General features: G+C 47.3%; 1 protein-coding gene and 3 long non-coding RNA genes across 4 annotated transcripts; 3 read left to right on the top strand and 1 right to left on the bottom strand.

Annotated features, from left to right (window-relative positions):
• Positions 1 to 10,512: 10,512 nt before the first annotated feature.
• On the top strand, positions 10,513 to 12,668 carry LOC130266576 (uncharacterized). The gene is made up of 3 exons (XR_008842918.1): positions 10,513 to 10,590; positions 10,666 to 10,724; positions 12,292 to 12,668. It is a non-coding gene; the product is annotated as an uncharacterized LOC130266576 (long non-coding RNA).
• Positions 12,669 to 15,889: 3,221 nt separating this feature from the next.
• On the top strand, positions 15,890 to 18,951 carry LOC130266577 (uncharacterized). Its single transcript, XR_008842919.1, has 2 exons — positions 15,890 to 15,941; positions 17,506 to 18,951. It is a non-coding gene; the product is annotated as an uncharacterized LOC130266577 (long non-coding RNA).
• A 24,022-nt stretch (positions 18,952 to 42,973) lies between these two features.
• LOC130266574 (uncharacterized) lies at positions 42,974 to 46,253 on the bottom strand. Its single transcript, XM_056515829.1, has 3 exons — positions 45,367 to 46,253; positions 44,874 to 45,208; positions 42,974 to 43,841 (listed from the first exon to the last, which is right to left on the bottom strand). Exons 1-2 carry the CDS (start codon positions 45,754 to 45,756, stop codon positions 44,876 to 44,878), a joined length of 723 nt encoding a protein of 240 aa, XP_056371804.1. The 5' UTR covers positions 45,757 to 46,253; the 3' UTR covers positions 42,974 to 43,841; positions 44,874 to 44,875.
• A 2,013-nt stretch (positions 46,254 to 48,266) lies between these two features.
• Positions 48,267 to 48,584, top strand: LOC130266575 (uncharacterized). Its single transcript, XR_008842917.1, has 2 exons — positions 48,267 to 48,335; positions 48,410 to 48,584. It is a non-coding gene; the product is annotated as an uncharacterized LOC130266575 (long non-coding RNA).
• The last annotated feature ends 8,058 nt before the right edge of the window (positions 48,585 to 56,642 follow it).

The following is a 56,642-nucleotide window of genomic DNA, read 5'->3' as shown; positions in this document are numbered from 1 at the left end:
GGAGGAAAGAAAAGGAGAAAGAAGAAAGAATGAAAGAAAATTATTTTGTTCCTCAGTCTAGAAGCACTGCATCAGTGAGAAACTTAAGCACTTGTTTAACTTTCACTGCATATGTGTTTCTATTAAATTCAATACACTGTTGAATAAGACAGCTTGTATCCAAAACTTCAATTTGTGATGCACTGTAAGAAAGAAAAATATTGAAATTCAGGTTTGCCTGGCACACCAGGCTGTCATTAATCTCACATGGCAAAGCCACAGTGTCTTTAATTAATAGAATATCATATTACTAAAGCTAAGAATAAAAATTACAGGTTTTTTTTTTTCTTAGCTTTCATATGACACCTGACCACTGCTACAGGGAATATTTAACTGGAAATGAGTTCATATAATAGTCACATATTCAAGAGATAAAACAAATATTTGTTTGGAAGAGTATGAAATATGCTTACCAAAACATATTTACAACATTTTTAATAACACTAAGTTTTCATGAATAATCAATTGGCATTAAAGACGACAGGATAGATTCAGTACATATTCATTTGACAAAATAGTGTACTTGAGTGGCTAGAAGCATTGAATTTTTACCAGTGCTCTGCAAAAGAAACTGTACTGTCATATATTCAAGGTTACTTAATGACAGTGCTCTGGTATTTCTTCTGTTTAGGGTAGGTTCTCTGTACATCCATATGGGGCTCATCAAAACCTAGCATGGAGTGACTGATCCACATTTTGGCTGAATACAAGAGCAACTGAACTTTTTCTGTGATGCTGTAAAATGAAATGAGTATTGTTACAGTCAAAAGTAATTTACAGTCTGTAGATTTAAGCCTTGTTTATACATAGTTGCTGCAGTTTAATTAAACTGGTGCCAACCTCCATTTGGACATCCTTCTGTTTCAGTTGGTTTAGTTTCAGCCTATTTCAAGTGACTTACAAATAACCCAAAATATGAGGGTCCACACAGAACCTTCTGTACTATCTTAACCAAATGAATTTAAAGTCAGATTTTTAATTGACATCACTACAGCTCAACCAACAGCCAAGTCTCAGATACAGAAGGGATTGCATGAAATGATGCAAAGGATGAAGGTCCACCTGATATCTATTAGTGGCAAGTACAATGCAATAATTTAGAAGCAAGTGCTAAAGGAATACAGATGGAAGACATTAAGTGAAACTAACAATAATTACAAAGACTAATAACGAGAACAGAGAAACACAAATGAGGTTGAACCAGACTCATGGCCTCCCTTGTACCTTCTGTGTGCTGGCCACTTTCAGCCAAGTCCCAAGTAACTATAGGAGGGTATGTAAGGTTTTCTTCTCAAGATCTGTATCACTGCCTTCTTGATGAAAAAAGAAAATCTGGAAGACGGAGGAGATTGTGGTGGAAGCAGCAGGCAGTGGGATGGGATTTCATTACATTCCCTGGTTTGTTATCTCTGCTTAGCACATCAACAGCACCTGCTGTAAGAGACACAGGGCTTTTAGACAGAAAACTTCAGTTTCTTGCTGACTCACAGTTCCCCTGGGGCAGAATGGAAGACATATATTTATGGCAGGCAATAAAGAACATGCATAAAGTCTGTTTGGGTCAGCCAAATACATTTTATTGAATCAAATTACTTCAGATTTCCCCGAAAAATCCGTAACTCCGGCTTCCCTAAGTATGTTGGCACAAATTCTTCATCCTGATGGCAATGAGGTTCCATGTACATCTGCACAAGAAGCTACTAAAGGGTTCCTACAGGCAATTACTTCTAGTGAGCTCATTCTCTTCCCTCATCCCCTCATCACTGTGGAAGCAGGATGCCAGCACATCATGTCAGAATTTTCCAGAAATATAAGGACTGGTACATACTTTAATCCCATCTAATTCAACAGTGGTGGTTTTCACTCACTGCCAGATGGCAATTGCTCAGGTTTCCATTGATGTTAAGGGGAAGATGTGCAGTCTCATAATGTAGGAGAGAAGGACTACTGAGGCATGGACTGAGATATAGTCTAGCAGGGCCTTTCACAGGCTGATCAAATCAAGAGATGATCTTTTCAAACCATTAGAAAAGAGAATCAAACCAGCTGGACTTTCCTGATAATTTATAGCACTACATTTATCCCATGGACATATACATTTTGTTTTAAGTGGTATCATAGGGTCCTCAGCATACCTTGCTTCAAAAAAGCCATACAAAACATGAAAGCATCAGATTATACCAGGAAGGCACATATACATCAATTTACAATTATCCACATTGATGCTAAAAATTAAACATTTGCATAAATTAAAACATTCACTTAAGAATGATTCTCAGGTATTTTCCTAGGAAATAGCCTATAAGCCTGGAACAGAATGTCTATATTATATAAACATTTCTAAGGATGCCAAAACCATCTCACAGGTTACCACTGAACAGTAGCTGAAAGGGCACACTGGCTAATTACATTTGAAAGCTGCTGGTTAGACAAGCATTTCTGTGGGAAAGATAGCTAAGAAAAGTGGTTGATTAGCTTTACAAATTGAAAATCATGTTGAGATCTGTATAAAATCAGACCTTGATACTTTCTTCCTTGCCCTAATGTAATTTATGTGTTTGATGGCCTTGCCCACTAGAGAATACATACTTAAAGCATAGCCTACTATAGTCAGGTGCAAAGAAAAAGCAGCCCAGACTTCATAGGAATTTTATTTTCTTCCCTAAGCAACAAAGAAAAGGGGATCAAATCCTATCATTGTATTGACCTTAACAATAAATATGCCCATATATTCATGTATTGTTTGAGTGCAATGAATAACAGACTACCCTGCTTTAAATTGATAAACAGGTAATGGTTAAGACTGTCACCTATACAAACTCATATGTTAGACAAATACAGTCATAAAACAATATTGCAAGCTTTGTTTTAATCAAGACTAGCATTAGAACATATACACTCCCTTGTCAAGGCTGCTTCTGTCTGCAGGCAATTGCATTTTTACACTTGGAAGAAAAGGAACAAAAAAGACATTGAACTGTCTAAAATTTTTTATCTATATTATTCTTTTAAATATATTGGTATGTGTAATTCATTGTGCTGCAAAACTAAAAGTTATCATATGTTAAGGCAGGACTGAACCAAAACCCAATTAATATATGCCAATAAACAGAAGTCTGGAAAAATCTTAGTTCTAGATGCTCATGCCCATTTTTACAAATTGCTTATGTAATCTAAAAGAGGATGTGGTTGTGAGTGTCCAGACTTGAGAGAGGTCACTTTATTACATTGGCAAAGGAGATAATCTATTTTGTGTCTGGCTCAAACTCTGTTGTGCACGAATCCACTTTTCAAACTAATATGTCAGCCTTTAGGGAGCAGAAAGCAATGGTGCACATCTTCTTGGTCATGTGGATGCTTGCTTGAATCCTAATCAGGATTCCTTAGGATTATACTATTTTTTCTCTTTGGCCACAACAGCAGTGAAACTGCTGATTCCTTCCAAATCTGGCAACAGAGAAGTGTGAGCCCAGAGGCAATAATTTAGGAATGCAAGGTGAATTTTTTTACTTTTTTTGTAGAGAGGAATATTGAAAGGTGGGCGGAAATGATTTTACCACAGAAGATTTGCATTCATGGTTCTGGGCTTGTCCTGAATCAACCAGCAACATCCAGAAAAAATAGGTGGGAATACTGTCAGTCATGCTGACTCACTCTGGGCTGTTGTTTTCCACGCTTCCTTCCATCACTCTGTTTTACTGTGTCTTGTATTTGGACTGCAATCTTTGGGGGAAGAGGTGGGGTTGAAGAATCTGATTCATGCATGCACATTGCTTAGGATAAGGACAGTGGGGCACAGTGTTAGGTCTATACAGTATTATCTCTGCTGACACCAAGTAACACTATATACAGGTAATTGAAACACAGAGAGGTCCAAAACCATGTGGCACTGAGTCATTTTCCTTCCTCTTGATTTGAATAAGAATGCTACAATGAAGAGAGGAAACTCTAAGCCTGCAGACTTAAAATGCACAAAAAAGAAAGTTCATTTTTATACAGAAAAAAAAACAAAAAAAAAAAAACAACAAAAAAAAAATTTGTGAAACTCATTGTCATGTCAAGTAAACATAGCTAAAAGTAAAAAGACAATTAAGAAGGGATTTCATAAATTGGTGGATGATAGGACCATTGGTGTCTATTAAGCCCAGGCTCATTTAATTCCTCAGATTATGTCAGCAAGAAGCTGGGCAGCAATACCTGGGGAGTATCCCTTTGTGTAAACCCCATCCTTTTTCACTTCCCATGTATTATCTACTCACCACCATTGTAGAATCATAGAATTATAGAATGTGCTGAGTTGGAAGTGACCCATGGGGATCATTGAGTCTTGCTCCTGACTCTGCACAGGTCGCCCCAAGAATCACACCATGTGCCTGAGAGCATCACTGTTCAGATGCTTCTTGAACTCACACAGGCTTGCTGCTGTGGTCACCTCCCTTGGGAGTCTGTTCCAGTGCTCACCCACTATTTGGATGGAAAAACCTTTTCCTGATGCCCAAACTAAACCTCCCCTGACTCCACTTCATGTCATTTCCTTAAGTAATGTTCCTGGTCATGAGATGGAAGAGATACAGACAGAAGAGTAGTCCTAACAGACTAATGTTCAGACTTCAGCCTGAATCAATGTGTGTTCTTATAGAGCTAACTGAATGTGCTCAAGGACCAAGAAAGGGTATTGTGGTTTTAAAACTGAATTACTTACCTATTTCCTGGTGAAATAGGGCCAGCTGGAGCCAGCTGCCCAGCCTATGTCCAGAGAGCTTTTCAATATCTCCAAGGGTGGAAACTACACAAGTTCTCTGTAGAACTTGTGCCAGTGATTGGTCACTCTCCCTGTGCAAAAGCCCCCATATCCTGATGTTCAGACAGAAACTCCTGTCTTTCAGTTTGCCCACTGTCTCTGCTCCTGTCACTGGAAGCCACTGATAAGAGCCTGACTCCATCTTCTTTACACACACTCTTCAGATATCTGTACATACTGATAAGATCCCCCTGAGCCCTCTCTTCTCCAGGCTGAACAGTCCCAGCTCTCTGTGTTTCCTTATGAGAAATGCTTCAGTCCCTTAACCATCTTCATGCCACTTACTGGACTTTTTGCAATAGCTCCACATCTCTCTTTACCTGGGGATATTTTTCTGCTATTGGGCAGCCCAGAACTGGACACAGTGCTCCAGGAGTGGCCTCATCAGTGCTGAGTAGAGAAGGTTCACCCCTCTTTGGAAATACTTTGTCTAATGTAGTCCAGGACACCTGTAGCCACCTTTGAGGAGAAGTGACATTGCTGGTTCATGTGTAAAATGATGTAGATAGCATGTGGGAGAGCCCACATTGTCATAATCATTCTAGTGGGTTTTTACTCTCCATGTATGGCCAGTAATGCTTTGCAATTATAATGTAAACATGCATGTATGGTGTTGTGATGTGTTAATCAGCCAGCTCAGCTACAGGATGAGTGTCGAATGGTCAAATATTGCCCAATGCCAGCATAATTTTTGAGGTAAAGTGAGCTTCTCTATCTTTACATAGGTTTTACTCCTTGGTTTCTGTGAGGAGACTGCCAGCAAGGCTGACAATTAGTAGCAGTTGTGGTGGACTTTTGAAGTTGGCCAGTAAATTAATTGCTGGCTAACAGGTGCCACTTGGAAGTCTGGGAACTTTGTGGTCTCATAACTGTCCCTTTCGTCCCCGTTCTAGCCCTGCCATTTCACTGGGTTGTTTCATCAAGGAAAGCAATTATAAAAGCTGATAGCTGTTGTCTCTAAATTGCTGGCAGGGAGCCAGCATTATGCTGTGGAGGTGCGGTGCTCTGCATCAAGTGGTTGCACTGAGTGACGCTCTGTAACGATGTGATGTGGCTATGTGATTAAACACTGGCTTCCTGCCGAAACATTCTCCCTGGGAAACAATTGCCACTGCACTTAGCATCTCTCCCCATTTGAGTGCAATGTGCCCTGCTTTCACAAGGAGGAAAAGGCTTTTATTGCTAAGGGTGAAAACCTGGTGTCTTTGACTGGTGCCTTCTTTAGCTAAGCTCTTCCTGAGGCCAAGGACAGAAGGTTTGGTCTCTGGAAGGTTTTGTCTTTCAGCCAGATACCATTCAAAATAGTGAGGAAAACCTACAGGAGGGAAATCTCAATTTACACTGTCTACTTCTTCCACTTCCGTCCTCCATATACTTTCCACCATGCTTAATCCAGGTCCTACTCCAAACACTTTCTGAGTAAAAATAATTTTTTAAGGTCTGGTTTTATATTTGCTAGGATTTAAAGGGACCATTCAAATAACCTCTGATACCCTGGAAAAAATATGGACAAAGCTAATTTCTCTGAGATGCAGTGCTCCACTGTCCACCTCTCCAACAACCAGCCGCACTCAGACCCTCCCAGTCCTCTGCCAGGATGGCTTTTGAATTATGGGAGATCCTTGTATTTTTTGGGAAGGAAGTTTAGTTTCTAGCAGACTAAAGGACAAACCTCTTTTTCTGGGCAAATGTGGGAGTCCAGAGTATTCCTCTGGCTTCCCTGGAAGGTTTAAGACCCCCCTGGCGGGGTCCCCAAGGACCCTCGAATGAGACCCAGGTGTCTCGGGGGCTGGATTTGGCTCCTTGGAGCAATTTACCAACATTGAGAGAAGAAATGCAAGCCACAGGAGTGAATGGAGTGTAAATTAGACTGTTAGAATGTAGAATTAGCAGATTTCTAGAATGTTTGTGATAAGGGACATGTGGCCAAGATGGAGAATTGGGGGTGTGGGTACCTCTTCCTCCTTCTTCTCCGTGTCATCCATGCTGGGTGACACGCTGGCACTCTTAGATTGGATGAGAACAGATCTGGACCATGTAACAAGATTGTATTGTATTGGGGGTCATTTGTAAATACCTAGTACGTAGTTTAGAGTATAAAAGATCAGTCCTGCCTCTGCCAGGCAGATTCTGCCCTGGACGTCTGGCGAGCAGACTGCTGTTCGCTGGACAAAGCATTCCTGAGATAAGAAACAATAAACAACCAAGAAAACCTCTAAGAACAGCCTCCTGCAGTCTCTCATCGATGGGCATTGGAAAGAGCTGGGTTCCAAACCACCTGCATGTCCTCCAGAGGTGATCTCAGGTCTAAGGAGACACCTCAGGATGTGACATTTGGCGTCCTCTGGGTGGGCTGCAGCCTGCAAAGGTGGGTGCAGACCCCTGGACCCGGAAAACCCAGCTCGAGAAGACGCCGTTGAAAAGGACTGTGGAGGAGATTTTTGGCCCTCTGCCAAGAAAAGCCGCGGTCCAGACGCGAGTCGGAGAGGAGGTGTCACCGGAAGCCTCGCTCCTGTGCACTGCTGGTCGTTTCAGGAACCTCCGAATCGATTTTGGACAAATTGCTTTTGGGTAAGACGGTTCAGATTCAGATACATCATAGAACACTATAGGCAGAACTCTCAGCAAGGAACAGCTCACTTTAGCATCCACTTTGAAAGTTTTAGCTTTGTTCATCCTGTCTCTGTCACAGAGAAGGAATTCCGAGATTTGTGTGGGTGAAGCTTCGTTACCCACAGACAGAAACAAATGTGCTATTTACAGCAGGATTCTGGCAAAAGTTAATTGTGATTGATATCAGTCTGTAACTCTGAGAGATAGGGAGTGAAGGACTCCCGAAAGTGTAGCTTTATCCAGTCTCTCCTTGGCAGAAAGCATTAAAGTCCTCAGAGACTGGGGAAGGATTCTCACTTAGCCATGAGCTGGGGGAGGGAAGTTTATAGCTGCCATGCCAGCAGCAGCCGGTTCAGCAAAGGTCTTGCCAGCGCAAGGTCAGGAAAAATTAAGTTAAAAATATTTCCAAGTGAGTTAAAGAACTCGGATTTTTTTATTTCTTCACCCCTTCAGAAAACATGACCCCAGGAGGTGGGAGGCGCTATAGACGACTCCCCGGGCCGTGGGGGACAGAGGGGAGGGGGACAGGACCGCGAAAAAAGCGGGGAAAAAGCGGGGGGCTGTGACTCCGGTTTCGATCCTTATAACGCAAGGCAGTGCGGCCGCGGCGACGGTGCCGGCACCCCGGGAGCGCGGGAAAAACCGCGCGGGGGATTCGCGGGAAGCGCGGAACCCAGAAATAGCGGGCTCGGTGCGTGGAGCCGCAGGCTGTTTCAGGGAGGGACAATCTGCGGCGGCGGCCGGGACGCAGAAACGCGGACCGTGAGGCGGCTCTCAGCCAAAAGGGGGGTGGGGATGTGAGCACGATTCATTGTCCGCGGAAAAACCCCGTTGGTCAGTGGCGCCTCATGGGAACCCAGGCGGAGCGACCCCCAGGGGCGGCGGGATCGCTCTCAGACGCGGCGGGCGGGGGAATTTCTTCCGGCGCGGGGGGAGGCGGCTCCGGGCGGGACCGGCGGGCGGGATTCACGGGGTGGCGCGCCGCCCATGCCGGGGACGGGGCGGGTCTCGCTGCCGGCACAGGAGCGGCGGCGGGCCAGCCACGCCCGGGGGGGCGGGTCACAGCCGGGAGGGGAATCAGAAGGACAGCCCGACCCGGGAGCAGCCAGCGACGCATGCGTGGTTCGACCTAAGCGTAGGGAACACGCAGGCGCAGCGCCTGGAGGTGCCAACATCCCCGAACACAGTGACAGGAACAGAACAGGGACACTCAAATGTAGACAGGCATCACAGCATGCGGGCACGAAGGCCAAGATTTAGTTCACAGAGCAGTGATTCCAGCGTGGAAGGGCCAGAAATGAGTCACCACAGGGCGGGGCCGGCCCGTGCCGGACGGAGGCGCGGCGGACGGGCTGCGGCTGCAGCGGCCCCGGCCCCGAGCAGGAAACGCGCGGGAAACACAAAACCCAGAAATGTCAGCAATAGGGACACAGAGCCCCGATACAGGGAAAACGGTTTCAGGGAAAGACAGATTCAAAAGGGGAAAAAAATCATGCTTTGTAAAGCCAAAAGAGAAAAATGTAACAACTTTTAAGCAATTGCAGGCAGCCGCCCGGACGGAGCTGATTCAAAGAAAACCCGGGCACAGCAGCGTGAGGTCCCCAGCCGGGGCTCACAGAGAGGAGGGGGAGCGCCGCTGCCCCGCTCCCAAAAAAGGGCTCCGACAGTACCCCCGCTGCTCTCCCCTGCCCTGCACGGGTCAAGTGCTGCTGAGGGGAGGGGGAATGGGGGATGGGGAGACGCCAAGAGCTGTTTTTACCTATATTGTGGAGAACAAGCAGAACGAGGGAAATGATAAGAGACTTAATTTTATTTTCAGTTCTTGTATGTTAAACTAAGGTGTTTGTTTTTGTATTGTTAAAAAGATGCTGATAATTTTAAGAGTGGTAAAGGTATTTTAATAGTATTAGGTATTTTAATAATTGAAGGTATTATAAGGTATTTTGTATTTTATTTGAATACACATCATCTATATTTAGTGATTTGTTATTTCTCAGATATGAGTGTACGTTTATTTAAATGTCAACATTGAGTTTTAATTTTCCTATAGTTAATTGTTTCAAAGAAACCAGTTTCTAAGTATTTGCAATACTGTCAATAAAATCAATAGATTTCGAATTCTTATAAGAAGCTTGCAGATTTATGTTTTGCAGAATTTTTATTAATATTTTAGTTTTCCCTTTAAATCAAATTACAATGGACTTCTAGTCTACATTTTTAAAATTATCAATGAAATGTTGTGTGAACACAAATCAAGACCACTTCTAGGATCATCATTTGAATTGCAAAATTTAATCTGAATCAAAATTCTTTTCACATATATTGGAAAAGCAGTATTTATCTATCAGTTCAATTTTTAAGATTTAAATATAATTTCTGTATTTAATTTTAAAATCACTGTAATAAGATTGTATGAATTCTGTATCACAGAATGATTTTATTTTCTGTTTCATTGTTTAATTTGAACCCTTTCAGCATTTTAAGTAAGTTTTGGAAAACCTCCAGGTGTATCCTTGGATCAAATGTGTAATTAGTTAATGTAATAAATAAGAGGCCTTTTGTTCGCCTGACAGACTTTAGACCTTGGAGGAATATCACCAAGATTTGTGAGGTCAGAATGGGGTTGTTCTGCTTTGATCCTCTGACAGACAGACCTTGAAAAAGATGGCGCTAGAACTTGTTAATTGCTTTGCTCTGCTTGACAGGCCTTAAAGTAAAAAGCCAGAATGTGTTTTGCTTTGCTTGCATAATCACATATTGCTTTAAGTGCCAGGAAAGGAGTCAGTGGCTGAGGAAGACGACTCGCCCTCATCCCCCGACCAGCAGAAGGCAGAAAAAGACCCCCTAACAACTGGAGGAGCATGCGCTGAACTATTAGAGGAGGAGCACGTCACCCAAAAACCTAACAGCTTAAAAGGAACAGACTAAGGGGGGGTGGGCGCAGCAGGTGGTGCAGTGGAGACTCCCCTGCTGTCCAGCGCTGAATTTGCTTTTGCTTTCAGTAATCAGTAAATCTTTAAATTGTTATTCGATCTTATATGGCCCATTGCGCTCACTTATAACAAATTTGGTCCGTGACTCGGATCGAGATTTTGGAGGGGCTCTCTGCCTGCGGGGAGGCGCGCCCCACCATTTTGGTGGCCCCGAGGACACGGGTCCTATCCTAACCTCGACTGACGAACCTAAAATTAAGAAAGCAAAAGCGAAGGTAGGAGGGCCCAATTGACCCCTTAAATTTTGTGCACAAAGTCCGGACGAAGACGCAGGACGCGTAAGTATAGGGGATCCGTTCGGGCGGGGTCGGGATCCCGGAGTACAACGTGTGGTGTGTGTGTGAGAGGGGGACTGGCAGCCAGATTCCCCAAGCGAGTGCGGACCCTTAGTAGTGCGGTTCCCATCGGCCCGCGAGGGCGTGGGCCACGAAACAGGGGAAGCGAAAGTGATTGTTGGTGTGAGTGAAGGTACTCCGGAGGAAATGGGGCAGGGGAAGAGTAAACCTCCTGCAAGTGTTAAACTCCCACCCATACCTAGAGATAGTCCCTTAGGATTTTTACTAGAAAATTGGGACCATTTCCCTGGAATGGAAGGGAAGGATGAGGCAAAAATGATATATTACTGTGTAGAAGTTTGGGGTGGGAAGGAGATTTCAGGAAACGTGTTCTGGCCAATATATGGGTCAACAGAGGATTGGATAAAACAGAGATTAAATATTTGGGTAAATACAAAAAAAAAAAAACCTGTTTGTTTGGAGGAAAGTCAGAAACGGCAAGTTAGAATGATGGTACAAGAAGGTAGGGAACAGGGTCAGAGAGAGACACAGAGGCGGCCAGTAAGAGAGCTTAAGGAGTCTAGGAATTCAAGGGAGAGACAGGACATTAAGGTGTGTTTTTATTGTGGGAAAAAAGGACATTTCAAGAAAGAGTGTAGGGTCGGGATTCGGGATGAAAAGGAGTTCAAGACAGATTAGAGGGGTCAAGGGCTCTATCTCTTGGGGACACGGAAACATCATAAGGAGCCCTTGATGAAACTGAAGGTGGGTCCCCATGGCCAGGAAATAGTTTTTCTGGTTGACACAGGAGCTGAAATATCAACTATTCAGTTCTTGCCAAAAGGATGTAGTCTATCTAAAGAGACTGCCACGGTAGTAGGAGCAAAGGGAGAACCCTTTGAGGTGGGGGTTATTAAAAGGGTGACAGTTGAATCAGAATCAAGAATCGGGTTGGGAGACTTTTTGTTAGTATCAGAATCTGAATATAATTTATTGGGGAGGATTAAATATCTTTTAGTGGTAGTAGATCATCTTACTCATTATGTGGAAGCCTTCCCGACATCAAGGGAAACCGCATGAACAGTAGTAGAAGCCCTGCTGGAGGAGATAGTCCCCAGGTATGGTGTACCAGAAACAATTGACTCTGATAAGGGGCCGCACTTTACATCAAAGGTAACTCAGGAGCTGGCAGCAGCATTAGGAATAAAATGGGAACAACATACTCCTTGGCCCCCTCAAAGTTCAGGCCGGGTAGAAAGGATGAATGGAGAAATAAAAAAAAAAAAAAACAACTTACTAAATTGGTACTAGAAACAAAATTATCATGGGTTAAATGCATTCCCCTAGCCTTGCTGAATATTCGGACTCAGCCCCGGGCGGATTTGGGAATTTCCCCATTTGAGATGTTATATGGCATGCCCTATAGTTTAGAAAAGGCACAGACAAACCCAAATGTTAGTGAACAATACATTAACGAGTATTTAATAGCTTTGATGAAATTTAAAAAAAACAGTTATGGGAAAAAGGAATGTTGGTTCAGAGACCACCATTAGATCTTGTATTACATCAGGTTCAGCCCGGGGACTGGGTACTGGTCCGAAGTTGGAAGGAAAATCCGATAACACCCAAGTGGGAAGGACCTTACCAGGTGTTGCTTACAACAGACACAGCAGTACGCACTGTGGAAAAAGGGTGGACTCACGCAAGCCGAATCAAGGGACCAGTAGATCCGTCTAAATTCACCAACGACCCCGGGTGGGAAGTGAAGGGCACACCTGGGAGCCTGAAACTGACACTTAAGAAGCGAGTAAGCTCTAATTAAAAAGACAAATTACATTATTCCCACCCCACCACAGGTATGAGACTTTTTCCACATGAGAGATAGACTGTGGGATCCAACATACTATTCCTTCCTGGCAGAGCTCCGAGCAACAGGAGCACCAGTGGGGGGGGGGGGGGGGGGGGGGGGGAAGATCTGCTGAATGCAGCAGTGAAAATAAGATGTAATGCTGAAAATTGCTGGGGAAATTGTAACCCTTTTGTATGCTTTATTTGTTTAGTTTGTAAGGAGGAGTGGTGGACCCATTGCAGCAACAGTTACCCTCCAAGGGGAGTGTGTAAAAATTGTTATTCGGACCAAAGGCTACTCACCTCTCAGGTCCTGGCTACCAAAGTGGCTGCCAGAGAACTTTTAAGAGGGTCTGAAGAGTGGTGGAAAATTTTTACAAAGGGGATAAACCCCCAGTTCTATTGTTATCACTCTAATGAACCTGCCCCATTTGTGGCTAGGATAGTAGCCGCCCTGTGCAGACGGTGGGTACCTGAACTCAGTTGCTATACCCCTCAAATTAAGAACCGCAAGTGGTATAAATACATAAAACGTATCAAAAAGCATGGGTCAAACACCCCTCCTGAAGAATACTCCTGCTGCCGAGAAGATGGAACTCCCCATAGCTCGTAGCAACCGAGTTGATGGGCAAGGCAGAGGAGATGAGAGCAGTGGAGGGGGGAGCCCGAGAAAAAGGGGAAAACGAGGAACAGGTACCCAGAGCCGTCGAAAGTCCAAGGGAAAAGAAAAGTCTGAGGTAAATTGGAAGGAAAATAAAAAAAGCGGTTGTGGAAAATGGGGAAGCTACCACCTCCAATTAGGAATCTTATATATAATGCTTTTGAGATCTGTGCTTGCAAGCCATGAACCCTTTAAATGGCCACTAATACAATGGGAAGGTCAGAAGGAAATTCAAACACAAATTACTTCGAAAGGTCCTAGCTTTAACATAACCCTGGATGACCTACTTGATAGGACGGGTTCTAGCCCCTATAGTGTATTCTACATGTGTCCAGCATCTAACCCAGGGAGGTCATACTGTAACTACCCCGGAGAATTTTACTGTGGATATTGGGGCTGTGAAACAATTTCCCTGGGATGGTCGGTTCAAATCCAAGATAAATACTTAAGGGTTGAAAGAGGTCCACATGGATGTAAAAAGCCCTAGACAGATCCGTCAGGGGTGGTGACTTATATCGGTACTTGCAAATGGGTCTATCTTAACGTCACGCAACCCCAAGACCCAGGATGGGTAGTAGGAAAATTCTGGGGAGTTAGAATATGGGAACCCGGGAAAGACCGGGGGGGGGCATATTGTTATAAAGAAGGAAATTGTACCCCACGATCCTCAACCTGTTGGACCGAATCCTGCAATAACAGACTCAGAAGCCACAATAATGAATCAAGGTGACTTAGACAGCATGACCCCAGAAAATTTCACGGAGGCTAATAATAAATCACAGTTAATGGAGACCACGGCCGTGACACAACCAAGTAGAGGGACCCTATGGAAAATCCTACAAGCCACCTTTAGGGTGTTAAATGGCACATACCCCAATTTAACTAAAGAGTGCTGGTTGTGCTACAGTATTAATCCACCCTTTTATGAAGCCTTAGGTTCTGTAGCAAAGTCTAGAAGAATAAACGGGACCAATCCTTCCTTGTGCCTTTGGAAAAGGGGGAAAGAAAGCACCCCTGGGGTATCGGTGGCTCAGGTAACTGGGAAGGGGAGGTGTATAGGCAACATACCTCGGGATAAAGACCACCTCTGCGGGGTAAAAATGGCTGTAACCGACTCCCGCAAACCGGCCCAATGGTTGATCCCTGCTGCAAACACCAAGTGGGTTTGTAACACATTAGGGGTAAACCCGTGTATATCAATATCTAATTTCAATGAAACATCCGAGTACTGCATTCAGGTCATGGTAGTCCCCCGGATTGTGTACCACCCAAAAGACTATGTGTATGCTCATCAATTCACTCCAAAACACCACTTAGAGAAACGAGAACCGTTTACAGCCCTCACAGTTGCTGTATTACTAAGTATAGGAAGTGCTGGGGTGGGGGCAGGAGTGGCTTCCTTAGTGAACCAACAGCAAGGATTTAAGGATCTTAGAATTTCAGTAGATGAAGATTTAAGTAAAATAGAGAAGGCAATAGACGGTCTCGTAAAATCAGTAAGATCTCTTTCAGAAGTTGTATTGCAGAATAGACGGGGATTAGACCTGTTGTTTTTACAGCAAGGGGGACTGTGTGTGGCTTTGCGAGAGGAGTGTTGCACCTATGCAGACCACACTGGGATAGTAACTGACACCATGGCTGAGCTCCGAAAACAACTGGAGCAGCGCAAGAGAGAAAGGGAGGCCCAGCAAAATTGGTATGAGTCTTGGTTTAAATATTCACCCTGGCTAACGACCCTCTTGTCAAGCATAGCTGCACCAGTGATTTTAATAATTTTAGGGCTTGCTTTCGGCCCCTGTATTTTCAACAAAATAATTAGCATTGTAAAAAGCAGGTTAGAAGCCGCTCACCTCATGTTAATACGAGCAAAATATGAAGCCTTAAATGGGGAAGAGGAAAAAGATTACCTGGAGTTAAGTAAGAGGGAATTACAAAGATTTAGCGAACAAAAGTAATAATATAGAAAAAGGGGGGACTTGTAATAAATAAGAGGCCTTTTGTTCGCCTGACAGACTTTAGACCTTGGAGGAATATCACCAAGATTTGTGAGGTCAGAATGGGGGTTGTTCTGCTTTGATCCTCTGACAGACAGACCTTGAAAAAGATGGCGCTAGAACTTGTTAATTGCTTTGCTCTGCTTGACAGGCCTTAAAGTAAAAAGCCAGAATGTGTTTTGCTTTGCTTGCATAATCACATATTGCTTTAAGTGCCAGGAAAGGAGTCAGTGGCTGAGGAAGACGACTCGCCCTCATCCCCCGACCAGCAGAAGGCAGAAAAAGACCCCCTAACAACTGGAGGAGCATGCGCTGAACTATTAGAGGAGGAGCACGTCACCCAAAAACCTAACAGCTTAAAAGGAACAGACTAAGGGGGGGTGGGCGCAGCAGGTGGTGCAGTGGAGACTCCCCTGCTGTCCAGCGCTGAATTTGCTTTTGCTTTCAGTAATCAGTAAATCTTTAAATTGTTATTCGATCTTATATGGCCCATTGCGCTCACTTATAACAAATTTGGTCCGTGACTCGGATCGAGATTTTGGAGGGGCTCTCTGCCTGCGGGGAGGCGCGCCCCACCATTTTGGTGGCCCCGAGGACACGGGTCCTATCCTAACCTCGACTGACGAACCTAAAATTAAGAAAGCAAAAGCGAAGGTAGGAGGGCCCAATTGACCCCTTAAATTTTGTGCACAAAGTCCGGACGAAGACGCAGGACGCGTAAGTATAGGGGATCCGTTCGGGCGGGGTCGGGATCCCGGAGTACAACGTGTGGTGTGTGTGTGAGAGGGGGACTGGCAGCCAGATTCCCCAAGCGAGTGCGGACCCTTAGTAGTGCGGTTCCCATCGGCCCGCGAGGGCGTGGGCCACGAAACAGGGGAAGCGAAAGTGATTGTTGGTGTGAGTGAAGGTACTCCGGAGGAAATGGGGCAGGGGAAGAGTAAACCTCCTGCAAGTGTTAAACTCCCACCCATACCTAGAGATAGTCCCTTGGGATTTTTACTAGAAAATTGGGACCATTTCCCTGGAATGGAAGGGAAGGATGAGGCAAAAATGATATATTACTGTGTAGAAGTTTGGGGTGGGAAGGAGATTTCAGGAAACGTGTTCTGGCCAATATATGGGTCAACAGAGGATTGGATAAAACAGAGATTAAATATTTGGGTAAATACAAAAAAAAAAACCTGTTTGTTTGGAGGAAAGTCAGAAACGGCAAGTTAGAATGATGGTACAAGAAGGTAGGGAACAGGGTCAGAGAGAGACACAGAGGCGGCCAGTAAGAGAGCTTAAGGAGTCTAGGAATTCAAGGGAGAGACAGGACATTAAGGTGTGTTTTTATTGTGGGAAAAAAGGACATTTCAAGAAAGAGTGTAGGGTCGGGATTCGGGATGAAAAGGAGTTCAAGACAGATTAGAGGGGTCAAGGGCTCTATCTCTTGGGGACACGGAAACATCATAAGGAGCCCTTGATGAAACTGAAGGTGGGTCCCCATGGCCAGGAAATAGTTTTTCTGGTTGACACAGGAGCTGAAATATCAACTATTCAGTTCTTGCCAAAAGGATGTAGTCTATCTAAAGAGACTGCCACGGTAGTAGGAGCAAAGGGAGAACCCTTTGAGGTGGGGGTTATTAAAAGGGTGACAGTTGAATCAGAATCAAGAATCGGGTTGGGAGACTTTTTGTTAGTATCAGAATCTGAATATAATTTATTGGGGAGGATTAAATATCTTTTAGTGGTAGTAGATCATCTTACTCATTATGTGGAAGCCTTCCCGACATCAAGGGAAACTGCACGAACAGTAGTAGAAGCCCTGCTGGAGGAGATAGTCCCCAGGTATGGTGTACCAGAAACAATTGACTCTGATAAGGGGCCGCACTTTACATCAAAGGTAACTCAGGAGCTGGCAGCAGCATTAGGAATAAAATGGGAACAACATACTCCTTGGCCCCCTCAAAGTTCAGGCCGGGTAGAAAGGATGAATGGAGAAATAAAAAAAAAAAAAAACAACTTACTAAATTGGTACTAGAAACAAAATTATCATGGGTTAAATGCATTCCCCTAGCCTTGCTGAATATTCGGACTCAGCCCCGGGCGGATTTGGGAATTTCCCCATTTGAGATGTTATATGGCATGCCCTATAGTTTAGAAAAGGCACAGACAAACCCAAATGTTAGTGAACAATACATTAACGAGTATTTAATAGCTTTGATGAAATTTAAAAAAACAGTTATGGGAAAAAGGAATGTTGGTTCAGAGACCACCATTAGATCTTGTATTACATCAGGTTCAGCCCGGGGACTGGGTACTGGTCCGAAGTTGGAAGGAAAATCCGATAACACCCAAGTGGGAAGGACCTTACCAGGTGTTGCTTACAACAGACACAGCAGTACGCACTGTGGAAAAAGGGTGGACTCACGCAAGCCGAATCAAGGGACCAGTAGATCCGTCTAAATTCACCAACGACCCCGGGTGGGAAGTGAAGGGCACACCTGGGAGCCTGAAACTGACACTTAAGAAGCGAGTAAGCTCTAATTAAAAGACAAATTACATTATTCCCACCCCACCACAGGTATGAGACTTTTTCCACATGAGAGATAGACTGTGGGATCCAACATACTATTCCTTCCTGGCAGAGCTCCGAGCAACAGGAGCACCAGTGGGGGGGGGGGGGGGGGGGGAAGATCTGCTGAATGCAGCAGTGAAAATAAGATGTAATGCTGAAAATTGCTGGGGAAATTGTAACCCTTTTGTATGCTTTATTTGTTTAGTTTGTAAGGAGGAGTGGTGGACCCATTGCAGCAACAGTTACCCTCCAAGGGGAGTGTGTAAAAATTGTTATTCGGACCAAAGGCTACTCACCTCTCAGGTCCTGGCTACCAAAGTGGCTGCCAGAGAACTTTTAAGAGGGTCTGAAGAGTGGTGGAAAATTTTTACAAAGGGGATAAACCCCCAGTTCTATTGTTATCACTCTAATGAACCTGCCCCATTTGTGGCTAGGATAGTAGCCGCCCTGTGCAGACGGTGGGTACCTGAACTCAGTTGCTATACCCCTCAAATTAAGAACCGCAAGTGGTATAAATACATAAAACGTATCAAAAAGCATGGGTCAAACACCCCTCCTGAAGAATACTCCTGCTGCCGAGAAGATGAAACTCCCCATAGCTCGTAGCAACCGAGTTGATGGGCAAGGCAGAGGAGATGAGAGCAGTGGAGGGGGGAGCCCGAGAAAAAGGGGAAAACGAGGAACAGGTACCCAGAGCCGTCGAAAGTCCAAGGGAAAAGAAAAGTCTGAGGTAAATTGGAAGGAAAATAAAAAAAGCGGTTGTGGAAAATGGGGAAGCTACCACCTCCAATTAGGAATCTTATATATAATGCTTTTGAGATCTGTGCTTGCAAGCCATGAACCCTTTAAATGGCCACTAATACAATGGGAAGGTCAGAAGGAAATTCAAACACAAATTACTTCGAAAGGTCCTAGCTTTAACATAACCCTGGATGACCTACTTGATAGGACGGGTTCTAGCCCCTATAGTGTATTCTACATGTGTCCAGCATCTAACCCAGGGAGGTCATACTGTAACTACCCCGGAGAATTTTACTGTGGATATTGGGGCTGTGAAACAATTTCCCTGGGATGGTCGGTTCAAATCCAAGATAAATACTTAAGGGTTGAAAGAGGTCCACATGGATGTAAAAAGCCCTAGACAGATCCGTCAGGGGTGGTGACTTATATCGGTACTTGCAAATGGGTCTATCTTAACGTCACGCAACCCCAAGACCCAGGATGGGTAGTAGGAAAATTCTGGGGAGTTAGAATATGGGAACCCGGGAAAGACCGGGGGGGGCATATTGTTATAAAGAAGGAAATTGTACCCCACGATCCTCAACCTGTTGGACCGAATCCTGCAATAACAGACTCAGAAGCCACAATAATGAATCAAGGTGACTTAGACAGCATGACCCCAGAAAATTTCACGGAGGCTAATAATAAATCACAGTTAATGGAGACCACGGCCGTGACACAACCAAGTAGAGGGACCCTATGGAAAATCCTACAAGCCACCTTTAGGGTGTTAAATGGCACATACCCCAATTTAACTAAAGAGTGCTGGTTGTGCTACAGTATTAATCCACCCTTTTATGAAGCCTTAGGTTCTGTAGCAAAGTCTAGAAGAATAAACGGGACCAATCCTTCCTTGTGCCTTTGGAAAAGGGGGAAAGAAAGCACCCCTGGGGTATCGGTGGCTCAGGTAACTGGGAAGGGGAGGTGTATAGGCAACATACCTCGGGATAAAGACCACCTCTGCGGGGTAAAAATGGCTGTAACCGACTCCCGCAAACCGGCCCAATGGTTGATCCCTGCTGCAAACACCAAGTGGGTTTGTAACACATTAGGGGTAAACCCCTGTATATCAATATCTAATTTCAATGAAACATCCGAGTACTGCATTCAGGTCATGGTAGTCCCCCGGATTGTGTACCACCCAAAAGACTATGTGTATGCTCATCAATTCACTCCAAAACACCACTTAGAGAAACGAGAACCGTTTACAGCCCTCACAGTTGCTGTATTACTAAGTATAGGAAGTGCTGGGGTGGGGGCAGGAGTGGCTTCCTTAGTGAACCAACAGCAAGGATTTAAGGATCTCAGAATTTCAGTAGATGAAGATTTAAGTAAAATAGAGAAGGCAATAGACGGTCTCGTAAAATCAGTAAGATCTCTTTCAGAAGTTGTATTGCAGAATAGACGGGGATTAGACCTGTTGTTTTTACAGCAAGGGGGACTGTGTGTGGCTTTGCGAGAGGAGTGTTGCACCTATGCAGACCACACTGGGATAGTAACTGACACCATGGCTGAGCTCCGAAAACAACTGGAGCAGCGCAAGAGAGAAAGGGAGGCCCAGCAAAATTGGTATGAGTCTTGGTTTAAATATTCACCCTGGCTAACGACCCTCTTGTCAAGCATAGCTGCACCAGTGATTTTAATAATTTTAGGGCTTGCTTTCGGCCCCTGTATTTTCAACAAAATAATTAGCATTGTAAAAAGCAGGTTAGAAGCCGCTCACCTCATGTTAATACGAGCAAAATATGAAGCCTTAAATGGGGAAGAGGAAAAAGATTACCTGGAGTTAAGTAAGAGGGAATTACAAAGATTTAGCGAACAAAAGTAATAATATAGAAAAAGGGGGGACTTGTAATAAATAAGAGGCCTTTTGTTCGCCTGACAGACTTTAGACCTTGGAGGAATATCACCAAGATTTGTGAGGTCAGAATGGGGGTTGTTCTGCTTTGATCCTCTGACAGACAGACCTTGAAAAAGATGGCGCTAGAACTTGTTAATTGCTTTGCTCTGCTTGACAGGCCTTAAAGTAAAAAGCCAGAATGTGTTTTGCTTTGCTTGCATAATCACATATTGCTTTAAGTGCCAGGAAAGGAGTCAGTGGCTGAGGAAGACGACTCGCCCTCATCCCCCGACCAGCAGAAGGCAGAAAAAGACCCCCTAACAACTGGAGGAGCATGCGCTGAACTATTAGAGGAGGAGCACGTCACCCAAAAACCTAACAGCTTAAAAGGAACAGACTAAGGGGGGGTGGGCGCAGCAGGTGGTGCAGTGGAGACTCCCCTGCTGTCCAGCGCTGAATTTGCTTTTGCTTTCAGTAATCAGTAAATCTTTAAATTGTTATTCGATCTTATATGGCCCATTGCGCTCACTTATAACAAATTTGGTCCGTGACTCGGATCGAGATTTTGGAGGGGCTCTCTGCCTGCGGGGAGGCGCGCCCCACCATTTTGGTGGCCCCGAGGACACGGGTCCTATCCTAACCTCGACTGACGAACCTAAAATTAAGAAAGCAAAAGCGAAGGTAGGAGGGCCCAATTGACCCCTTAAATTTTGTGCACAAAGTCCGGACGAAGACGCAGGACGCGTAAGTATAGGGGATCCGTTCGGGCGGGGTCGGGATCCCGGAGTACAACGTGTGGTGTGTGTGTGAGAGGGGGACTGGCAGCCAGATTCCCCAAGCGAGTGCGGACCCTTAGTAGTGCGGTTCCCATCGGCCCGCGAGGGCGTGGGCCACGAAACAGGGGAAGCGAAAGTGATTGTTGGTGTGAGTGAAGGTACTCCGGAGGAAATGGGGCAGGGGAAGAGTAAACCTCCTGCAAGTGTTAAACTCCCACCCATACCTAGAGATAGTCCCTTAGGATTTTTACTAGAAAATTGGGACCATTTCCCTGGAATGGAAGGGAAGGATGAGGCAAAAATGATATATTACTGTGTAGAAGTTTGGGGTGGGAAGGAGATTTCAGGAAACGTGTTCTGGCCAATATATGGGTCAACAGAGGATTGGATAAAACAGAGATTAAATATTTGGGTAAATACAAAAAAAAAAACCTGTTTGTTTGGAGGAAAGTCAGAAACGGCAAGTTAGAATGATGGTACAAGAAGGTAGGGAACAGGGTCAGAGAGAGACACAGAGGCGGCCAGTAAGAGAGCTTAAGGAGTCTAGGAATTCAAGGGAGAGACAGGACATTAAGGTGTGTTTTTATTGTGGGAAAAAAGGACATTTCAAGAAAGAGTGTAGGGTCGGGATTCGGGATGAAAAGGAGTTCAAGACAGATTAGAGGGGTCAAGGGCTCTATCTCTTGGGGACATGGAAACATCATAAGGAGCCCTTGATGAAACTGAAGGTGGGTCCCCATGGCCAGGAAATAGTTTTTCTGGTTGACACAGGAGCTGAAATATCAACTATTCAGTTCTTGCCAAAAGGATGTAGTCTATCTAAAGAGACTGCCACGGTAGTAGGAGCAAAGGGAGAACCCTTTGAGGTGGGGGTTATTAAAAGGGTGACAGTTGAATCAGAATCAAGAATCGGGTTGGGAGACTTTTTGTTAGTATCAGAATCTGAATATAATTTATTGGGGAGGATTAAATATCTTTTAGTGGTAGTAGATCATCTTACTCATTATGTGGAAGCCTTCCCGACATCAAGGGAAACTGCACGAACAGTAGTAGAAGCCCTGCTGGAGGAGATAGTCCCCAGGTATGGTGTACCAGAAACAATTGACTCTGATAAGGGGCCGCACTTTACATCAAAGGTAACTCAGGAGCTGGCAGCAGCATTAGGAATAAAATGGGAACAACATACTCCTTGGCCCCCTCAAAGTTCAGGCCGGGTAGAAAGGATGAATGGAGAAATAAAAAAAAAAAAAAACAACTTACTAAATTGGTACTAGAAACAAAATTATCATGGGTTAAATGCATTCCCCTAGCCTTGCTGAATATTCGGACTCAGCCCCGGGCGGATTTGGGAATTTCCCCATTTGAGATGTTATATGGCATGCCCTATAGTTTAGAAAAGGCACAGACAAACCCAAATGTTAGTGAACAATACATTAACGAGTATTTAATAGCTTTGATGAAATTTAAAAAAACAGTTATGGGAAAAAGGAATGTTGGTTCAGAGACCACCATTAGATCTTGTATTACATCAGGTTCAGCCCGGGGACTGGGTACTGGTCCGAAGTTGGAAGGAAAATCCGATAACACCCAAGTGGGAAGGACCTTACCAGGTGTTGCTTACAACAGACACAGCAGTACGCACTGTGGAAAAAGGGTGGACTCACGCAAGCCGAATCAAGGGACCAGTAGATCCGTCTAAATTCACCAACGACCCCGGGTGGGAAGTGAAGGGCACACCTGGGAGCCTGAAACTGACACTTAAGAAGCGAGTAAGCTCTAATTAAAAGACAAATTACATTATTCCCACCCCACCACAGGTATGAGACTTTTTCCACATGAGAGATAGACTGTGGGATCCAACATACTATTCCTTCCTGGCAGAGCTCCGAGCAACAGGAGCACCAGTGGGTGGGGGGGGGGGGGGGGGAAGATCTGCTGAATGCAGCAGTGAAAATAAGATGTAATGCTGAAAATTGCTGGGGAAATTGTAACCCTTTTGTATGCTTTATTTGTTTAGTTTGTAAGGAGGAGTGGTGGACCCATTGCAGCAACAGTTACCCTCCAAGGGGAGTGTGTAAAAATTGTTATTCGGACCAAAGGCTACTCACCTCTCAGGTCCTGGCTACCAAAGTGGCTGCCAGAGAACTTTTAAGAGGGTCTGAAGAGTGGTGGAAAATTTTTACAAAGGGGATAAACCCCCAGTTCTATTGTTATCACTCTAATGAACCTGCCCCATTTGTGGCTAGGATAGTAGCCGCCCTGTGCAGACGGTGGGTACCTGAACTCAGTTGCTATACCCCTCAAATTAAGAACCGCAAGTGGTATAAATACATAAAACGTATCAAAAAGCATGGGTCAAACACCCCTCCTGAAGAATACTCCTGCTGCCGAGAAGATGAAACTCCCCATAGCTCGTAGCAACCGAGTTGATGGGCAAGGCAGAGGAGATGAGAGCAGTGGAGGGGGGAGCCCGAGAAAAAGGGGAAAACGAGGAACAGGTACCCAGAGCCGTCGAAAGTCCAAGGGAAAAGAAAAGTCTGAGGTAAATTGGAAGGAAAATAAAAAAAGCGGTTGTGGAAAATGGGGAAGCTACCACCTCCAATTAGGAATCTTATATATAATGCTTTTGAGATCTGTGCTTGCAAGCCATGAACCCTTTAAATGGCCACTAATACAATGGGAAGGTCAGAAGGAAATTCAAACACAAATTACTTCGAAAGGTCCTAGCTTTAACATAACCCTGGATGACCTACTTGATAGGACGGGTTCTAGCCCCTATAGTGTATTCTACATGTGTCCAGCATCTAACCCAGGGAGGTCATACTGTAACTACCCCGGAGAATTTTACTGTGGATATTGGGGCTGTGAAACAATTTCCCTGGGATGGTCGGTTCAAATCCAAGATAAATACTTAAGGGTTGAAAGAGGTCCACATGGATGTAAAAAGCCCTAGACAGATCCGTCAGGGGTGGTGACTTATATCGGTACTTGCAAATGGGTCTATCTTAACGTCACGCAACCCCAAGACCCAGGATGGGTAGTAGGAAAATTCTGGGGAGTTAGAATATGGGAACCCGGGAAAGACCGGGGGGGGCATATTGTTATAAAGAAGGAAATTGTACCCCACGATCCTCAACCTGTTGGACCGAATCCTGCAATAACAGACTCAGAAGCCACAATAATGAATCAAGGTGACTTAGACAGCATGACCCCAGAAAATTTCACGGAGGCTAATAATAAATCACAGTTAATGGAGACCACGGCCGTGACACAACCAAGTAGAGGGACCCTATGGAAAATCCTACAAGCCACCTTTAGGGTGTTAAATGGCACATACCCCAATTTAACTAAAGAGTGCTGGTTGTGCTACAGTATTAATCCACCCTTTTATGAAGCCTTAGGTTCTGTAGCAAAGTCTAGAAGAATAAACGGGACCAATCCTTCCTTGTGCCTTTGGAAAAGGGGGAAAGAAAGCACCCCTGGGGTATCGGTGGCTCAGGTAACTGGGAAGGGGAGGTGTATAGGCAACATACCTCGGGATAAAGACCACCTCTGCGGGGTAAAAATGGCTGTAACCGACTCCCGCAAACCGGCCCAATGGTTGATCCCTGCTGCAAACACCAAGTGGGTTTGTAACACATTAGGGGTAAACCCGTGTATATCAATATCTAATTTCAATGAAACATCCGAGTACTGCATTCAGGTCATGGTAGTCCCCCGGATTGTGTACCACCCAAAAGACTATGTGTATGCTCATCAATTCACTCCAAAACACCACTTAGAGAAACGAGAACCGTTTACAGCCCTCACAGTTGCTGTATTACTAAGTATAGGAAGTGCTGGGGTGGGGGCAGGAGTGGCTTCCTTAGTGAACCAACAGCAAGGATTTAAGGATCTTAGAATTTCAGTAGATGAAGATTTAAGTAAAATAGAGAAGGCAATAGACGGTCTCGTAAAATCAGTAAGATCTCTTTCAGAAGTTGTATTGCAGAATAGACGGGGATTAGACCTGTTGTTTTTACAGCAAGGGGGACTGTGTGTGGCTTTGCGAGAGGAGTGTTGCACCTATGCAGACCACACTGGGATAGTAACTGACACCATGGCTGAGCTCCGAAAACAACTGGAGCAGCGCAAGAGAGAAAGGGAGGCCCAGCAAAATTGGTATGAGTCTTGGTTTAAATATTCACCCTGGCTAACGACCCTCTTGTCAAGCATAGCTGCACCAGTGATTTTAATAATTTTAGGGCTTGCTTTCGGCCCCTGTATTTTCAACAAAATAATTAGCATTGTAAAAAGCAGGTTAGAAGCCGCTCACCTCATGTTAATACGAGCAAAATATGAAGCCTTAAATGGGGAAGAGGAAAAAGATTACCTGGAGTTAAGTAAGAGGGAATTACAAAGATTTAGCGAACAAAAGTAATAATATAGAAAAAGGGGGGACTTGTAATAAATAAGAGGCCTTTTGTTCGCCTGACAGACTTTAGACCTTGGAGGAATATCACCAAGATTTGTGAGGTCAGAATGGGGGTTGTTCTGCTTTGATCCTCTGACAGACAGACCTTGAAAAAGATGGCGCTAGAACTTGTTAATTGCTTTGCTCTGCTTGATAGGCCTTAAAGTAAAAAGCCAGAATGTGTTTTGCTTTGCTTGCATAATTACATATTGTTTTAAGCGCCAAGAAAGGAGTCAGTGGCTGAGGAAGACGACTCGCCCTCATCCCCCGACCAGCAGAAGGCAGAAAAAGACCCCCTAACAACTGGAGGAGCATGCGCTGAACTATTAGAGGAGGAGCACGTCACCCAAAAACCTAACAGCTTAAAAGGAACAGACTAAGGGGGGGTGGGCGCAGCAGGTGGTGCAGTGGAGACTCCCCTGCTGTCCAGCGCTGAATTTGCTTTTGCTTTCAGTAATCAGTAAATCTTTAAATTGTTATCTGATCTTATATGGCCCATTGCGCTCATTTATAACAAACACTATATGCAGAACTCTCAGCAAGGAACAGCTCACTTTAGCATCCACTTTGAAAGTTTTAGCTTTTGTTCATCCTGTCTCTGTCACAGAGAAGGAATTCCGAGATTTGTGTGGGTGAAGCTTCGTTACCCACAGACAGAAACAAATGTGCTATTTACAGCAGGATTCTGGCAAAAAGTTAATTGTGATTGATATCAGTCTGTAACTCTGAGAGATAAGGGAGTGAAGGACTCCCGAAAGTGTAGCTTTATCCAGTCTCTCCTTGGCAGAAAGCAATTAAAGTCCCTCAGAGACTGGGGAAGGATTCTCACTTAGCCATGAGCTGGGGGAGGGAAGTTTATAGCTGCCATGCCAGCAGCAGCCGGTTCAGCAAAGGTCTTGCCAGCAGCAAGGTCAGGAAAAATTAAGTTAAAAATATTTCCAAGTGAGTTAAAGAACTCGGATTTTTTATTTCTTCACCCCTTCAGAAAACTTGACCCCAGGAGGTGGGAGGGCGCTATAGACGACTCCCCGGGCCGTGGGGGACAGAGGGGAGGGGGACAGGACCGCGAAAAGCGGGGAAAAAGCGGGGGGCTGTGACTCCGGTTTCGATCCTTATAACGCAAGGCAGTGCGGCCGCGGCGACGGTGCCGGCACCCCGGGAGCGCGGGAAAAACCGCGCGGGGGATTCGCGGGAAGCGCGGAACCCAGAAATAGCGGGCTCGGTGCGTGGAGCCGCAGGCATGTTCAGGGAGGGACAATCTGCGGCGGCGGCCGGGACGCAGAAACGCAGGACCGTGAGGGCGGCTCTCAGCCAAAAGGGGGGTGGGGATGTGAGCACGATTCATTGTCCGCGGAAAAACCCCGTTGGTCAGTGGCGCCTCATGGGGAACCCAGGCGGAGCGACCCCCAGGGGCGGCGGGATCGCTCTCAGACGCGGCGGGCGGGGGAATTTCTCGCGGCCGGGGGGAGGCGGCTCCGGGCGGGACCGGCGGGCGGGATTCACGGGGGTGGCGCCGCCCATGCCGGGGACGGGGCGGGTCTCGGCTGCCGGCACAGGAGCGGCGGCGGGGCCAGCCACGCCCGGGGGGGCGGGTCACAGCCGGGAGGGGAATCAGAAGGACAGCCCGACCCGGGAGCAGCCAGCGACGCATGCGTGGTTCGACCTAAGCGTAGGGAACACGCAGGCGCAGCGCCTGGAGGTGCCAACATCCCCGAACACGGAAGTGACAGGAACAGAACAGGGACACTCAAATGTAGACAGGCATCACAGCATGCGGGCACGAAGGCCAAGATTTAGTTCACAGAGCAGTGATTCCAGCGTGGAAGGGCCAGAAATGAGTCACCACAGGGCGGGGCCGGCCCGTGCCGGACGGAGGCGCGGCGGACGGGCTGCGGCTGCAGCGGCCCCGGCCCCGAGCAGGAAACGCGCGGGAAACACAAAACCCAGAAATGTCAGCAATAGGGACACAGAGCCCCGATACAGGGAAAACGGTTTCAGGGAAAGACAGATTCAAAAGGGGAAAAAATCATGCTTTGTAAAGCCAAAAGAGAAAAATGTAACAACTTTTAAGCAATTGCAGGCAGCTGCCCGGACGGAGCTGATTCAAAGAAAACCCGGGCACAGCAGCGTGAGGTCCCCAGCCGGGGCTCACAGAGAGGAGGGGGAGCGCCGCTGCCCCGCTCCCAAAAAAGGGCTCCGACAGTACCCCCGCTGCTCTCCCCTGCCCTGCACGGGTCAAGTGCTGCTGAGGGGAGGGGGAATGGGGGATGGGGAGACGCCAAGAGCTGTTTTTACCTATATTGTGGAGAACAAGCAGAACGAGGGAAATGGATAAGAGACTTAATTTTATTTTCAGTTCTTGTATGTTAAACTAAGGTGTTTGTTTTTGTATTGTTAAAAAGATGCTGATAATTTTAAGAGTGGTAAAGGTATTTTAATAGTATTAGGTATTTTAATAATTGAAGGTATTATAAGGTATTTTGTATTTTATTTGAATACACATCATCTATATTTAGTGATTTGTTATTTCTCAGATATGAGTGTACGTTTATTTAAATGTCAACATTGAGTTTTAATTTTCCTATAGTTAATTGTTTCAAAGAAACCAGTTTCTAAGTATTTGCAATACTGTCAATATAAATCAATAGATTTCGAATTCTTATAAGAAGCTTGCAGATTTATGTTTTGCAGAATTTTTATTAATATTTTAGTTTTCCCTTTAAATCAAATTACAATGGACTTCTAGTCTACATTTTTAAAATTATCAATGAAATGTTGTGTGAACACAAATCAAGACCACTTCTAGGATCATCATTTGAATTGCAAAATTTAATCTGAATCACATATATTGGAAAAGCAGTATTTATCTATCAGTTCAATTTTTAAGATTTAAATATAGTTTCTGTATTTAATTTTAAAAACACTGTAATAAGATTGTATGAATTCTGTATCACAGAATGATTTTATTTTCTGTTTCATTGTTTAATTTGAACCCTTTCAGCATTTTAAGTAAGTTTTGGAAAACCTCCAGGTGTATCCTTGGATCAAATGTGTAATTAGTTAAGTTGTGAACTTAATGGTTTTTTGTCTTTCTTTTATTAATTCTCTCTTTTATTTTGGCAGGTCTTTTGTGACCTGACCCTGTGCAAGTTTTGAATATTTTGCAGAATTTTAGAAAATTACTTGAGCTCCATTCTCAGAATGAATTTCTAGTGTTATGGTTTTCCTGAGTTGCTATCACAGAAGCATTGCAGCAGCTTGCCATGTTCAAAGCATTTTACCCTAAAGAAGAATTTTAGAGAAAATTGAGTTGCTAAAGGAATTTGATTTCTTCTTCACCTTGAAATATTTAATTATAGTTTTGTTGTTAAGAATTGTGGGGTTTTTTTTCTTTAATAAGAAGATGTCAGGGAGTTCTCTTCCAATTAGAGTTTAGGCTCTGGCCAAGCCTTGATTCTAACTGAAAGAGAAAAATGTGTAAACCCAGGAGTTTTCTGCATCAAAATAATATTCCAGTCGTTTGGATTGGGAACTTGACCTTATCAATATAACAGCTGAAGCTAACCTTGAAGTGAATTGGGTGTTCATTTTCCGGAGATGACCATCTGATTCCTCATTGAATTGAGGTTTGTCAGCTGTTTGCAGACCCTGAGGTGAAGACACAGTTTTTTAAGAGTTGATGACACAGTTTTTAAAGATTGATGATTATCTAATCTTGTAAATGTATGTCTGATGTTTAAAGTATTGATAATTGCTGAATTGTGTTTTAACTTCAGAAGATTTAAACTTTGTGTTTGTTTTTTGTTAGATATTTTTGAAGTATTTTTTGGGGGTATTTTTCTCACCTTTGGCAGCCAGGTTATGTGATTTTGGGGGTTTATTTGGGGTATTTCTAGGGGGGTTTTTTGGGCATTTTTAAGGGGGATTTTTGGGGTTTTTTTGGGGGGGATTTTCGGGGGGGTTTGGGGAATTTATTCGGAATTTTTGAGGATTCTTTTGGAATTTTTGGAGATTTTTTGGGGATTTTTTTTGGCAATTTTTTGGGGGTTTTGTTAAGTTTTGGGGATATTTTTGGCTTGTTTTTTGGAGTGTTTTTTGGGTTTTTTTCTCACGTTTGGCCACCAGGTCAAGGTGATTTTGGGGATATTTTTGGTAATTTTTTGGGGATTTTTTTGGGATTTTTTTGGGTGTTTTTGGGTTAGTTTTGGGCGTTTTTTTCACCTTTAGCTGCCAGGTATTGGTGATTTTTGGGTGTTTCTAGGGGTTTTTTTTGGGAATTTTTTTCGGCGAGGTTGGTAATTTTTGGGGGATTTTTGGGAATATTTTGGGGGGTTGTGGGGAATTTATTTGGAATTTTTGGGGGATTTTTTTGGGGATTTTTTTTTGAAATTTTGGGGATTTTTTTGGGTGGAATTTTTTTGAGTTTTTGGTAATTATTTGGGTTATTTTTGGGGTGGTTTTTTGGTTTTTTTCTCACCTGTGGCCGCCAGGTTAGAGTGATTTTGGGGGATTTTTTAGGGGTGTTTCTAGGGCATTTTGGGGGGATTTTGGGGGGTTTATGGGAGATATTTTTGGGATTTTTTTGGGGTTTTTTTGACGGCTTTTTGGGGATTTCTGGGGGGATTTTTTGGGGAATTTTTTTTTTTTTTTTTTTTTTTTGGCGATATTTTGGTGTTTATTTGGGGTATTTTTAGGCGTTTTTCGGTTTTTTTTTCTTACTTTTGGCCGCCAGCTCCAGGTGGTATTTGGGGTTTTTTTTTGAGGATATTTTTGAAAATTTTGGAGGGATTTTTTTTGAGACCTTTTATTGGGTTTTTGGTAATTTTTGGCGGGTTTCTTAGTAATTTTTTGGGTGTTTTGTAGGGATTTTTTGGGGAATTTTTTTTGAGGTTTTTCGTGAGGTTGGTATTTTTTGATAATTTTTGGGGGATATTTGTGGGGGGTTTTTGGGATTTTTTTTTTGTTTTGTTGGGATTTTTGGGGGGTTTTGGAAGATATTTTTGGTGTGTTTTCTTAGTGATATTATGCTTAAACTCCATGCTTAGTCAAAGACAAAAGCCCATGATGGGGACCCCTGCAGCTGACAATTATCAACACTCACTGGCTGGACAAGCACCCAAATTAAAAGGGATAAAGAGAAGGATAAAACCACAAGCCAAAAAACAGGCACGCTCTAAAAAGGCAGAGCCAAGGACTGGCCGTACTAAACAGTTCCCAGAAGCTGTTGACTGTACGTGAAGGTCAATGTGATGCCTTCAGATCCCAGCTTTCTGTTCTGCTTGGGTATGCTTTCTGTTGTGCTTTAGGGTGATAAAGGTGAAACAGTCTGATACCAGCTATGGGCTCAGGGACAGTTTCTTCAGACTCCAGGCCCAAAGTATAAACAACCTGAGAAGAGGAGGGCAGGCCAGCCAAGAGAAGAGGAGGAGGACACCTTACAATTTGAAACTATTAATTGGATGGCTGACTCCTGTATGTAAATGGACTGAAGTCTATAAAAATGTAAAATCATGTGACCAAGCTCTCTTTTGCATCCACCTTGGAGCCACTCGGGCAGGGCAGGGGCCAGGCTGTGGCACTGTTGCTGCCAGGGTGTGGCCTTTGAAGGCCTTTCAATAGATACCCATTTATTTCCCCTAACTCTGTGTGATCTCTGTTCCAGCTCGTAAAGGCAACAGTTTTTGGCGAGCCAGGCAGGAGAGGAGGCATCTGGAAAAACCCTGGACTAAGGCCGGCAGCTCTGGAAAAGGCCCCAGCGGAGGTCCAGAGATATCAGAGCCAAGAACCCTGGGAACAGAGATGTGTGAGTGACGGAATAAAAGGGTATTCTGTTAGTTTAGCATCTGGGTTAGCTGCTAATAAGATTTGTAATTTGTAATTTGTAATTTTGTAAAGTGTGAATTTGTTTTGGAGAACCTCAGCACAACAATTCTGCTCTTTATCTGTAAGAAGGACTGCCTTCATAAAGAGCAGGTTTGAATTGCAGTGCTCTTGGCTTGAAGCCAGAGTGGTGCAGGTAATTAGTGTCTGTGCTGTGGCCCGAAGGGTCGTGGTTTCAAATCCCGACTGTTTGGACTGTTTGGTTTGTGCTTTGTTGTATAGTTCAGGATATCAGAATGGGTTGCACATCCTCTTCTGAATCTGATAATAATAGTATTCCAAGAAATAGCCCTTTGGGGCTAATATTGAAAAGCTGGGCAGATCTGATTGGAGAAGAGTCTGAGCTTTCAAAACCTAAACTTATTAGACTCTCGGAAAAATTTTGGCCAGTGTATGAATTAGATAATGGAGAAACCTGGCCTAAGTTTGGAAGTTTAAATCGAAAATTAGTATCAAGTTTAATATCCCAACTGCGTAGAGATAAATTTTTTGAAGAGCTAAAATATGCCCGGCTTTTCCTGATATTAGCATGTAAGCTGGACCGAGAAAAAGAGAAAGCAGATTTGGACCTGGTTGCGCCTGCCATGAAAGCAGAATCGGTCCCAACTGCGCCGGGCACGGGCCCGGGCCGGGGCACGGCCCCTCCTCCCGCAGCCCCGCAGAGGGGGGAAAGGGGGGGCGCGGCTCAGGCAGGGCCCCGGTCAGTGAAGGAGGAGGAAGGCGGGCCCTGGCGGCCATGCACACTGCCCGCGCTGCCGTCCCCGGCACCGCCCACGGGGGTCGGGAAAAAAGAAAGAGATAACGAGTGTGTGCAGCCCTCGGTGCCGCCCCGAGAGGAGGGGCCGGGGGACAAGGCCTTTTACGAAGAAGGCGGAGAGGGAGCCCATAGGAGAGGTGGCGCCTCCTCTGCTCTTAGGCTTGATAGCTACCGTGGCAACCCCGAAGGCCGGGGCGCGGCCCCTCCTCCCGCAGCCCCGCAAAGGGGAGAAAGGAGGGGAAGCACGGGAAGCGGGGTGACAACAGGCAGCAAAGCGGCTGCAGCCGAAGAAGAAATTCGTCTTTCGCGTCCCCAAGAAAGAAGCGGCCCCGAGCGGTGCCCCGCGCCCCGCCGAGCTCGCCGCGCCCGGCCCCGGCCTCGCCAAGGGCGAATCGGGCAGGCCGCCGCTGTGCAGGTTAAGCGGCGCCCAAGACAAGAGAGCTAAAGCTGCTGCAGCGGGGCTTGCTGCTGTCGGAGCTGCGCGGCTGCCGGGTGCGGCTCCGCAGCAACCCCAACGCGCTGCGGGTGCGCGACTGCCGCGGATGCCCCGCGCTCTGCGGGCCCGTGCCCACCTCCGTGCGGGTGGAGGCTGCAGCGCCTGCCCGTGCGCGCTGGCCGGTTAGCAGCACCGCACCCACCGCACTACCCACTGCTGGGTCTGTGTGCGAGTCACCAGCCGGGCCGTCATCGAAGCCTGTCCCAGGGTCTCCTTCACCCCCTACTTCCAGAGTTACCCTGGTATCGAGAGAGATTTCGAGTTGTCTGGGCTCAGCAAGAACAAAACAGTAACAACTAGAACCTAGTGGGGCACATTGACTGGTTAACTCATCCACGAACTCTGGGACTTAATCCCCAATATGTAATTAAATAATTCTACTTCATATTTAAATTTAAAACTATAATGTATGGCTAGATTTCTTAGTTAAAGAATACCTGTTAAATATTGTTTACTGTTCTTGCACAAGTTGCTGCCATAATCTGTAGGTATCACTGTGAAATTTGCCAATTTCTAAAAGACTTTATTGTGAGTTCTAACTTATTGAGGTGGAGCAAAGGCCACTGGTACACGAACGACAGTGAGCCACTGTTAGAGCTGTTGTGCTGCTTTCACTCACCCAGGCAGACTAAATTAGTTACAGTGAAGCTGTCCTGTGCTATGGGCTGTTCCTCTGCCCCCTCCTCTCCTGGGAGCAATCTGGCAAGAGGGGTATGAAAAGAGTCAGAGCCAGAGCTCAGAGCAGCAGGGCTGGGCCAGCACTGAAACAAAATGAGCCTAAGAGGGAATGCACCAAAACTCAGGGTTTGTGGGGTACTGTCAGTTCTCCCCCTGATCTGTCAAATAGAGCAGCACTGCAGACTCAGGCATGAGGTATTTATGCGCAGCAACTTCATGGGAGTAAACATAGTGGACGTGTCTCATCTCATCAGATAAACATTAGATCCTGCAGTTTGTAAGATGTTTCTGTGCTGTAGATGTGGATGTATGTTTGAGGTGAGCACCTAAATCTGCTGGTGTTTGCAGTAGCTCTGGGTCCCATCTGGGGTGCTGTCTGGAAGAAGCTCTCTGTCTCACGAGTGGGTCCCAGGGGAGGCACCTCAGCTGCAGTTGCAGCTTGTGGCAAGCAGAACATTGGATATTTATTAGAACATATTTTCTGCATCACAATTACCCATTGGGAATCACTCATTTCAGGTGATTCCTTATATGTGCCTAGAATAAAAAGATCAAATATCTAATTTTCTAGCAGTTTGTAGTTGCCTGGTGCAGCAGACTGGAATGCAGAAGTCTAAAAGAAAAGATGTTTTGATAAACATCTAATGCTCTCCTGATATATTAATTACTCCAGAGTTAAGAAAAGCTTAAGCTTTGCTCCTAAACAAGTTTTAACAACAAAAATAAATGTAAATGATAGTGTGTTTTGGGTGATTCCTTGTCTTTGTTTCTATTCTATGTTTAATTGTTGTTCTTCTTTATATATTTGATTATGCAAAATATTATTCTTGCTAAATTGTTTCCTGTTATTAAGTTTATGGTTTTTTTAGTATGTATTGTTATTAGATATTTGTCTAATGTTAGATATTTATATTATTATTGTTAAACATTGACTAGTTATTAAGTTTCTGTTGATAATGAAGTTTAGAATAGAGACTTGACAAGGTAGCAGAGGCCTTGTCAAGCCTCTAAAGGGGGGAAATGATGCCTTCAGATCCCAGCTTTCTGTTCTGCTTGGGTATGCTTTCTGTTGTGCTTTAGGGTGATAAAGGTGAAACAGTCTGATACCAGCTATGGGCTCAAGGACAATTTCTTCAGACTCCAGGCCCAAAGTATAAACAACCTGAGAAGAGGAGGGCAGGCCAGCCAAGAGAAGAGGAGGAGGACACCTTACAATTTGAAACTATTAATTGGATGGCTGACTCCTGTATGTAAATGGACTGAAGTCTATAAAAATGTAAAATCATGTGACCAAGCTCTCTTTTGCATCCACCTTGGAGCCACTCGGGCAGGGCAGGGGCCAGGCTGTGGCACTGTTGCTGCCAGGGTGTGGCCTTTGAAGGCCTTTCAATAGATACCCATTTATTTCCCCTAACTCTGTGTGATCTCTGTTCCAGCTCCTAAAGGCAACAGTTTCATGTGTCACATCCGCCCCCACAGCGACACACCAGTCCATCCCAGTCTCTCCCAGTGCTCCCCCACCTGTGCATCTCGGCCTCCTCAGAGCCTCCCCAGTCCTTTCAGTGTCACCAGTCTCTCCTAATTCCTCTCAGTCCACAGCCATTCCATTCCCAATCCACTCCCAGTCCTTCTAACTCCACTCCCAGACCTCCACCCTCTCCCCCAGTGCCCCTCCAGTCCCTCCCAAGTCCCTTTCAGTCCAATCCCAGACTGACATCCCCTCTGCCAGTACCCTGATCCAATCCACTCCCTCCCAGTGTTCTCCCACTCTCTCCAAGTTCATCCCCAGTCCCTCTCAGCCACACCACCCCTCTCCCATCACTCCCAGTTCCCCTCAGCTGATCCCAGCGTATCCTCGCTCTCTCCCAGTGCCCCCCAGAGTGTCCATCTCACTGTGGCCCTCGAGCTCCCAGCCCAGCCCTGGCTGCCTGCTCTGCTCTGTGATGGATTTCTACCCTGCCCAGATCCAGCTGAGGTGGTTCCAGGGCCAGCAGGAACTCTCAGGGCATGTAGTGGCCACCGACCTGGTCGCCAGTGGGGACTGGACTCTTTCAAGCTCCTGGTGCTGCTGGAAACCCTCCCCAGGTGTGGGGGTCACCTCCAGCTTCCAGGTGGAGCACATCAGCCTGGAGCACCCCCTGAGCCTGCACTGGGGCACAGCCTGGACCCTGCAGTGCAAGGGCAGTGTGGAGGTACTGGGGGGGCAGGGAGAGGGACTGAGATGTCCTGGGAGTAACTGGGAGCAAGTTTGAGATAACCTGGTTTAAACTGGGAGAGGGGTTTCAGGGTTTAGAATGACTAACAAGGGGTTTGAAGGATGCTGAGGAGGGTGTGATGGGGTTCAGCTGGTCCTGATGGGCACTGGGAGGGAGTTTGGGGGTGCTGGGTGTAACAGAGTGGGATTTGAGTGAGCTTGGAGGGGCTGGAAAAAGATCAGGGATTGGAAAGTAGGGTTGGAATGAGGTTGCTTCTGCTAGGAAGAGACTGGAAGGAGTCTTGTTGAGTCATGGAGAGGCTGGGAAGGGACTGGGAGAGGGTTTGGGAGTCCTGGGGTTGTGGGGGGCAACTGGGAGGGGGCTGTGGGATCCTGAGAGGGACAGGAAAGGCTTTGGTGGGTCCCGGGGAGGCTGGTACAAGACTGGGAGGAGGTTTCAGGGGGTCCTCGGTGGGTTGGGGGAGATTGGAGAGGTGCTTAGAGGGGCTTGGGGTGTCTGTGAAGGGATCTGGAGGATCCGGACCCTGCGGAACCCAATGATGTTGCCGCCGGACACCGGGTGCAGCAAAGTGCTGACGGGGATCGGGGTCTTCAAGTTGGGCGTCGTCTTCCTGACGCTGGGGCTCGGAATCTATGCAAGAAGGTGAGGGAGTGGCCGGGAGCGTGTGTGCTCCCCCTGGGGCCACCAACCCAGTGTCATCCACTTTTCTCTGCTCTGAGAGCTCCTGACCCAGCAGTGGCTGCACCCCCTCCCCGTGGCCGCAGGCCCGGCCAGGACCCCCCGCTCTGTCCCCTTGCTGATTTAGGGGGGGGATTGTGTGTACCCCCAGCCCTGCTGTCACTCTGCCCGTGCCCAGCTGTTCCCAGTGTTCCCACTAAGGCTTCCCAGTTAGACCCAGTTCCATTTACTGGGAGGCGGGACTTGGGGGGACCCCGCGGGGGATCGTGGTTGCGCGGGGAGGGCGGGGTCCAGGTGGGGAACACTGGGTGCTGCGGGTCTGCCCGGCAACCGGTGAGTCATCAGAGCTGCTCTCTCTGATTGGCTGAAACTTCTCCATCGCATTGTCTGATTGGCTGAGGAGAGGCCCGGGAGTTGAGAGAAGGAACAGGAGAGATCCCGTCCCGAGCACCGACAGGGAACAACAGACCCAGCCTGGGCACAGGGAGGGAATTTATTACCAACCAAATCACAGCAGGACAAGGAGAAGAGAGAGAAATCTCGGCAACCCCGTCCCGCCACACAACGGGGATCACCACGGCCACGGATCACCAGGGCTCTGCCCAACAGGGGTCACTGGGGATCATCCAACACCGATCCTCCCATGGGGGATGGAGCTGGTGCAGAGCACGAAGCTCTTCCCACACTCGGGGCACTCACAGGGCTTCCCTTAGTGATGGCTCCGTTGGTGTTGGGTCAAGTGAGAGCTGTGTGAGAAGCTCTTCCCACACTCAGGACACTCGTAGGACCTCTCCCCAGTGTGGATGCGCTGGTGGCTCCTCAGTTGAGAGCTCAGCCCAAAGCTCTTCCCACATTCCAAGCAGGTGTAGGGCTGTTCTCCAGTGTGGATCACCTGGTGCTACATCAGGTAGTGGCTCTCTCTGAATCCCTTCCCTCCTTTCCCACACTCATAGGGCTTCTCCCCAGTGTGGATCCTCTGGTGCTGGATCAGATGGCAGCTCCAGCTGAAGCCCTTCCCATATTTCAAGCACTTGTGGGGCTTCTCCCCTCCATGAGGCTTCTCCACCAGCTCTGAGCTCTGCCTGCATCTCCGGCCGCCTTCCCGGCTCAGGGAGGGTCTTTCCTCCTCATTGCAGCTCCCTGGGCTGGGTTTGCAGCCCCTCCTTGGGAGGGATCTCCGGGGCTTTTCCTCTTCCTCCATCTGCCCACGCCTTGGGAATGAAAACTCCTGGTTTGGAAGAAAAAAAACAAGAGGAGAGGGCCTTGGGCTGGGGGTTCCTCCTCGCCCAAGTGCAACTCAGGAAGACATTGGGCGTCTTGCATGTATAAGAACATCCCAAACACCAAGATTCAGCCCAAAAATTCTCCAAAAATCACAACACAGATGAAAAAGCCACCAAAAACCAAGATTTGGCCAAAACCCCCTCCAAAATATAAAAATTCAGCACCTAGAAGAAAACACAAAAAACACCAACATTTAGCCCAATAAAGCTCAGAAACACCAAGATTGACCCCTGTGAAAATCCTGGATCCCCCTCTCTGGTCACCTGCTACATGTGATGGGGACAACGCTCCTGGGCTTGGGCAGAGGCTGCAGGTACAGGGAGGGATGGAACTTTGTGCTCCTTCCTGTTTCTGTTCCTCCTCCTCCTGTGTCCCTACCCTTCCTCACATTCATCTTCCTCCTCCTATTACTCCTTCTCCTGCATAATCCCACCTTTTCCTCCCACATGAATGGTTTGACCATTTGCATTGGGATTTTTTCTGTATATATGTGTGCGGTTCTTAGTGATGGCAAAATTTTGGTATGGGTTTTTCAATGTTCACATTTAGGATGGATTTTGCAAAACTGGAAGAGCCTTAAAGGTGATACTTTAACAGATAAAAAGTTAATAGAGTATTGTTAATAAGAAAAAAAAAAAAAGCAGATTGTGGGGCAGCCACATATGAGTCATCCAATGGCTGCTCTACAAGAGAAGCAGGGTTCCAGACAGCCAGGAGAGGAGCTTTAGAAATGCAAATTAACACTGCTGGGGTAAAGTGTGGGCAAGCCACCAGGGTCTCCTTGCCTGGCGGAGGATTTGGGCTGCTTCCCTCTGGCCCTCACCCCAAGCTCTGCCTGCTTGCACAGATGGAATTTGCACAGCTAAAGGCAGAGCCCACAGTGAGGATACCTGACTGCAACAGAAATTGGTTAAGCTGCAAAGGGAAACAGCAAACAGAGAATGTTGTGAAAACTTTACTAAAAAACTGGGGGGGAATCATCCCTCTCCTCACTCCAACATGTGCTGTCACTGTCTAGGTTATATAGGGTATATTAGAGCACTGGGGTGTTTTTGCTAGTCCAGAGAAATCAGTTGGGAATCCAAGTAATTGATTTAATTAGATAAAACTGGTCAATTGATGCAGCCCTGGATGGAAGGAGCTCCCAAAAATGTGGAAAAGATGAACAAACACCACAACAAATCCTACAACACCATGGAGCATATGAGGAGATTGCATATGCAAACTCATTGGGGATCCCAGGCTCTGGCAGAACAGTTCCTGAGATTCTTTGGGTGTAAAGGGATTTATGAGCTGGCTAAACAAGAGGTGCAAGGGTGCCTAACATGCAAGAAAGTAAACAAAGCCAGGACACGACAGGTAATCTGGGGTAGTCGCCCTATAGCCTATCGTCCCTTTGAAAGAATTCAAGTGGATTTCACTGAATTACCCAAGGTTGGGAGGTATAAGTTTTTACTAGTATTAGTGGACAAATTAACTCATTGGGTGGAAGCTTACCCAAGCTCTAGGGCTACTGCCCAGACAGTATCTAAAGTCCTTCTGGAAGAACTCATCCCTCAATATGGTATAATCAATCATATAGACTCGGACCAAGGAACACACTTCACCTCAAAAATTATTAAACAATTAGCGGAGGCTCTGGGAATTCGGTGGGAATACCATACCCCATGGCATCCTCAGAGTTCTGGACAAGTTGAAAGGATGAATCAGACATTGAAGGCCCAGTTATCAAAATTAATGATAGAAACTAAAATGTCCTGGCCAAAATGCCTCCCCTTAGCATTATTAAATATCAGGACTATGCCTCATTCTGAGACAGGGTTATCTCCTTTTGAAATGTTACACGGTGTGCCCTATGATCATGGCATGCCCGTGGGACACCCAAAAATAGAAGATGGACAAATACAACCATACCTAATAACCATAAATAAAAATTTACAGGATCTTCGAAAGCAGGGAATTATCACACAAAATGTTCCTCTAGGGTTCGCCATACACAAAATCCAACCTGGGGATTACGTTCTCATAAAAACCTGGAAAGAGGTTTCTCTCTCTCCTCACTGGGAGGGTCCTTTTCTTGTCCTTTTGACCACAGACACAGCAGTCCGGACAGCAGAAAAGGGCTGGACACACGCCTCCAGAGCAAAAAAGATCGAGACAAGAGAGGAGACACCCGAGTGGAAAGTGATCTCCCACCCTGGAAACCTCAAGCTAAAATTGCGTCGGACAAGTAAATGAGCACCTTAGATCAGATAAGGTGTTCAGTTCCTGGGTGCAGCTGTTTTTCCTTTTGTTCATTTCAGGTGCCAGATTTGTCGTGAGGTTTGGGTCACACATTGTATATGGAGAATCAGGCCTAGAGGTCTCTGTACTAAGTGCCTTGAGAAAGAGCTGTCTCTGACTGACCGAATTCTAATACTTGCCACCAAATTGAATAATATTGTACCGGAGTTGATCCAGTGGTTTCACTTGTACCAACACGGGATTAGGGGAAAGCTAAATTGCAGGACGGTAATTTTGGAAATTGAGTGCCAGAAAGCAAATAAAGTACCTTGTTGGACAGATACAGTAAAGTTATCAAGGTGGGATGCCTTTAAGGGACGGGATGCAGTTTGGACTTCACATTGGTCCCCTGAAGAATACTTCTGCTGCCAAGAAGATGGTTTCCCTCGCCGCCAGCAGCAACCTGGTGGGCGTAGGCAGAGGCAGAGAAGTACACCTATGGGGAGTCCTGGTGAGCCTGAGCCTAGTCGTGTATCCTCTGACTAATGCATACCCAGAGAATGCCCTGAGCCCTGCAATACAAAGCCATAATGAGTGTGGGGAGTGCACACGAATTAGTACCTCTGCTCACCCTGTCCTAGCTAATTGCACCCCTGGGGGGAAGGAGGAGCACTGCACCCTTAACGGCACTCAGTATGTAAAGTGTAAATTGGGGGGAAAAAATGGTATGCTATGATCCCAAGGCAAGAAACAGAAACGGGCAATCAGAGACATTTGCTCATAACATTCGCAAAAGAAGTGCAAGCCAGACACCTCTTCCCACATGTGAACAATGCAATCGTACGGTTTGGATAGGGGGAAAAAGAAAATTGGTATTTGTGGCTTATTTTCAGGTGAATCAATTGTGTTATGACAATACTAAACTAGGAATGTGTGTCATAGAAGGAAAAACCTACTGGGTGGGCAAAAATCTAAGGTATGAAAGTGGACTCATCTCAGACACTAAACCAGTCATCATAGACCTTCTCAAGGAAGACGATGACCGGATCTGTGCCCAGTTTGATAACACTTTCTGTTTTTCTAAAGATAGGGAAGGCATGAATCCTGAGAGCAAAATAAAACAAATAGCCATAGAAATAAAGAAATTTTGGGGGGATTTTTTTGGGATTTTTTTTTTTTTTATTTTTTGGCGATTTTTTTGGGGGAATTTTCTTGGTAATTTCGGGGAGTTTTTGGGGTAGTTTTTGGGGGGTTTTGTCTCCCCTTCAGCCGCCAGCTTCAGCTGATTTCTGGGGGTTTTTTTTGGGATTTTTTGGGGGGGATTTTTTTTGGCTTTTTGGTAATATTTGGGGATGTTTTTTGTGTGTTTTGGGTGTTTTTTTGGGTAGTTTTTGGATGTTATTTTCTCACCTTTGCCTGCCAGCTCCAGGTGGTTTTTTGGTAATTTTTGGGGGGTTTTTGGTAATTTTTAGGGATTTTTTCTCGGTGGTTTTGGGGTTTTTTGGGGCTTTTTGGGGATTTTTCGGGGGGAAATTTTTTGGGATGTTTGTGGGAAGTTTTTGGGGAATTTTTTTTGGGTTTTTGGTAATTTTTGGGGATGTTTTTGGGGATGCTTTGGGGTGGTTTTGGCTGGTTTTTTGGGTAGTTTTTTTGGGGTTTCTTCTCACCTTTTTCGGCCAGGTTCAGGTGATTTTTGGGGTTTTTGAGGATATTTTTGGTAATTTTTGGGGGGACTTTGTTGGGGGAATTTTTTGGGGGATTTTTTTTTGGAATTTTTTGGGGGTTTTTTAGGGGATTTTTGGGGGTTTTGGGGGGATTTTTTGGGGTGTTTTGGGTGGTTTTTTGGGTGGTTTTAGGATTTTTTGTGGTTTTTTTTTGGAGGGTGTTTTGGTAATTTTTGGGGAATTTTTTGGGTAATTTTTTTGGAATTGTTTTGGGATTGTTTGGGGATTTTTGGAGATATATCTGGGGTGTTTTTTGGGAAAATTTTTGGTGTTTTTTGGGATTTTGGGTTTTTTTTTTTTCATTTTTTTGGATATTTTTGGGATTTTGGAGGGTTTTTGGGATTTTGGGGAGGATTTTTTTTTTTTCTTTTTCGGATTTTTGGGGGATTTTTTGGAGATATTTTTGGGGTGTTTTTTGGGGTATTTTTCTCACCTTGGCAGCCGGGTTATGTGATTTTGGGGTTTATTTGGGGTATTTCTTAGGGGGGTTTTTGGGCATTTTTTAGGGGATTTTGGGGTTTTTTTGGGGGGATTTTCGGGGGGGTTTGGGGAATTTATTCGGAATTTTTTGAGGATTCTTTTGGAATTTTTGGAGATTTTTTGGGGATTTTTTTTGGCAATTTTTTGGGTGTCTTGCACAGCCAAATGCTGATGAACTGGGGCAAAGACCAAGATTTTGGAGACAGTGAGGTGGAAACCCCTCCAAAAAAGATACTTCACCCCTCCTAAGCATGAGGATCCCCAGCTTGCACAGACACCTGTTGTAGTCTGCTTCTTATTAATGGTGTGTTCTGTTATTGCCCAAGTTAATGGTTTAGTCCAAAATTTACCCTCTACCCACCGTGTCAATCTGTCCTGAATTACCTGTCAATCCTGCTTTGTGCCAACCCCCTGCTTGGAATTGCTCTTTAAAATCCCCTAAAATCCAGGTCTCATTAGTCCATATGACCCAGTTTTCCCCCCTACCTCCCTCATTGGACAATGCCTTTGTGAACCCTACTCTTAATCCCTCCTCAGAATTTCTCCAATTTTCTAAGAATTTTTACCTTCCCTTTGAACCTCCCCCATATTTAAGTTATTGCACCTTTGCCATTTTTGTTTTTGCTCCACAGATTCTTCAAAGTAATAAATCTTTTTTATCCTATGCAAAGACCTTTCCCCCACTCCTTGCCTGCTTCAAACGCAATCTGAGAGCCAAAAGGCCATGGAGCCACTGCTCGAGCCACATCTAAAGCCAGGAGCGTGGCCAGTCCTGGGCACGGGGTCGCAGTGGCAAAGTGTGCAGCCCTGGCTGTTGTGACAGTCCCCTGCCTCTGGTCTCACTTGCTTGGGTTTTCTGACTGGGTCTGAGGCAGGAGCTGCCATTCCTCACGTGTGGGGAGACCAGAACCCCCAGAACCTCACCCAGCGTGCAGGCTCTGCCTGACAGCGCTCCGTCCACTGGCACGGTCGTGCTCTGAGTCTCAGCCACTCTGCCACTGCTGCTGCTGCTGCTTCATTTGCTTTTAGCACACCCAGAGCTCACTGCTAGTTACGATGGCCTCTGGTTCTGCCCTCTTCCCGTCCCTGTGTGGGGATGGAGCATTGCTGTGCTTTCAGGAAGCTCTTTGTGAACACTTCCAGCATTGCAAGCTCCTTTGCCCTCCGTGGATGCTTGCCAGGGAATCCCTCAAGGCTGGGCTCAGAGAATACTCAAGCTGGCTCTTCTAAAACCCAGGCTCCTTGTCCCCTTCAGCGTGCTCAGCACGACCTTTAACCCCACGGTGTTGTGCAAGGGACCTGCAGGACAGGGACTTTTGCAGCCTGAGCTGTCGCTGCTGCTCACTGTCTGTGCACAGAGCGCAGCGCGGAAGAGAACGACAGCACGGCCCTGGGTGTCCCTGGCTCAGATTTTTGGGCCGCTCAGGCTCCGAAGAGATGTGGGTAAAGTGAACAAACCAAACTTTATGAAGGGAAGGCGAAGCGAAGAGGTGAGCTGGGAGGCAAAACAGGGGATGGGCAGGGCCTGAGGAATGGAGGGAGGGAGCTGCCAGCAGGGAGGAGATGGCAGGAGCTCCTGGAGCTTGCCACAGGCTCAGCTGTGACCAGCAAGAGCTGTGCCTGGAGCTCCAGCGGGTCCCCTCTGCTCTGCAGCTGGTCCCATCTTCAATGGGAAGGTCGCTGAAGGACACTGGTTCTTCTGAGCCAGCAGATGAAGTTCGGCAGATCTTCTGTCAGATGCCACCTGGATAACCTGGCTCATGAAGGAGGGGCTCTCGTCTTCCCTCGGGGCCTGAAGGGCCAGAAGAGAGAGGAATAGAGCCACAGTCAGAGGCTGGATTGCAGGAATCCAAGGAAACTTTCCTGCCAGGGCCATCCCACCCGGCTCCTGCCATGGCCACGAGGGAGCAGGAGACCAGGGCATGGGCTGGAAGGTGCTGGCCTGTGTTGGGTTGATGTGGCCAGAAATGTGTATTCTATCACCCTCTGTTAAAGCCAGGTGGAGTAGTGATTCCTTATCTCTGTGGCACATACTATCTGTTAATGGGCCATCTTTAAGAGCAGGTGGGGCATCATCTTTTCTACAACCCATCCTCCCTCCAGGAACATATCATCTGCTGATAAGCCACTAAGTTCCACTGTATGACTAATAAAGTCACAATATCCCATTGGGAAACGCTCCCGTCAGGGGGAGGAGCCAAGTCTTTCCTACGAAGATAAAAAACCTGAAATTTGGACAACAAGATACCGTCTTCCCACTGAATTCCAGAGGAAAACCGGACTTTTCCACATCATCCCTAAACCTTCAAAAGAAAACTGCAGCTTTCTACAGAACCACTGCTTCAACTGAAGCACATCTACCACGGCAGGAAAACTGTAGCCACCATTTAATTAGACTGCTACCAACACCCTGACTGACAGGGTGTCAGGTTGTATTCTGACTCTGTCAGGGTTGGAATTGTTCTTTGTAATACTGCATTTCTATTTTAATTTTCCTGGTAACTGTTATTCCTAATTCCCATATCTTTGCATGAAAGCCCCTTAATTTCAAAATTAAAATAATAATTTAGAAGAAGGGGGTTTACATTCTCCATTTCAAAAAAAAAGCTTCTGCCTTTATTGGCAGATACCTGTCCTTCAAACCAAGACATGGCCACGGATCCCCCTGTGTCCCTGAGAGCTCTCCGTGCTCTGCCCACGCGGCCCCTCGTCCGCACAGGGAGCAGAGCCCTCTGCAGCCCGGGCAGGATTGCAGCTCCGTGCCCGGCACCTGCAGCTGCCCCTGGCGGCCCCCGCTGCCCCGAGGGCGGCTGCTCTCACTCACTCTCACTGAGGGCCTGCAGCTCCTCCTTCTTTCCCATCAGGAGTGTTCCAGCAAGCCCTGGCAGCACAGAGCTCGTGCAGCCCCAGCGAAGGGAGCAGCCCCCGTGTGGGGCGCAGGCTGTGGCTGCTCTGGCTGCGGCGCTGGGCAGGGCCACAGCTGCCGGCCCTGCACGCTGAGCTCCGGGGCCAGGGGCCTTCTCCAGGCTGCGGCTGGGGCTTCCAGGCCGGCCTTAGCAGGCACTTGGTGACCTTCGTGCGCCGCTCCTGGGTCAGCAGCTCCTCGAGATCCCTCCTCCTCAGGAGGCGTGCCGCATAAAGCAGTGTTTCGCCAGAGGCCTGGAGAGCAGCAGAGAGCCGGAGGTGGCACCAGAGCCTGGGGCACAGGACCCGCGTCTCTCTGCCAAGGGCAGGGCGAGGCTGGAGCCCGCGAGGCGCCAGGGCAGGAGGCAGCCGAGCCCCTGCCAGGGATGCAGCAGCACGGCACCAAACCTCACCTTCGCCAGGCGCCCGTTCTCGTCGTGCCAGCGCAAGAAGAGTGGGAGCAGGCTCTGGCTCACAGTTCTCGTGAGAGCCTTTTCCCCTCTTCCACTACCAGCTCCATCACCTTGCAGAAGAGCTGGATGGAGAGCAGCTGCACATGGCTGTTGTCCTGGAGGAAAGGAGAAGAGCTCAGCACTGACTAGTCCAGGCTCAGGGGGGAAAAGGCCCAAAACTGCCCAGGGCACAAAGTTTCCGGGCAGTGTCCAGTGCCCGTGGGCACAGAGCCTTACTTTCTCAAAGTGTGGCAGGAGTGGCTCAGCCAGCTTTGGGGCAGTGGCGCTGGGTATCTTGAGGTCTTTCTCCTGGAGCATATGGGCGAGCACAGAGAGGGTCATCCCAACCATCTCTCGATCTGGATCAGCCAGCTGCTCCACCAGGTGTTGATACAGGCCGCATATTCCTCCGCTCTGTGTGCAACACAAGGCTGTGCTGTGAAGCCCTGGAGGGCTGCAGCACCAACAGGGCCCTGGCCCTGCACCCCCACCCAGCTGCCTCAGGGCTCAGAGGCCAGAGGCCTGTGCCAAGGCACTCGGGCAGCTGAAGCAGGAGGCAGGAGAGCTGGGAGCAGCTGCCTCAGCTGCCGAATCCGAAGCAAGTGCAAGGGACTGTGTTGCCCAGCCCCAAGCTGCCAGTGCAGCTTCAGCCACTGCTGCCTTCTCACCAGTGAGGGCTCCTTGCTGAGCACCATGAGGCCTCTGAGCTCCAGGCACAGCCCGTCCCTGCTCTCGCTCGGCAGCTGCCTGGACATGACCGACAGGGCACTGTGCCCGTGTTTGCTCAAGTGCAGACACTGCAGGACCTGAAAGGCACAGGGCAGTGACAGGGACCCGCCGGCAGGAGCGCGGAACCGCCCAGGGCCAGGCCCAGGCAGCGGCACCGGGTGCGCACCGTGCCAGGCGGCTGCGGCTCCCAGAGGCCAGAGAGCTGGAAGGCAGCTCAGCCAGGCAGCGCTGGCCCTCAGGCTCAGCTCCACAAAGAGCGCCAGGGCCGGCAGATCCCAGCGAGGCTGCCCCCAGATGGGCAGGCTGAGCAGGTGCGTGGCGATGCAGGAACACAAGGGGCTCAAGCCATGGCACATCTCCCTGGCAGGGGGACAAAGGCACCGAGGCCGTGAGCCAGGCGGGCAAACCTCTGCCAGGACTGACTCACAGAGGAGAGTGACCTTTGCCCAGCACTCTCTGAGGGGACGTGGGCCCTTGGGGAGGCAGCTGCTCCTGGGATTCCTCCTCTCCCAGCCTTTTCCAGTCTGCTCAGCCGTCTCTCGGTGCCAAAGCTCCCTGGCCACAACCACGGGGACTGTGTGGGGCACTCTGGGCTCAGGGCACCAATGCTGGCAGCGGGGAGAAGGGGGTCTCACCTGGCCAGCAGCCCCACTGCACAGTGCTGGGTGTCAGCACAGAGCAGGGTGTCCCAGACCTGCCTGCACTCCAGAACCACCAGCTTCTTGTCACAGCCCAGTAGGCAAGCAGAGCCTTCATGGTCTGCACTGCAAACCTGTGTGCAGAGCAAAGGCCAGGTCACGCTGGGAGCTCTGGCCCTGGCCACAAGGGCGTGGGAAGGACAGGGTGACTGGCACCTGTTGGGGTTGCTGGGAAGGCGGTGCTCCTCCCAGCACACTGTCCAGAAGTTCTCAGCATCCTGTGGCATCTGCTCTGTGGTGCTGAAAATTTGGAAGAGCAGAGCCACGAACACACAGGCAGAATAAGAGACCATTGTGTGGTGCCACTCGGGCACGTGGACAGTCACTCACAGCACCAGAGTTTCCTGCAAAAGACAGAGCACCCCGAGGCAGCGCTCAGTGCTGAGGTGTCCGTGTGGCAAGCCCCAGGGGAGACGCAGGAGGAGCATGTCCGCAGGGGGTGGGATGGGATGGGATGGGATGGGATGGGATGGGATGGGATGGGATGGGATGGGATGGTGGGATTGCAAGGGATGGGATGGATGGGATGGGATGGGATGGGATGGGGCCAAGCTGGCTGTGAGCACCAGCCCTGCGGCCTTGGCTGCAAGCTCTGCTCTGTGATGGATTTCTACCCTGCCAAGATCCAGATGAGGTGATTCCAGGGCCAGCAGGAACTCTCAGGGCATGTGGTGGCCACCGACCTGGTCCCCAGTGGGGCTGGACCCACCAGCTCCTGGTGCTGCTGGAAACACTAACCCCTCAGCGTGGGGTCACCTCCAGCTGCCAGGTGGAGCACGTCAGCCTGGAACACCTCCTCAGCTGGCACTGGGGCATGGCCTGGATCCCACAGTACAGGAGGGAGTGGGGGAGGCACTGGGGGGCTGGGAGAGGGGTTGGAGTGTGCTGGGAGTAACTGGGAGGGAGTTTGACAGAGCCTGGTTCAAACTGGGAGAGGGGTTCAGGGGTCTGGAAGGGCTGAGAAAGGGTTGTATGCATGTTGGGGAGAGTGGGATGGGGTTCGAGGGGTCCTGGTGGGCACTGGGAGGGAGTTTGGGGGTGCTGGGTGTAACTGGAAGGGATTTGAGTGAGCCTGGAGGGGATGGAAAAACACCAGGGATTGGAGATCAGGGGTTGGAATGAGGTTGGTTGTGCTGGGAAGAGACTGGGGGGATCTTGGTGAATCCTGGTGGTGCTGGGAAGGGACTGGGAGAGGGTTTGGGGGTCCTGGGGTAGTAGGTAGCAACGGGGAAGGGGTTATGGGATCCTGAGAGAGACAGGAGTGTCTTTGGTGGGTCCTGGGGAGGCTGGGAAGAGACTGGGAGGAGCTTTGGGGGCTCCTGGGTGGGCTGGAGATGAACGGGAGGGTGCTTGGAGGGGCTTGGAGTGTCTGTGAGAGGTTTTAAGGGGTCCTGCCCTGTGGACTCCCAGAGGTGCTGCTGGACGCTGCCCGCAGCCAGGTGCTGATGGGTGTTAGGCTTTGTTTTCCTGGTGCTCAGGCTCGGCTTCCACCTGTGCAAGAAGGTGAGGGGGGTCCCAGAGCATGTGTGCTCCCCCTGGGGCCCCCAGCTCGGTGTCACTCACCTTCCTATGCCCAGAGAGCTCCTGAATCAACAATGGCTGCAGCCTCTTCCCGTGGCCTCGAATCCAGCCAGGATCCCCGGCTCTGTCCCCGCGCTGATTTTGGAGGAGGTCGAGTGTCCCCTCCAGCCCAACTGTCACTCTGCCCCCGCCCAGCTGCTCCCAGTGTTCCCAATAAAGCTTCCCAGTGCGCCCCGGTCCCGTTTATTGTGGGGCGGGACTGGGGAGGGACTTGGGGGGACCCCGCGGGGGGATCGTGGTTGCGCGGGGAGGGCGGGGTCCAGGTGGGGAACACTGGGTGCTGCGGGTCTGCCCGGCAACCGGTGAGTCATCAGAGCTGCTCTCTCTGATTGGCTGAAACTTCTCCATCGCATTGTCTGATTGGCTGAGGAGAGGCCCGGGAGTTGAGAGAAGGAACAGGAGAGATCCCGTCCCGAGCACCGACAGGGAACAACAGACCCAGCCTGGGCACAGGGAGGGAATTTATTACCAACCAAATCACAGCAGGACAAGGAGAAGAGAGAGAAATCTCGGCAACCCCGTCCCGCCACACAACGGGGATCACCACGGCCACGGATCACCAGGGCTCTGCCCAACAGGGGTCACTGGGGATCATCCAACACCGATCCTCCCATGGGGGATGGAGCTGGTGCAGAGCACGAAGCTCTTCCCACACTCGGGGCACTCACAGGGCTTCCCTTAGTGATGGCTCCGTTGGTGTTGGGTCAAGTGAGAGCTGTGTGAGAAGCTCTTCCCACACTCAGGACACTCGTAGGACCTCTCCCCAGTGTGGATGCGCTGGTGGCTCCTCAGTTGAGAGCTCAGCCCAAAGCTCTTCCCACATTCCAAGCAGGTGTAGGGCTGTTCTCCAGTGTGGATCACCTGGTGCTACATCAGGTAGTGGCTCTCTCTGAATCCCTTCCCTCCTTTCCCACACTCATAGGGCTTCTCCCCAGTGTGGATCCTCTGGTGCTGGATCAGATGGCAGCTCCAGCTGAAGCCCTTCCCATATTTCAAGCACTTGTGGGGCTTCTCCCCTCCATGAGGCTTCTCCACCAGCTCTGAGCTCTGCCTGCATCTCCGGCCGCCTTCCCGGCTCAGGGAGGGTCTTTCCTCCTCATTGCAGCTCCCTGGGCTGGGTTTGCAGCCCCTCCTTGGGAGGGATCTCCGGGGCTTTTCCTCTTCCTCCATCTGCCCACGCCTTGGGAATGAAAACTCCTGGTTTGGAAGAAAAAAAACAAGAGGAGAGGGCCTTGGGCTGGGGGTTCCTCCTCGCCCAAGTGCAACTCAGGAAGACATTGGGCGTCTTGCATGTATAAGAACATCCCAAACACCAAGATTCAGCCCAAAAATTCTCCAAAAATCACAACACAGATGAAAAAGCCACCAAAAACCAAGATTTGGCCAAAACCCCCTCCAAAATATAAAAATTCAGCACCTAGAAGAAAACACAAAAAACACCAACATTTAGCCCAATAAAGCTCAGAAACACCAAGATTGACCCCTGTGAAAATCCTGGATCCCCCTCTCTGGTCACCTGCTACATGTGATGGGGACAACGCTCCTGGGCTTGGGCAGAGGCTGCAGGTACAGGGAGGGATGGAACTTTGTGCTCCTTCCTGTTTCTGTTCCTCCTCCTCCTGTGTCCCTACCCTTCCTCACATTCATCTTCCTCCTCCTATTACTCCTTCTCCTGCATAATCCCACCTTTTCCTCCCACATGAATGGTTTGACCATTTGCATTGGGATTTTTTCTGTATATATGTGTGCGGTTCTTAGTGATGGCAAAATTTTGGTATGGGTTTTTCAATGTTCACATTTAGGATGGATTTTGCAAAACTGGAAGAGCCTTAAAGGTGATACTTTAACAGATAAAAAGTTAATAGAGTATTGTTAATAAGAAAAAAAAAAAAAGCAGATTGTGGGGCAGCCACATATGAGTCATCCAATGGCTGCTCTACAAGAGAAGCAGGGTTCCAGACAGCCAGGAGAGGAGCTTTAGAAATGCAAATTAACACTGCTGGGGTAAAGTGTGGGCAAGCCACCAGGGTCTCCTTGCCTGGCGGAGGATTTGGGCTGCTTCCCTCTGGCCCTCACCCCAAGCTCTGCCTGCTTGCACAGATGGAATTTGCACAGCTAAAGGCAGAGCCCACAGTGAGGATACCTGACTGCAACAGAAATTGGTTAAGCTGCAAAGGGAAACAGCAAACAGAGAATGTTGTGAAAACTTTACTAAAAAAACTGGGGGGGAATCATCCCTCTCCTCACTCCAACATGTGCTGTCACTGTCTAGGTTATATAGGGTATATTAGAGCACTGGGGTGTTTTTGCTAGTCCAGAGAAATCAGTTGGGAATCCAAGTAATTGATTTAATTAGATAAAACTGGTCAATTGATGCAGCCCTGGATGGAAGGAGCTCCCAAAAATGTGGAAAAGATGAACAAACACCACAACAAATCCTACAACACCATGGAGCAGTCCTTGGGAACCCTAAGAAATACATATCAGGAGACAGAATTCACCCATAATTTGAGTGGCATAATTAGGTTAAAAAACTAAATATTATTATAATTATTACTACTATGATTTATATTCATGATACTATTTCTACTGTTATTCTTATTAATGCTATTATTATTAACAATAATAATAATATTATGTACTATAGAACGTATTATCAGTCCTTGAAATAATAATCAATTCGAGAGCACCAGCTATTATTATTATTATTACTATTATTATTATTATTATTACTATTAACTAAAGAACGTATTATCAGTCCTTGAAATAATAATCAATTCGAGAGCACCAGCTCCTGACTTTCCTGCCGACCAATCCAGGGAAAGGAAGAACAAGACATTTTCTGATGGAATCAGATTATCTTTCAACAGGAGGAGAAGTTTGTGGAAAATTAATGACTCAAACTGCTGTTTGCAAATAGGTGATAACTCTAAAGTGGTGAAACAGATAACAAAGGAAATAAGAAATTTGCTCATATTCTGGTCCAAATGTACAGAGGATGGGCATGGGAAACATTTTCGTGGTTCCCTGGCGGACCATGACCACAAACGAATGCTGCTCCTCCTCTGATGTGCTGCAGCAACTCTCATCTTTTTCCCATGCACGACACCTTGCTGAGTGCAGCTCATTCAGCTGAAACAGGGGATTTAAGGGTTACATAGAATGAAGAGTATAACATATATAGTACCAGTCACTGTGTGCTTATAAGGAAAGGAATGCACGATGTATAACATATAGTATCAGTCACTGTGTGCGTAAATAGGGAAAGGAATGCACGATAAGAGACCCCTGAAGTATAGGAAAGTGTCCCTCTCCATGAAAGTGCAAAGTCTGCGACCAAGAGACTACAAGCGCATGCGTGGAAAGACAAGGTGAAGAGTTCAACTAGTGAGGAAGACTTTTACTTCATCGTTTTCTGCCCACAGACTCATTTGAAGACCACCGACTCAATAAACTACGCAGCCGCAATGAATATGCAGCTAATTTCCATACGAGGCGGGGAAACAGGCGGGGCAGATAATCAATATGTAGAGGCGATTTAGAATATGCATGTACTTCCTAGATAAATAGAAGGTTAGAAGCATGTAAGGTACGCAGGATTTGGGAGGATGCTCTCCCCCTGCGTCCAGCGCTGAATAAAATACGTACCTACTCCACAACTTTACGGGTTGTGAAGTCTATTTTCCGCGCTTCAGGTAGAAGTCCAAATCACTGACTAAATGTAGTAGCAGACTGCTGGTAAATGTTATGAGACACAAGAAAAACAAGGAACAGGAGATCAGAGGCCAAGCAGTTGAAAACCGCAAGTGCGGTAACAAAAGGAGAAGCCTGAATGACCCCAGATTAGTGAGACCTAAGGTGTCTCTGTCAGCACAGAGAAAGAACAAGGCTGGGCTTCTCTGTGGGAGCTGGGACAGTCTGTGTTTCGAGCTCTCACAGGTGCCATTTGCACTGCGAGAGCTGAGACTTTATCAAGATACTTCAATGCTTTACACTGTTTTGAGCATTTAGAGTGGTCCCTGTTCTCTAAAGATCAGGCTTCAAATTCCAAGTGAGAGTCTCCCTTTCAGACCATCTTGAACATTCCCTGACAGAAGGACAGTTGGTGCCCAAGGGAAACGCGCCCAAGGGCCAAGACTGACTCCCTGTTCCCTTTGCTTTCCAGATCCCATCTGATAACCTCTCCAGGAGGCAGGAAGAGACAGAGGGAAGGCCTGTGACCATCAGGCAGGTGAAATCCCTCTGTCAATAGTCACATTTATAGATATGTATTGTTCTGTTTATCTATATAGTTATATTTATAGATTTATATAGGTGTATTTAAATGCCTATAGTTACGTCTATCCATTTTTATAGTTGTGTTAATAGATCTGTATAGTTTAATTTATATATAGTTGTAGATGTATGTAATTATGTTTTTATATGTGAAGTTATAAATGTGCCTAGATGCATTTATACATATGTCTAGTTACATTTACATATATATAGTTGTATTTGTACAACTATTGATACCTCTATAAATAGGTTACGAAGATTGATATCTGTACAAATAGAGGCCTTTTTTTACCTCTTTCCCTCCACGGATGCCTTCTTAATCTCTTGTTTTTGCCCTCTGTCTCCTGTTGCTGTGCTGGGTCCGAGCTGGCGGCCGGGCCGGGCGGAGCAGCAGTTCCAGCCCCGGGTGTCCCTGGAGCGGTGGCAGCTGCCGGTGGCCGCAGGCAGTGTCCCCTGAGGAGCTGCTGAGGGACGGTGAGACTGAGGGGGCTGAGGGGCTGAGGAGGCGCTGGCACTGAAGGGACGGTGACCTTGAGGTGCTGCTGGGGCTGAGGGTGTGGGGCAGCTGAGGGTGATGGTGGCACTGAGGTGACAGGGAAGTGGCACAGGCTGAGGGAGGTGGCAGCGCTAAGGGGACGGGATGGGTGAGAAGGGACTGAGGGGGGTGAGAGGACAGCGGGGTCTGAAGAAACTGAAGGGGACTCGGGGTTTGCCGAGAGCATGGCGGGGCTGAGGGGATGGAGGGGCCAGCAGGGAGCACAGAGGGGTCTGGGACTGCAGCTCTGCCAGGCCTTGGAACCAATTCCTGAGCCTCTGATTTTGCCACAGCTGCAATGAAGATCCTGAAGGCAGCAGGAGGACTGACAGGAGCCAGATGGGAGAGGCTGAAGGCCGCGAGCAGGAGCAGGAGCAGGAGCAGGGAGCTGCTGCTGGCACAGAGCCTGGGTGAGGCCCCAGGGCCGGTGAGGCAGGGTGGGGTGAGGGTGCCGAGGGCTGTGGCCGTGGGCAGTGCCCGGCACAGGGGCAGGAGCGGCCCTGCCCGTGCTGGGGCTGCTCAGCGCAGCTGCCCCGGCTGGCACAGGGGCTGTCCTGGGGCAAGGCAGCTGTGCCGGCAGGGCCCGGGAGCTGTGCCGCCTGTGCCGGGCTGCCGGGGGCTGCGGGACGGTCCCGCCGCGCTGCGCTCGCCACACCCTGGCCCGCTCGGCCTGCTTTTCCTTTCCTGCCCTCCTGGGGAGGCGCTGAGATTTTCTCTGTGCTGAGGGAAGTGCAGGTGCTGCCAGGGGAAAGGCCCTGCTCCTGACTCAGTGTTCCCTTTGCTTCCCAGATGTGCCATCTGCTGTCCCTGTCCAGGAGAGCTGCTCTGCACAGGACCAAGAACCAGAGGGAGAAGCTTTGAAGATGGCGCTGTTGGAATCCCATTTTCTGCTTAGAGTTCTCTTTAAAGATATATGGACCTGCACATAGAGAGGGATAATTAGATGGATATTTATATGTGTAGATTGTTATTTGCATAGGAGAATTTCCATATGTCTTTTATATTTATGGATGTGCTATGTATATATACAAATATACATATATATATAAATATATATATGTATATTTGTGTGTATATATATATATGTGTGTGTGTGTGTGTGTGTGTAATTTTAAATGCGTATATTGGTATTTCCATAGGTATATGTATTCTGTTTTTCTATTTTTATATGTATATTGATCAATTTCTCTGTGTGACTGCATTAACAGTTGTGTGGAGATGTATAGCTGTATATTTGTATTGATGCAGTTGCATGAATATTTAGATTTGTACAGTGATATTTGTATAATGATAGGTTTGGTTTATAGATCTACTTACATATAATATGTAATGTTTAATCTATATTTACACTTATAGATTGTTATAGTTGTATATGTATTTATTTATATGTGCATACATATGTATTTAATTCTATTTAAAGATGTATGAAGTCATGTATAACTATCAAGTTCTTAGTGTAGGGCTATTTAGAGAGGGAATGCATATTTCTGTGTTTCTATATAGGCTCTATGCTTATATGTAATAAATTAAGTTGTTAATACCTAATTGATGTTTGTGTAATAGTGAGTTGTTGTAGAGTTTGGCAATAAATTAAGTTTTTGTTAACTCAAGTGGATATTTATTTATTTTTGCATAGCATTGTTGTACGCATGTAATAAATTTCTTTTTTTAACTTGAACTGAGATTTGTATAGTTCTGTATTGTCAGCGCGGGTGTAGCAATTTGTAGTAAATTATATTTTTCAACTGAAATGGATTCTCTTACATTTGTCGACCAGCAGTGGGGCTGTCGCAATCTGCAAGAAATGACATTTGCCAGCTGAGATGGGTGTTGTGTGCTCTGTGCTATCCAAAGCAATGAGCAGATGTAAAGGTGATGGTGCTGGGGGATTTTGGCCATGGAAATCTCCAGCCATGCCCAGCACGTGCCCCACGTGCACTCAGGCTGGGCAAGGGAAGCGCAGATTTGGGATGGCAGCAGAGCCACACGTTGGCTGACAACTGCCAGGCAAAGGCAGCTGAGAAAACTCCGGGACTCCAGTGAGCGAAGAACTCCTGCTCCGTGGATTTCCAGATCATTCCATTGATGTTTGGTACTTTATATACAAACATCCATATATGCACATATATAGAAATATATGTGGGCAGTACTTAGTGACTTGGAACATACTTGATTGTGGGAACTGAAATGGATATTTCTGTCTTTATCTATAGAGTCAGCAGAGTTGTGCCATTCTGTAGCCATCTGTGAACTGAAATTGGTCATCATATATAAGCAGGGCAGTTGAAACAATCTGTGATAAATTTCCCTTTGAAACTGACATTGGCTTTGGGGCACTTCTCATTTCCATGATGAGTGACCACATCAATATTTGTCCCTATTTTTTCACTGATCCTTAAGCTCTGGTGAGTGTGTGACAGGCTGTGGCAGCCAATTCCTCACAGGTCTGTCAATCTGTGGGTAATAGAACCTGACTGAGGTTATTTGTCTGTGAGTTGTGGTCCATCTCTGGAACCCCCTCAGGCAGCACCCTGGCTGGGGAGGGAAGGGTAGAAAATGTAAGGGGATTATGACATTTACTCTCTTTTCACACTGTTTGGGATTTGTTTGTTTTCCTAACCTCTCTGTGGAATTTTTTCCCATTGACATGCGAAGCAGCACTGATGGCTAATGACAGGGGAGGGGGCACAGGGAAGTGAGCCTGCGGCCAAGAAGGGCTGGAACTGGGTTACTGCTCTGTTTGGTGTTGATTTCATAGTTGTTGTTGTTTTGTTTGTCTTGTTAGATAGACTAGTAAAGAACTGTTATTTCTATCCCATATCTTTGCCTGAGAGCTCCTTAATTTCAAAATTATACTAATTCAGAGGGAAGGGTTTATTAGCTCCATTTTGAGGGAAGGCCCTGCTTTTCCCTAGCACAACTGTCTTTTCAAACCAGGACACACACATATTTGCACTAAGCTGCAGCCTCAGTTTAGTAAGGAAAAGGACAGATTTTCTTTAGTCATTCATTGTGGAATGTAATGATGTAGGAATAGCCACAAACTAAGCTGCAGAAACAGCTCGTTCTTGGTCTTAGCAGGACATTGTGTGCAAGAAAGCACCACAATCTCAATGATTCACCTCTTAGGTAAAACCAAAATGGTTCATTGTGTGAAACTACCTGGTGATGGAAATAACCAATGGGCTGGGGCTGAAGTCTGGGAGTGAAACTCTTGGGAAAGAGACCTGGCAAAGGCAGCCCAAGGTGCAGGCAGGCATTTGGCTCAAGGCAGGAGGGAGCTTGTAGTGCCAGCACTGGAAGGGACTGCAGGCAAAGGAGCTGGCTGGGGGCAGGGAGCAGCTCCTGCTGCACTGCAAGGGAAGGACTGGCAGCAGGCGGGAGGAGCGGGCACATTGCTGATGGACACCGGAGCTGCC

This window comes from Oenanthe melanoleuca, unplaced genomic scaffold (genome assembly GCF_029582105.1).
Source record: "Oenanthe melanoleuca isolate GR-GAL-2019-014 unplaced genomic scaffold, OMel1.0 S090, whole genome shotgun sequence".
In the NCBI taxonomy this organism is placed as follows: domain Eukaryota; kingdom Metazoa; phylum Chordata; class Aves; order Passeriformes; family Muscicapidae; genus Oenanthe; species Oenanthe melanoleuca.
Note: the sequence above shows the minus strand (reverse complement) of the source record. Positions and strands in the feature narration are given on the sequence as shown.

Coding starts and splice junctions, on each gene's coding strand:
- LOC130266574 (XM_056515829.1), bottom strand. CDS start 45,756: ATGGTTGGGATGACCCTCTCTGTGCTCGCCCATATGCTCCAGGAGAAA. Junction 45,209..45,366: donor AGAACGGGCGCCTGGCGAAG/GTGAGGTTTGGT, acceptor GCTGCTCTCCAG/GCCTCTGGCGAAACACTGCT.